Source organism: Rosa rugosa, chromosome 1, assembly GCF_958449725.1.
Source record: "Rosa rugosa chromosome 1, drRosRugo1.1, whole genome shotgun sequence".
Classification (NCBI taxonomy): domain Eukaryota; kingdom Viridiplantae; phylum Streptophyta; class Magnoliopsida; order Rosales; family Rosaceae; genus Rosa; species Rosa rugosa.
The window spans coordinates 51,986,807-52,057,841 of NC_084820.1; the positions used below are offsets into that span (position 1 = coordinate 51,986,807).

At 38.4% G+C, this 71,035-nt stretch overlaps 5 protein-coding genes, 1 long non-coding RNA gene and 1 pseudogene across 17 annotated transcripts in view; 3 read left to right on the forward strand and 4 right to left on the reverse strand.

Annotated features, from left to right (window-relative positions):
* The first annotated feature begins 3,446 nt into the window (after positions 1 to 3,446).
* LOC133740587 (uncharacterized) lies at positions 3,447 to 7,267 on the forward strand. Of its 8 annotated transcripts, none has more exons than XR_009861329.1 (9): positions 3,447 to 3,651; positions 3,782 to 3,866; positions 4,065 to 4,355; positions 4,456 to 4,523; positions 4,651 to 4,729; positions 4,842 to 4,927; positions 5,639 to 5,701; positions 5,829 to 5,876; positions 6,836 to 7,267. It is a non-coding gene; the product is annotated as an uncharacterized LOC133740587 (long non-coding RNA). The 8 variants fall into 8 exon arrangements; XR_009861328.1 differs by lacking the exon at positions 4,456 to 4,523 and adding an exon at positions 5,156 to 5,197; XR_009861325.1 differs by lacking the exon at positions 4,456 to 4,523 and adding an exon at positions 5,167 to 5,197.
* A 2,012-nt stretch (positions 7,268 to 9,279) lies between these two features.
* On the forward strand, positions 9,280 to 16,761 carry LOC133725368 (ubiquitin carboxyl-terminal hydrolase 6-like). Of its 2 annotated transcripts, none has more exons than XM_062152591.1 (18): positions 9,280 to 9,424; positions 10,033 to 10,178; positions 10,323 to 10,358; positions 10,498 to 10,605; positions 10,873 to 10,973; positions 11,053 to 11,179; positions 11,733 to 11,792; positions 11,883 to 11,950; positions 12,084 to 12,134; positions 14,598 to 14,706; positions 14,825 to 14,913; positions 15,138 to 15,207; positions 15,391 to 15,471; positions 15,559 to 15,654; positions 15,752 to 15,800; positions 15,905 to 16,030; positions 16,114 to 16,188; positions 16,442 to 16,761. In XM_062152591.1, the coding sequence occupies exons 1-18, from the start codon at positions 9,415 to 9,417 to the stop codon at positions 16,495 to 16,497; spliced, it is 1,458 nt and encodes a 485-aa protein (XP_062008575.1). In that variant the 5' UTR covers positions 9,280 to 9,414; the 3' UTR covers positions 16,498 to 16,761. The 2 variants fall into 2 exon arrangements, with proteins under 2 accessions (XP_062008575.1, XP_062008576.1); XM_062152592.1 differs by having other exon boundaries at positions 15,911 to 16,030.
* On the forward strand, positions 12,141 to 14,590 carry LOC133725369 (phosphatidylinositol 4-phosphate 5-kinase 6-like; annotated as a pseudogene).
* Positions 16,762 to 26,845: 10,084 nt separating the features above from the next.
* LOC133740617 (uncharacterized) lies at positions 26,846 to 29,256 on the reverse strand. Its single transcript, XM_062168564.1, has 2 exons — positions 28,579 to 29,256; positions 26,846 to 27,954 (listed from the first exon to the last, which is right to left on the reverse strand). Exon 2 carries the CDS (start codon positions 27,952 to 27,954, stop codon positions 26,980 to 26,982), a length of 975 nt encoding a protein of 324 aa, XP_062024548.1. The 5' UTR covers positions 28,579 to 29,256; the 3' UTR covers positions 26,846 to 26,979.
* A 9,463-nt stretch (positions 29,257 to 38,719) lies between these two features.
* LOC133725372 (dof zinc finger protein DOF3.1-like) lies at positions 38,720 to 40,449 on the reverse strand. The gene has a single exon (XM_062152593.1). It carries the CDS (start codon positions 39,707 to 39,709, stop codon positions 39,023 to 39,025), a length of 687 nt encoding a protein of 228 aa, XP_062008577.1. The 5' UTR covers positions 39,710 to 40,449; the 3' UTR covers positions 38,720 to 39,022.
* Positions 40,450 to 50,763: 10,314 nt separating this feature from the next.
* Positions 50,764 to 54,176, reverse strand: LOC133725374 (uncharacterized). The gene is made up of 3 exons (XM_062152599.1): positions 54,037 to 54,176; positions 51,879 to 52,077; positions 50,764 to 51,138 (listed from the first exon to the last, which is right to left on the reverse strand). The coding sequence occupies exons 2-3, from the start codon at positions 52,058 to 52,060 to the stop codon at positions 50,952 to 50,954; spliced, it is 369 nt and encodes a 122-aa protein (XP_062008583.1). The 5' UTR covers positions 52,061 to 52,077; positions 54,037 to 54,176; the 3' UTR covers positions 50,764 to 50,951.
* Positions 54,177 to 66,587: 12,411 nt separating this feature from the next.
* LOC133725373 (serine/threonine protein phosphatase 2A 55 kDa regulatory subunit B beta isoform-like) overlaps positions 66,588 to 71,035 on the reverse strand; it is a 7,119-nt gene continuing 2,671 nt past the window's right edge. The window contains exons 5-14 of one of the 4 annotated variants that reach the window (XM_062152596.1): positions 70,592 to 70,795; positions 70,041 to 70,132; positions 69,522 to 69,640; positions 68,965 to 69,088; positions 68,570 to 68,693; positions 67,845 to 67,913; positions 67,668 to 67,759; positions 67,503 to 67,580; positions 67,346 to 67,416; positions 66,588 to 67,252 (exon numbers count right to left, since the gene is read on the reverse strand). In XM_062152596.1, coding sequence (XP_062008580.1) covers positions 67,116 to 67,252; positions 67,346 to 67,416; positions 67,503 to 67,580; positions 67,668 to 67,759; positions 67,845 to 67,913; positions 68,570 to 68,693; positions 68,965 to 69,088; positions 69,522 to 69,640; positions 70,041 to 70,132; positions 70,592 to 70,795 — 1,110 coding nt within the window. In that variant the 3' untranslated portion in view covers positions 66,588 to 67,115. Of the gene's footprint in view, positions 67,417 to 67,502; positions 67,581 to 67,667; positions 67,760 to 67,844; positions 67,914 to 68,569; positions 68,694 to 68,964; positions 69,089 to 69,521; positions 69,641 to 70,040; positions 70,133 to 70,591; positions 70,796 to 71,035 lie in introns of all 4 variants that reach the window. The other 3 variants (XM_062152598.1, XM_062152594.1, XM_062152595.1) reach the window with 3 other exon arrangements.

Consider the following 71,035-nt stretch of genomic DNA (forward strand, 5'->3'; position numbering starts at 1 on the left):
TAATGCAAGTAAGGGAAAGAGAAGCAAGGGTCTAGGAATAGCAAAGATTCGAGTCTTGTTGCCTATTCTATTGGGGACGTCTTCATTTGTGCAATTAGTTCATTCATCCTAAAGACGGCGATGAAGAAACCTAAAAATGGAAGACCAAAAGAAGCAAGTAGAAAACTTAGTTGGGTTTGGGAACACTTCAATACATATGCTAATCGTGAAAAAGATGTGATTCTGAAACCACTGAGAGCAAAATGCAAATACTATTCTAAAGATCCAGTATGAGACTGCTGTAGATTCTGTTAAGAATGAAACTCAATGGATGCTAAGACACATTAATCATAAACTATAGTTGATAGAAATCAAAAAGTTTTAACTAGTGAAAATTAAAACTCAGGGTAATGTAACGAAAATGAAAGCATATGTACCCGCTAATGTCATGGATGCTTGTATTGAAATGACAGCAGTTGATGAGCTGTATTTCAACTTTGTTGAGAAACAAGGTCGTAGGAAATTATGTAGAAATTCATTTATTCTTTGAGCTGAGTAGAAATTCATTTTCTCTTCCTAAGTCTAAAGAAAAGTAAGTTATAGCTCAAGATGTTCAGGTGATTCAAGATGAATAAGACTCAAACTCGTATAATATATGCTTGAAACATCGAAGTGACTGTAACTGTGATACTTTGATGTGTTTTTAAATGTTGAGTTTTTGTCCATTTACCCTATTTCTAGAGAATTTTTTCCCACTTACCCTATTAAGTTTTTTTAATTTTCATTTACCTAAAACACTCTAAGGATGTCTTCCCTAATACCCCATTAAGATTTTTTTTTTGTTTTTTAATTTTTTTAATACCATTTTACCCTCACCCCTTTATTACTTAGAGAGAGAGAGAGAATGGAAGAGAGAGAAATCATAAGAGACTTCACCGGAACCCGGTCGCCGGAATCTGGTCAACTTTCACCGGATTCCGGTCAACTTTCGCCTGAATCCGGTGGTTACCTCCCACCGGAATTTTCTGAAAATCTCACCGAAAATGTTTATTGCCCCCAATAGACATCTATTGCCCCCCAATAGACGTCTATTGCTCCAATAGTCTATTGCCCCCTAATAGACCTCTATTGCCCCCCAATATAACTTTCGGTCGCGGGGAATGAGAACTAATCTTTTTAAAATTAGACAAATAAAACTTTGATTAAAGAAAAAAAATGAAGAGATTATATCAATTCAAAACGTCTATTGCCCTCCAATAGACATCTATTGCCCCCAATAGACATTAATTTTTTTTTTTCCTTTCCTTCTGCCAAATTACTTTAAAAAAAAAAAAACTGATTTGGGCACCCAGAAAATGATCTGGGCACCCAAGTCCTCTTCTCCCTTCTCCGGTTGCAGACCCGACTACTTCTGGCGAGGCTGGGGTCGTAGATGATGTTTGTGCCTAGTGCTCGGTGAACAACTTGCCGTCGGAAAACCACACTTGAATGCCTTCGACCACGGCGGTGACAGAGAGAGAGGAGAGAGATCGAGGTGTGTTGATACTCCGCCGGATCGGGTCCTCGCCGGATCGGGTTCTGCAAAATGATGGCGACTGGTGGTTCTGCGTCGTCGACGAGGCCGATCGGAGCAACAACGACGACTGGTTGTTCTGCAAAACGATCGGGGCAGCTGGTGGTTCTGCAAAACGATCGGGGCAGGGCCAAGAGCGTAGTTGACGAGGCCGGGAGCAACTCGAGAATTGCCTCCAGGTTATGCAGTAATTTTCCAGCCATTTTGGTACCCTCCGGCATTGGAGACGCCGTCGTGGAGCAACCTGGGCTCGGAGGTATCGGTTTGAGTTGTCGCCGGCGTCTGTGGAGAGAGAGAGAGTGTGTGTGTGGCAGTTGAAGTAATTGTTTAATTGAATTGAGGGCAAAATGGTCATTTGGTGTGAAATTGTGTGTGTGGGAACAAAAATCTGTTGCTGGGGTAAGTGGGAAAAGTTTGGCTCATTTTGGTGCTTTTGGGCAAGGACCTTTAAATGTAACAAACAATGATAGTAACTCAAGCTGCATTTATATTATGCTATGAACTCGTATTTTCATTCTTCAAGATTTTAATTTTATTAGTCTACACTTTTGTAGTTCTATTCATTTGTTGCATGTAATGAGCCATAAGGCTTAATATATCTGACTTCATGTGATATTGTATCAACTATTAAGACTTCTTCAATAGTTCAATTATGCATGGATATTGATAGTTTGATATACGATTTTAAGAAGTTTTTCAAACATAACCTCTTGAACCGAATTGGTCATCCCAAACCGGTTGATATCCGTTTGATTCGGTATAAGAGCTTTAAATAACCGAACCATACCAAACCGATCCCACCCCTGTCGTTATGATACTGGATGAGTCTGAGTATTTCTTGAAAACACTATGACAGCTAATTTTGTTTTCCATTATAATTGTATAGTAAAAGAATTATACACACCAATAATGTCAGTGGATGATTTATAGAATTATGTTTGTAAAATTATTTTGCTTTGTGCTTAATTTTTTTCACTTTTCGATATTTCAGTTATAAACTAATGAAATTTTGTATAGTGTGGTAAATGTATACCAAGTTTTGTATAAATGTATAATACCCAACGAATTTTGGAATCTTTGCAAAACTAAAATCTAATGTTCAAAAGCTATGAAAAACAATGGAACGTAATATAAATGAATTCTATCTTGCAAAGCATTGGGAACGTTGTTTGTTACTGAAACACATTTTAGATGTTGTAAATTAAGGGATGTTAGTGACAAGACTTCTGACGTGAATAAGTATATGTTAGGATTCTTATGTTATAATTACTTATTATCTTGGGCTAATAATTACTTATATGAGCTGCTTATCTATTTTGGGATCTACAATTATATGATAAGTACACTTAGGTCGGGTTATCTTGTAATCGGGTATTTAGGGTTGGTGAGCATATAGAGCTATATAAAGGCAATGTGCCTCCATTGTAAGAAGCTATCAATGAATATGAACCTTGTTTGAATTATTTTATTTAAATGAATTTACTTGCTCTAAACCCAACAGTATATTATCCAGAGATATCTTACCTTATCATTCACAATATGATTGTGATTTTTAAACATTTATGAAGAATATACACACACATACATACATACATACATACATACATACATTAAAGTTGGAGATATCCCAAATAATTTTCAAGTACTGAAAGACAATTACCATCGACATATGGTTTCCCAACCCTAGTATAGCACAAAGAACGCACATAATACCTACTTATTATGTAAATATGAAGAATTAAATGAGAAAGTGAATCAATAACACAAATATAGATCGGGTTATAGTAAGTTATCATTTCTTTTGTTTATTTTAAGGGATCCCTTATAAGACTCACTTTTGATCATGTAGCAGCTCAAACGTCAGTTTTTAAGTCGCCATTGTTTGCAAATTTACTATATACTATTTGCGGGTTCACTGTTCATCGGCTTAGTAACAGTGCCGGCTCGAGCCGAGCTGAAAATGTGAAATGACGGTTCTGCCCTTCGTGGTCTGTTTAATTACGGTATTATGTTTGGCCTAGGTATAAAAGGTCTTGGGGTGATTGACGCGAGCATTTCCCTCTCGAATTCGTTGTAAGCTGTCGTCTGCGCATCTGGAGGTATGTAGTTGTTGGGGTGCTGGGTTCTGCATGTTATTGTTTTATTCATGTCTAGTCGATTTGGTACTTATTTGTTGGGTTTGTGTGAAAGATTGTTGGGTATACGTCTGATTTAGTGTTTTTGTGACAGATTCTTGGGTGTGTGGCTGATTTGGGCGAAGAGAAGGAGGGTGATTTTGGAGGAAACGGGAGAGGAGTTTCTACATGACTGAAGGGTGGGTACCGAAATTTCTGACTGTGAAAGTTCGTGTTTTTATTTGGTTCCTTTTTGCGTTAAGCTATTGATTTTGATTCTGCATGTTGGGTCTCTGCAACCTGCTTATGAACGATTGCATTGATTTTGATCCTGCATGTTGGGTTTTTGCAACCTGCTTTTTGCGAGCTAATCATTTACTATTTGGACCAATGATCAGGAATAAGGCTTGAAGCTTTACAAACATTGCAGCCTGGGGTGAGATTTTTTGATATTTTTTTTCCTATGGTATTGATTAACTTCTGCCTATTAATTTAGTTTGAAAATTGATATGGGTTTTATTCGATTTGTTCATAATCTTCCTGGGTTTTATAGAGTCTGGGTTTGTTTCCATAGAGTTGGGGTTTCTATTTGATTAGATCTGATGAAGTCTTTTTTCTTTTGGGGTTTTGTTGTTTGTGGAGCAAATAGGAGAGGAGCTCTTGCTTGCTTGAAAGAAAAGAAGTGGAAGGTATTCGATCTATTTTGTTGTTTTCCTTTTCTTTTCTTTTTTGTTGCAATCTTAATTTTGTGGTTGAAATTGTTTTTGGGTTCTGTATTTGATGAATCAGGAATTGGAGACATCTTTAGATCATCGCTGGATATAATTGTTTGTAATTAGAAAGGAATCTGTGTGAAGGTATTGGGTTTTTTTTCCATTAAGATGAAATGTTAAGATGCAGAGTTTATTTGCTGTTTGCTTTAATGTGTGAATTTAATTGGAAATGGCTGATACATGCAGACATTCATTTTTGTTTTTTATGCAGAATTGATCAATTGTGTTTGCTTGATGTGTCTGCGGTTCAATCAATTGTGGTTGTGATTCCTGCAGTTAGTGCTTCTAAGGTAGTTTACTATCAAATGTCTTGCTTTTTTATTCTGATTTTTTTGAAAATATCATTTAGTTAGTGATTGTGTTGTGGGACTGTCTTTTTTTGATTGAAATGGTCTTCTGCAGGCTGTGTAATTCTTTGTACTTGACAGCCTATAGGAGACTTGATTGATTTTGTGTGCAGGTTCAGTTGGTGCAACAGTAACATTCAAGTACGTAGCTATCTTGCTCTGAAATTTGAATTTCATGTCAAAGTCATGTTACTTAATTTTCAGATTTGTTTCCTCTGCTTAGGTAAATTCATAGTTTAACATATAGCATTGTTTGGTTTCTTGGTAAATAAGAAAGACTACAGAAAATAGCATGCAATATCTTCTGTCACTGAGTTTCCTACCTTGAATGCTCTATTTTTTTTTATTTATATTACTGATCAACAACAGTCTAATGTCAGTGATGATGGAATAGCTGAACACATTAAACAGGTAAATATTCAAAATAACACAGCTAAGAAGGATATCCTCTGCTTCTATTTCTAATGTTGTATGGATTTTATATTTCAATGTTCTTAAGGCTCCACATCTCCACATCTTATATTAATTGTAATGTTTATCGGCAGTTGCTGAATATAAAGAAACAAAGAAGTAGGAAAAAAAAAAAACACGTAAGAATAGAATAAATAAAAAAACTACATGTATATAGAAGCCATGTTTAACTGACATAAAAGCATAGGACTCCTCATTAGCATGATGTAGCAGCAAAAAGTCATGCTAAATATGCAAGCCGACATAGCATTTCTGTACTATATATCTTGACATTATTAGCCTTTTATTTTTAGCCGTTTATGTATATGGAAGATTAGGTGGCATTGGAGGTGTTGTCAGTTGTGAAGCTGCTGCTACTAACATTCCGATCATCTTTCTCAGGTTGGTTGCCTATAATTGACATTCCAAAAGCAGGTGAAGCTGTGAAAAATAGAAGTGGATAATGTGAGAGCCGATGATCTTCATTTAAAAAAGACTTCAATCATAGTTGGCCGGATTTTACACATAATTAGAATTCTTATACAAAGAAAGTGTTAGTGGTTGTAATAAGTGGTTTTCTTTTGTTTTGCAGATATTGGGAACAGTGAACTATCAATGTTTGCAAGTATTTTGAATTCAGGTACGAATGTTTAAATGATGTTGCTAATAAAATTTAAAGAGCTGTCACAGTCTGCATTTAGTATATTTGATTTCTGTTTTGAAAAGTTATTTGCAGGATATATTACCCTTTTGATTTATGTTTATCCGTTTTCCTAAAGCTTGACGATTATGTTATGTTTAAAAATGTTTCAGTCTTTTGTGTGAGCTGAAGTTGAATGGTGTGTTTGTACTGTTTGAAAACATGAAAATCAGTCTTTTGTATGAACTGAGGTTGGATAATGTGTTTGTATTGTCAAACTTTTCATTTAGTGAGAATGAGAATAGTAATCTAATATGTTTATAACTGCATGCACATAGCCTAAGGTCAGTTAATTAATACAGAAACCAACCAATAATAAGAAACCTTTACTGTGTAAACATTCAGCACATATGTCTTGACCTTTATGTAGCTTTGTTCCATGCTTCAGATATTTCACATTCATAATCAACAAATACCTTAGTATACAATCATCTAATTCTTTTTCAATTTTTTTCTCCATTTACTTTATTTGCTTCTATTTTTAACTTCAATTTCGTTACTGATACCTTCATGCCTAAATCTGTGATGAAATTATTTCTTCCAACCAGTATCGGTAATCACTTTAATGCGTCTTTAATGCATGTTTTGGGCGTTCCAACAATTGAAAGAGAGCTATAAAATGATTTCTTATGACATAATCTTTATGCACTAATAATCTCTTTGTATTTTCATCACTGATTACAAATTTAGGCTCTTTATTTTTGTGTCACTAATATATGATTTAAATGATCGTTACATAAAATTGTTTGTACTTGACCGCCTAAAGTTTATTGGGAGTAGTTGCAGTCAATTTTTTAGTTTCATATTATTGCTAGGGGATGTTCAGAAGAAGGTTTCTGTTATATTTACATGTTGTTGCTGCTGTTTTAATGTTGAACTTTGATTGATTTGGTATGCAGGTTTCAGCTGCTACTGTTACTTTTGCTGCAGCTCCTGCTGTTGGTGCAACTGATTTAGTTGTTGTGAGATTAGTCTGCAGGTTTGTGGTTTTTTCTTTTGGTCCATATTGTTGATCCCTTGCCATTGTTGGTCCATAAACATATGCTGATCCCTTGCCATTGTTGGTTCATAAACATATGCTAATGGACATCAGCATCTCTTTTTGGCAGACAAATAAAACGACAGTTGTAACTAGGTTACCCCGTAAGTAGGACAATGTATTTTTGACAAGCTGTTTCAACAGCCATTGTAATCTATATTTGAATATTACCAGAACATCTATATTAATGTTTATGTTTGTAAACCAAGATCTATGTTAGTTCCAAACTGAATTCTCTATCCTTCAAGACCTGCAGATTCTGTTCCAAAACCCGCAGCAACGCGCGGGCACACATGCTAGTTTTCAATCAAATTGGTAATTGTTATATTACCTACCTAGATCTTATCAATGGACAAAACCAAACACAGTTCATGTTCATGAATCATGATATTAAACCCTAATTATGAATGCATTACTGTTTTTCAGTTCATCTTATAATTTGTAGAAATAATCTACTCATAAAAATCTTAAAATTGAAAGCTCGATTTACCTAAATTTAAACGAAAACGAGTCATACAAGTGTTCCCTTAAAATTACCATTAAAGAAATTTTATAATGAAATAGTCATCCATGGCTCTACGTAGCCAAATCGGAAATCGATGATGCATTCATAATTGTGATATACAATCATAAATATGAACGGTTTAAGTTTAACAAATTTGGTTTATCCATTAATTTGAGGGGAAATGATCATTTACCCAATTTCAGCTTAAAAATTGCTCACTTGCTCCACTAAGAGTTTTTTAACCCCATTTACCCAAAACACTCTAAGAGATTATTTCCCTATTACCCAATTAATTCTTTTTTTATTCTTTTTATTTATTTTTGGGACTTTTTTGCCATTTCCTTCTTTCTCACTTAGAGAGAGAAGTCGTTGGATACCTTGCCGGACTCCGGTGACTAGTGGCCGGCCGCGGAATTCGGCGACCTGTGACCGGAATCCGGCGATCGGTGATGGGAATCCGGCGACCGGCGACCGGAATCCGGCGATCGGTCCCTAATAATACCCAATAACCATATTATTGCCCCCCAGTAATCATATTATTGCCTCCCAAAAGTCATATTATTGCCTCCAATAATCATATTATTGCCGTCCAGTGAATTGTATGAACTCCCAAAACCAAAATGAATACACTACAGGCACAATTGATCAATTTATAATCATATTATTGACTCCCAATAATCATATTATTGCCTCCTAATAATCATATTATTGCCTCCTAATAATCATATTATTGCCCCAATAATTATATTATTACCTTCCAATAATCATATTATTGCCCTCAAGTGAACCAAAATGAATACATTACAGATACCATCTCCACTGACCATCTCCATCGTTCATCATCATCTTCTACTTTGGTCAACTTCAGTTCAATTCCATCCACATCATCTTCTACCCAGTACCCAGTTAGCCTCAAATCCTTTGAATTCGTTGAAAACAATCAAAACCCCTATTTGGTTATTTACCAAACAACGTTTTTCTCAAATGGGTCACTGAAAACTCCTCCTCTGTGGAGCTCAAGTCGGTCATGAACGCAACAAGAACTGCCGCTCACCTAGTTCGATTGGAACGAGGCGGAGCCGAAACGCATCGGAGGTGCAGGATCGAGGGTGGCCGGGCGACGTCGTAGGCCTGGATCGAATCGGATTGGACTGATCCGATCTGGACTGGGTTTCACAAATTCGTTGTACTCATCGGCGGAATGGCTTGAAGGTGCAGGTTCGAGTTTTGTCGGGCGACGTCGAATCTGTGGCGGCCTGGATCGCATCGGATCAGACTGATCCGATCTGGACTGGGTTCACAGATCCAAGCTGGGGATCGATTTGCTTGGAGGAGGCGGCACTTTTATTTGGCGCGACGAGGATGGCGGAATGACGGCGTTGCCGGATTCGGGGGATGGAGGAGAGAAATCGGTGGGGGGAGAGAGAGAGAGTCTGAGAGAGAGAGATAGATAAGTGTAATTCATTAATTAAAATGAGGGCAATACTGTCAATAGATGTTAGATTGGATAAATGGGGTAAAAAAACTCTTAGTGGAGCAAGTGAGCAATTTTTAAATTGAAATTGAGTAAGTGGTCACGGCCCCTTAATTTGATCTAGTTAAGTATCTCAATTATTATCAATTTAGCTGAAAATATAAATAAATAATATACTATCGAAGACTTAAAAAAAAGCGAGTAGTCGAGATGTAATTGAAAAATTAGTCACAAAAATGATCCCTTAAATTGGAAAAAAATAAAAATAAAAACTCCCATTGTGGAAAGTGGCCAAAATATAATTTTTCTACGGGTTCGGGTTCGGGTTCGGGTTCGGACCGGCTCTCTATAAAGCAAGAGCTAGAAATACGAAGAAGCACGTTTGTCTTTCCTGTTCTCCAAGCTATACTCTCTCAAAATCCCAAGCTTCGATCTTTACACCGCCAAACCCTTTTCAACCATGATTAACGGTTCGACCACCTCCTCGAGCTTACTCTCAATAATCTACTACTTGATCGATTTTATTTCCAGTCCAAAATTGGTGCTTTACCCTTTTTCTAATTTGTTCGAGCTTTTATGTTCTTCAATGTTCAATTTTGTGGCGCAATTAGGGCTTATTGTTTAATTAGTTTGATCTTGGTGACTGGAGATTTTTTATGCTTTGTATTGTTTAAGCATTATGTTAAACCGCGTTATTGGTCCATTTTTGTGGATTTTAATTGAATATAGGATCTGGGTCTTTGGAATTTTGGCATTTCTGATGTGGGTTTTGGTTTTTAGGCGAATGGGTTCGGTTTTTGCGTTTTCGGTGTAGAGTAGAGTATGTAGAGTTGTCAGTCAGTTTGGTTTCTTGTGCTGTATTTAGCTTACTTGAGAATGTTGTAGTGCTGAGAATGCTATCTAAAGATGCTGCATATTGTTTACGAAAGGAAAAGTAGGTTTTGTTTGGTGTGGAATATGCTCTGTATGTGGTCAGCTTAAGCTGAGGATAAAAGAAACCCATCTGAAATAGTATCGGATTTGTGTTTGGTGACTTGGGTTTATTGATTGACAACTATTGTCTTATTACTTTTTGTAGTGAGCGTAAAATGGCAGAAGGAGCTTTTCAAAGCTGTGGAAATTGACACTACCCAGCCCCCTTATGTATTCAAGTGCCAATTATACGACTTAACAGGGGTGCCTCCTGAAAGACAGAAGATAATGGTTAAAGGTGGTTTGTTGAAGGTGAGTGGTTGGCAATTTTCCACACCTTCATAAATCCTTGCATATGCTGTAAATAGCAACGAAATTCTTCTGCATATGTCTCATCAAGAGTTGCTTACATGGCATGCGGTTAGTGTGTTCCTGACTTCTCTTGTCTGTGTGCAGGATGATGCAGAGTGGTCGACATTAGGAGTAAAAGAGGTGGGGGTTGTTTTGGAGTGCATTATTTCACTCGCTATTTATTTTTTGTTATTTTATCACAACTGTTGCTTAGTGACATAAATTCTCCATTTCGACTTTAATAAGAATAAGAAATGATTCATAATGTATACTTTTATAGGGTCAAAAATTGATGATGATGGGGACTGCAGATGAGATTGTCAAGGCTCCAGAGAAGGGTACTGTTTTTGTAGAAGATCTACCAGAAGAAGAACAAGCTATCAACTTGGTATGATTATGTGCTCTACGAATTTATCTAGACCTTTATTTATTTATTTTTTTCAGTTGAGTGAACAACTTGTTCTATGTGGCTGTATGAAAAATATGATTTTAAATTGTTATCATTGACCTTCTCTTCTCATTGCTTTGTGCCTGTGATAGTCCCTTGCAAACTTCTCCTATCTCTTTCCTTAGAGTTTACACTTTACACTGCTGTCATCTGTTTTCTTTTGCCTCATCTTTAAAATATTTCAGCCTATGTTACTTTTACTTTCAGGGTCATAGTGCTGGTCTATTTAATTTGGGAAACACCTGTTATATGAACTCCACTGTACAATGTCTGCATTCTGTTCCAGAGTTGAAGTCAGCTTTGATCAAGTAAGTTAGCTTCTTTTAATAATTGTCTTGCAGTTTATTTAACCTCAAACCAGTGATCAAAATGCATTTTTTTCTTTAGCTACTCACATTCAGGAAGAAGCAATGACGTGGATCAGACTTCTCACACATTGACTGTTGCAACTCGTGATTTATTCAATGAACTGGATAAAAGTGTCAAGCCTGTGGCACCCATGCAATTTTGGATGGTTTGTCATCTTATTATACTATGGATCAACTTCTCAAACACTTTCTATCTCTTTATGAAACTTGAGAGACTCCTAGGAGTATAGGCTCTGTGTGGGATTGCTTCTCTAGGAGTTCCCTTATAACTGTTTTGGTAGAAGCACGGAGTTTTTTCATAAAAATTTCAAGTGTTTTTCGTGAAAGCACTGCCAATGGTTTTTAAGGAAGCACAGACCAAGTGCTTCTTCAAATGATACCAAATATTGCTTTTATAACTTAGTGGCACTTTTAACAATTTCTGCCAAATGCATACAAAAGTGCCTTTGATAGTCTAAAAGCGTGTTTGCTAATTTTAGAAGCAATCCCAAATGGAGCCATAATCTTGATTTGCTTGCATTTCAACTATCAGGTTATGTTTTTATTTTTTTTAATGTATTTTTTAATTTCTTTATTGGAGATTGTAGCTGAGCATTCTTCTTAGAAACTATGTCAGTCAAAACAATAATAAACTCCTATACCTATATTTTCTTACTGATAGAAAAAAGTATGAGTGGATTTACTATATTGTATTTGCAGGTGCTGCGTAAAAAGTATCCTCAATTTGGTCAGCTCCATAACAATTCCTTCATGCAACAGGTTTCCATCTGTCGCCTAAAGTAGCGGTACAATATGCTTCACTCTTGTTACTGGTAGTTTGGTAATCTTTTTTATTTAAATGTGTAACAGGATGCTGAAGAATGTTGGACACAACTTCTATACACCCTTTCTCAGTCTTTGAGATCTTCTGGTTCAAGGTAGTTTATTCTTATATACATATATTTTAACCCTACTGGCATTCTTTCTACTCTATTTTATTTGCCAGTTCGTGTTCTGAGTTTATACATATTGAAATTTATAATGATTGTTGGTTTGAACAATGTCTTGCAGTGAGAATCCAGATACAGTGAAGGCCCTTTTCGGTGTCGACCTAGTTAGCAGGTTTGATATCTCCATTACAGTTATTTAATTAGATTGACTCCACTCAATAGTGTGCTGAGATTTACCGTTGACAGTTTTCTTTGTTGATATTCAAACATAACAATGTATTTCACTAGTCGGATGATTTGTTCTGGACAAGAAATGAAGTAAATGTTTGAAATAATTATATGGTTTTTATCTGCATAATGTGTATGGCTTCTACACTGAAGAACTACTACCAATCTTTTATGCCAATGCTGTTTTTATCAATTTGTGTGGTTTCTTTTCTTCCTGCTTGACATATGACTGACTCATTAAGGATCGTTATTAATGACTTCATAGACAGAATACCTACTTAGGAAAAGTGAAATTGCCAATTTACCTCTAGGTTATTTATTTATTTTTTATCTCACCAAGTGATCAAAATAAGCTGGACCTCCAGCTTATTTTCATGATTTTTTATAATGGAATGATGGGTAAAGATGTTGACTGAAGTGGGGCACATAGAGGGTAAGAAAGAAACAGGGGGAGAATGTTTTGATCTGGGTATTTATGGATGAGAGTCAATAGCCAAGAGGAATGTGAGGAAGGTGAAGAGAGATAATGAGCAGAGGGTTCAGATTCATTGTCAAGGCCTGGGAAGTGGGAAGCAACATTGTGTAAAAACATAATGGAGGAAAGAAAAAGGGCCAAAGCTTTATACATAACCATGTCCACAGCCCCTGCAGATGATGGCCCTTTATTCACAACCCTTTATCAAGCTGAGAAGGTCCTCGCCAATGATGGCTTGGACACAAGTAACACGCACATGGCCAAGGTAAGTACTTCTGGACAGATGGGTGTATGTGGGTTGGTGAATGGCAAAAGGGCAAGACAGCAGATAAGGGAAAGTTAGCTGGCCTTCTGGTGCCACAGTGCCACTTATGAAGGAGACTTCAAAACTGTGTTTTATGGATGGTAAAGGGACTTATACAGGTTCTTGTGGAAGGTTCATGGGCTGAATTTGAGATATGGTCAAGGGGACTAAGAGCTTTATCAATGGGGATTATTATGAGGGTGAATGGCCCCAAGGATTGCAGGACGGCTAAGGGCGGTATCAATGGAGGAATATGAATCATTACATTGGTCAGTTAAGGAATCGAAAGATTTTTGGGAGTTGGAGCATATGGGAATAGCCATGATGGGTCTTGGGAAGAAGGATTGCCTGAAAGAAATGGTACATTAAGGTGCGCTGATGGGAGCTTCTATGTGGGTGTTTGGAGTGAGTCAAAAGATCAGAATGGGACTTTTTACTTTCTTCCACAGTGGGTTCTTCTGGTGGTCATGTGGATTGGGATCCTCAGCAGGTGTTTGCAGTGGACTTGGATGATTCTAAGGTATGTCCGGTGGGAGACTATTTCAATTTCTCCTTCACAGAAGATGCTGAATTCGCATGGAATGTAAGCCACCTATTTATAAGCAGAGAAATGAAGGGATTGCGAGGCCGAGGGACCGTCCCATGGGAGGGTGAGTAATTAGTACAGGATCCAATTGTGATAGAACTGGGAGGGACTGTCCAATGGGGTTGTTTTGTTTCAGGAGTCTTGCAGGCAAGTGGACAGAGATTGCGATTTCCTTGAACAGGAAAGAATAACAAAATATTCTTTCGGTTGGTCTTCACTTCCAAGAAGCTTCATGCAGAGATGAGATGGGGTGCACTCTGCATGAAGCTTCTTGGAAGTGAAGACCATACTTCTGGAGTTTGCACTCTTACCGGAAATGGTGACCCTGACAGTGAAGGAGCCCGTCACGTTTCTCAAGGTGAGATGGGTTGGCTTTTTCTTGACCCAAACTGGTGGGCTTCCACTAGATTAGGCATTAATATGCCAGCATGGGCTGAAAGGACACTGAGAAGAACCGATTGTGATGCACACAGTTGGTTAGAGAACCAACAGGGAGCTGTATGATGTCATTCTGTTTTCTTTGGATAATTGGCATGCTACAGGACTACTGATATCAGGAAAAAACTTGAGCATGCATACAAGTCGTTCCAATATGGCCCAAGTCCAATCTCTTCTGTTCATCCAAAGCCATACCCAAGACATTTTTGTGCTTTTGTCTTTGGAGTTTTTGTAGAAGACACGTGACAGCAGTATAGTTGGACCCAAATTTTAACTTTAAATGTGGGCAGGCAGTTATCTGTGTGTAGTCTGGTCTATAGTTGAAATGACAATGCTTACTAGCAGAATCATCAGTGAGGTCATTGATATGGCACATTCGCTTTGAGAGGTTAGGGGGTGGATTGATAAATTGACAGCTAAGGGGGTAAGTTGAAAACTTCACCATTCCTAGGGGGTATTTTGGTCATTGTTCCTTAAAACTTAATATATAGTAATGTTTCAGAAGCAGCATTTCATGATCTAAGATTTTTTGTTTGAACTGTCATGATTTATGAGTAATCTGTATTCATTATGCTGAATCTTTGTACAATTGATGTGTGGCTAGGGTGCACTGTGCAGAAAGTGGGGAAGAAAGCTCAGAAACAGAGTCAGTTCATTCCCTTAAATGCCACATATCACAAGAGGTGAACCATTTGCATGAAGGGTTAAAACATGTAAGTGTAATCACATCTCTGTTGGAGGTCTTACTTTTTGTTCACCATAACATGTAATGATGTTATGCGGACACAGGATAAACCTACATCACTCTGATTGTTGCAATATACAATGTAGGGTTTAAAATCGGAGTTGGAAAAAAATTCTCCTTCTTTGGGGCGTAGTGCAGTCTATGTGAAGGAGTCCCGTATCAATGGCCTGCCAAGGTACAAATCTGTATTATTCTTCATATAGCATTGTATGTCACTTGTCTCTAATCTTGCAGTATCCAACTGTATGGGTCACACTATTATGAATTGAGTGAATGACTTATGCCATTATATATCGTATTCTGTAGATCACTCGATTAAGTTTGTGTATCTGGACCCCTTGCAATTATTTGCTGGGTCGCCCTCCATAATTTTTTAATTTTTAAAATTTTTCTCTCTAGGTATTTGACCATTCAGTTTGTCCGCTTTTTCTGGAAGAGGGAATCAAATCAGAAGGCCAAGATTTTGCGGGTAATTCCTGTTTTCTTTTATCCAGAAATCAGATTTTCCATATATTAAGAGGAAATAAGAAGTATTTTGTATGAGAATAGGGTTTTGTGGAAAGGTCTTGACAGTTTTAGAGTTTGATGCCAGTTTACTTCACTTGAATTTTGTTAGCATCACTGACTTTTAAGCTGTTTTCACTTTTCTCAGAAAGTGGATTATCCTTTGGAATTGGATGTTTATGATCTGTGTTCAGAGGATCTTCGCAAAAAATTGGAAGCTCCTCGCCGGGTATATACTTCGCTTTTGCTCTAATGAGAAGATATTGATTTTTATTTCCTTTTTGTTGTCCTAATTACTTCAACTTCAAACTGTCAGATTTTGAGGGATGAGGAAGGTAAAAAACTTGGTTTGAAACCCAGTGAAAAGAGCTCTGGTTCAAAAGACAATGATATCAAGATGTCTGATGCGGAGGTGATTACTCAACCTTGCTATACATATTCACACAAGAAAAACATGAATGCATATGTGATTATGTTGAACGCATCTCAAATCTGTTATATGTATACAGGGAGCCTCAAATGGAAGTGGAGAACCCTCTAATGCTATGTCTGATGAAGGTAATTGTCAGTGAACCTGTCAAATTATGGGGTCTTTTGCTTGTTTACTCGGGTTCATTACATGTCTGGCTTGCATTATTGCATCATTTGACTGTGTCATATAGCTGCAGGTGTTCAACCTGAGAAGGAAACACAATTGACTGGAGTTTATGATTTGGTTGCTGTGCTGACACACAAGGGTCGCAGTGCTGACTCGGGGCATTATGTTGCCTGGGTCAAGCAAGAAAGTGGTTAGCTTTCTGGAACAACTTGTACTTTGTTAGCATGCTATTATTCAAACTTTTAACTAATTGACTTCTTTTGTTGGTTCAAGGGAAATGGATCGAGTATGATGATGATAGTCCCATCCCACAGCGGGAGGAAGATATCACAAAACTCTCTGGAGGAGGTAAGATTGCTGCTAATTCTTTGCTAATAGCATAATGTTTGCTCAGACTACCACATGCTTCTGTGACCCACACAAGACACTGAGACAGATATATGCCATTCATTGTCATATAATATAAATTCTAACAATTGTGTAACTCAGTAATTCATTTTGTCACTTACCATTGCTGGTGCTTTTGCATGCCTTTACTGTGGCATTTCATGTGCAGTCACTCCAAAATTGTCCATTAACCTTCTGCTGCTGCTTATTTCAGGTGATTGGCATATGGCCTATATCTGCTTGTATAAGGCCCGCGTACTTCCTATGTGATAGTTCCTTTATCTCAATCAAAATTTGAAAACTTGAAATTTCCTGCATGTCTGCATTTCAAGAATTAGATTCTACACAATTGTACTTCTGCCATTAAAGTTTGTCCCGCCTGGGTGCCAGAAAAAAAAAAAAAACTTGGTCATGATTTAGATGTGATAGCTGTGAAAGTGAATCTTTGCTTACATTGAAGTCGTCAAATGTGTGTTAGAAAGAAAATTCGTTGTTATTAGATGCTTTTTATGAAAAGAAAGTGAATTTCAGTTATCCACATTATTTCCATTTTTTTCCCCATTGAGCTAAGTGGTGATGACGAAGGTAGATTACTTAATTGACATGGTGTTATAGTCCATGGCCTTATCATCGCGATTTTGTGGGAAAGAAAGGTCCCATCACCAGCTTTCTATGAAAATGACTGGGATTGTAACAATAATCCCTGGGGTTGTAGATGACCGTGATTAATCTCTACTTGCAGTATTCAATCGGTGGAGAGCATTCCCCTGACTATCCTCTGCTCACATCCACCCTTTCTGTTGTAAAAGAGTAATCAAATTCATCCGGAAGGTCTTGTGTCTATCAGGTTTAGTGCATCCTGTCGTGGATATCTCCGATGATGTTTCAGTTTTCGTTATCAAGTAGAAATTGCAGTCTACTAGACTACCAGAACTAGTAACCAGAGACAATGATTATAATCTTACGAGTCTATGACTTGTATGAAACGTAAGATTATGTTTTGACCGTTGGCCGCAAAATTTGACCTTTTCTAAGCGCGCATCTTTCCAAATTTAGTAATTATCTCAAAACTCAGTTGGTGCTTCTACAGAATTTTCCAGTTTAGTACTCCCAGTTCTCTAGTAGGATCCACAAGTGGAAAATTTGGACTAGTTAAAGTTGGACGCTTGGATGGAGAGAAAAGCCATTACACTTTGCATAATCATGATCAAATTTACAATTTAGGCGGCAGCTAATAATGAATTCCATTAAATGATGTGATTACGTTTTATTTCTTGTAATCATGTGTCACAACATATGTAGTTGGTTATTGTATCTTGATCACTAATCAACATGAAAACAACAAATATGAAGAACCCTAGCGCTCATTCTATCCAACCCAGAATCTTTTTTGCATTTCCTCGACTGTTTGGTTTTGGTGGAGCTGTGGTCTTTGTTGGTTTTTATGGGGGTTTTTGGGTAAATCTTGTGCCGAGGTTGGTTCGGTCTCCCTAAGTGCTGAGTTGTGTCAAAATTGAGATTTGTGCCTTGTATGAGAGGGATAGGGGTTTTCTATGTTTGATTGGTGTTGGTGACGGTGGTTGGGTTTTTAAGTTTGATTCTCCTTTCTGGATTGCGGCTTCATGGTGATGTTGGGAAGATTTTTCTGTGGTGGCGTGGAATGGATTGTTAGTTGATGTGTTAATTTCAGTAGTTGATTATGCTGCTATTGTGCAACGTGATTTTCAGCATTTTTCTGGCGTTACTGGCTTGGGATTATTGTTCGTACTTGGACATGGGGTGTCAGCTCCTATAGGAGTTACAGGCCTCTTTCCTTAAAAGAATATTTCATGGTGCAGTTTTTACTGGTAATGGCGACTTGGCTTGGCTCGACAAGGTTCAGGTCGCGGTAACGGTTCAGCTCGAGAGGATGATAGAGTACTTTTATTGCCTGGTTTTTGGATAGAATTTTATGCATCATATGTGCTATCACTACTTGAGCAATTACAGTTACATAGCTAATGACATTTTAGTTGTGCTATTTTTTTTTTTTTTTTGGTTTTTTGTTGTGCTATTTGGATAAGTTATTGTGTAATCTTTCTGAAAATAAGCAAGTTGTCTTCCGCTGAAAGAAAAAAAAAAAAAAAAAAATTCCTATTACACTTTTCTTACTATAAGTCATTGTGCCATGTACATGAAAAACCTAAAGTGAAAAAGTTGTGTATATTTAAATTTTGAGAAAAATTCAGCTACGGTCCCCAAACTATGCTGCCAAGGCCAATTTGATACCCGAACTCTCAAAAGTATCAATGTGATACCCAAACACATATTTTGACACCAACGTGATACTTCCGTCCAAAATTTCTTGACGGCACCGTTTCTTTGCTTACGTGGCAAGCACGTGAAGACCAAAAACTAAGAAAAAGACCAATTTGCCCTTTTCTTTGTTAATTGTTTTTTTTTTCCTTCTTTTTCTTTTTCCTTGTTCTTTATCTTCTTTATCTTCTTATTCTTCTTCTTCTCAGATGATCTGGGTCTCTGGGACTTAAAAAAACCGAAAGAAGATATCAGGGGGACTCGTGAGGGAGAAAAAGAACGCGCCCCAGGCGCGAGAGGAAAAAAGAAAGGAAATTCGGAGGAGGGCTCTCTCTCCCGGCTGATCGCCGATGGATCCTCCGTCGCTGCGCTCCGGTCCGGGAGGGGAGGCTGTTTGTTAAGCTGTGGAGGGGTGCCAAGGATGCGACGTGGCTCTAGGTAGGTGGCTGGGATGTTGTGCCGGTTTGGGTGACAGTCGCGGGGGTGCTGCGAATCGATCCGCCATCTGGGTTCATGGGTGACGGTCGCGGGGGTGCTGCGAATCGATCCGCCATCTGGGTTCATGGGTGACGGTCGCGGGGGTGCTGCGAATGGATCCGCCATCTGGGTTCATGGGTGACGGTCGCGGGGGTGCTGCAAATCGATCCGCCATCTCGGTTCATGGGTGATGGTCGCGGGGGTGCTGCGACGGATCTCGGGGCTCCGGCGGTGGCTTCTGACGTCATCGCCCTGCGTGTGTTGGCTGTGGCTGTTCGGATCTGGTGTTGGTGGGGCCGATCCCGATGGGATCTAACTCGATCTCTGTCTTGGATCTGCTGGGGGTCTTCAGATTAGTGTAGGGGTGTCTTGCGGCGTGTTAGGGCTGTGCTGCGACGGAGGTTTTCGGGTTGGCGCTGTTTTGACGCGTGGTGATGGCGTGGTGGCGGTTTTCTGGAGCTTGCCGGCTATTCATGTAAATTTATGCTTTTACTGCACCTGCGGAAAATTTTGTTCAGACCGACGAGGATTTCTTTGACAAATTGATTGATGATGATGACAATGATTTTTCTGGGTATTGACATAGTTTTGTAGCAAAATTTGAGCTTGATGTGGTTTAAGATATTTTGAAATTGAGTATATCGGATGTAGGTACCAGTGGCAAGAACAGGGTGGAATCTTTGACTCATGGGGAAGATATTCCTACATGAAACCCAGGAAGCATGAATCTTTGACTCAAATTTCAAGGCTTTATTGAGCAAATAATCAGAAATAAGTCCCAAAAGAGCTGTTTAAAGATTAAACAAAAACCCAGAAAACAGAAATGAATGAAAATAAATAAATAAAAAGTTAAAAACATGACTGGTAATTAAAGCAGAGGAAAGAACAAAAACCCAGAAACTGAAACTTGAATAGGAGCTCAGAAATGGATAGACAACACATATATGGAGGTGATAGATAGGATTATGTCGGAGATAAGATTGAAGAGAGGAGAGAGCTAAAGTAAAGCGAAGAAAGGAAGAGGTGAATCTGAGTTATGATTGGAGGTAGTGTTGGGAAGAAGAAGAAGAAGAATTGGAGTGGGAGGAGGTAGTGTTGGGAAGAAGGAGAAGAATTGGAGAGTTGGGAGAAAGAGCTCGGTTCATGGTTTCGTTCTTTTTTTTTTTTTTTAATTAGCTAGTAGTGAAAGACTAATCTGCCCTTGATAAAAAAAAAAATTTGTCTCCACGTCAGCAAAGAAACGGTGCCGTCAGAAATTTTGGACGGAAGTATCACGTTGGTGTCAAAATATGTGTTTGGGTATCACATTGATACTTTTGAGAGTTCGGGTATCAAATTGGCCTTGGCAGCATAGTTTGGGGACCGTAGCTGAATTTTTCTCTTAAATTTTTACCACGAGTGTCCACTATGACCACAGGTCTCCATAACTACATAAAAAACCTCTGCTATAAAAAGAAAACTGATTATCATTCATTAGATCATTAGGACAAGATAAACAAAAGCTTGTCTTACCCTGTTGCTAATGTGCCTTGGCGGCTTGAAAACAAGAAGTAATCCCTGCAAATAATACCCATTAGGAACGTTGAGGTTTTAATATATAAGTGAAAGCAATAAAAGGAAACTAAAGAAAAAAAGGAACCCTAATTAACCCTTAATTAGGGCACCATTACAACTAACCAAACTACCAAATATAACTTTGGCTAATACATGTACTCAATTGCCTAGTTTGGTTCTGCCGCCTTCACCTTGTTCTTTGCGACCCGTGGACGGCCTCGTCTTCGCTTTAGTGCAACTACAGCTGGCTGCACCGGCACCATTGCCCATGTCGTAGAGTTAAGCCCTAGAGAATCCGATTCTAAGACGACTGGGATGAGGGCCAGGGCAGGCGAACCTACTTGCTCTTCCTCCGCAAAGTTCCTCCTCTTGTTGTTTGACGGTTCCAACTTAGAGTTGCCACGGACGTAGTCATAGTCCCAGCTATGCAGTCTTCCAATTGGTGTAGCATCACAACCAAATGCTTATTCTTCCCAAAAGTCTCTGTGAATATATTGGACATTAAAAAAAAAAAAGGAGAAGGGAGTGACACATGCATGTTGGCTCTGAAGAACATTCCCGATAGACCAATAGTAAGGGAGTCTGAGGGAACCACAGGAAAAGGGAGTGGAGGTGGTGTTACAAGGATGGAGAGAGGACACACAATCTCACATGAAAAAGGGACACACAGTCACCGTAGCTCCCTACTAGGTGTTTATAGAAGAAAGTGAGAAGCACCATCGTGATCAATGTCCAGAGTTTGGCCCAATGGTTCACTGAACAAATGCGTCATGACTAGCACAAAAAAAGCCGGCAAGATCCATGTTGTACGAACCAGCTGTATCAAAATTTTATGAAGGGAACCTTAACTATCGGGGCAATTCCATTGTAATCGTCCACGATCACGAGACGCTTTCTACGATAACAGTCTCAGTATAGAAAATGCAGAGAAACTGGTCTCCCCGTTCTTGGATATGCATGCGTCCCTGAAACTTCCAAGCCCTAGAGAGAATCCCCACGAACCCTTTTCGATTAAAATCTTGTATGATGTTCAGACGTGCATGCAACCATGAAAAAAAAGAAGTACCATGAAGGCCTTACTTTTCTTTTTCAAGCTTCTCAAGTTTACGGTCTCGTTGCTGTCATCGAGTACTAGCTAGCTTAAAGCCATTTATGCAGTCACAACCGTCACTGAAGCCAAAAAAAAAGAAAAAAATGAAAGATGCTAATAAACCCTAACAAACTCTAGCATAGAAAACAAGGAGGAGGATGCTTCATCTGATACTATTTTCCCTAAACACAAAAGACTAACTTGAAATGAATATTGGGATCGAATACATAAATATTTAGACCCTAAATATTGGGTCTAAAGAAATGAAGATATTAGTCATTTTAAGTTGTGAAAATAGTAGTCTTGCCTAGTACATAATTCAAGACTTCCATATAGTGGTGGATTAGTTCTGTTCGGTGGTGCAAGGAGCTAACGTTCGTAGAGTTAGTTTTCCCTATGAATTTTTTAGAGCAATTTGTCCTGTTAACTAGTTGTGGCAAACTCTTTGGAAGTGAATAGATATGGAGATCTTCAATATGAACTGTGATATTTTTTTTGTTTTTTTCTGAGGTGAATATGAAATTTTATTCACATGAGATACAAGTACATAGAATATAAGTATGGGAATGTCAACAATGACATCCAATAAATTAATATGAAAGTCAGGAAACAAAAGCGCATTCATTACTAACTAGCTACGCTCAGTGGCGGAACCAGGATTTGATCTTGGGGGGGGGTCCAGTCCAGACATAAAGTGTCGATCTTATAACCGAATTACTATAACGTAAGTTAGAAGTTAAAAAAAAAAACAATATTATAACAATAATCTAAAAATCTTATTCAATAAAATTCTTAAGCGGTAAGCCTACAATCAAGAAAAAATAAACAATAATTCGTACGAAAATTAAAAAAATTTAACTAAAAGGATGAATAGAATACAATTTCAAATTAACCATATATCCCAAAACATAACTCGACGTTTTTGCATGTCTCGAAAGTAAAAAAAAAAATTTAAAGGTTAACGGAGTAGAAAGAGAGATTGCAAACCCCAACTTATAGAGATAGCAGTGAAAACCCTAATCATATAGAAATACTTATTTATTACTATTTTTGTTAAAGTAAAATGCCAATTGGAATTGGTCTACTCATTTCATTTCATAGTCCCTTTATATAGGGATAGAATTACAACGGAAATATCGATTACATTAATGATACTAAATGCTGATTGATCCGTAATTGTGCTGATTGATGGTAATCACTGATTCCTTGATTCCCTCTTCGTTAGTTGCTTTGATGAAGGCACACAATATGTTTTTCCTTTAACACTCCCCCTTGTGCCAAGTCAAAGCGAAATGGTGCATGAGTTGTTGCCTCACTAAAAACCTTGCCAAGTAACAATAAAAACCCTGTGGGACAAAAAATACGCCTTGGTCGAAGGAAAAGAGCACAACGCACCTTTTACATTTGAGGATGACATATGTGTGTTAGACTCCCCCTGACGTCTACACCTCCCCCTGATACTTACATTAATCAGGGGAGCTTGGAAAGTCTTCGCATTCCTATGCTTTTCACATGTTTCTCAAATATGGCCTTAGGCAATGATTTGGTGAACAAATCTGCCATATTCTCCTCAGACCTTACTTGATTCACTTGAATCTTGAGGAGGGCCTGTTGTTGCTGATTGTAGAAAACTTTAGTGATATGTGTTTTGTATTATCACCCTTAATATGCCCTAGCTTCATCTGTTCGATGCAAGCTGCATTATCTTTATTAATGCAAGTCGGCTCTTCAGTGGTAGAACTCAAACCACTAGTCCCTCGAATATGTGTGATGATAGCTCTTAACCGTACACACTCACGAACCGCCTCATGTAGAGTAATGATCTCTGAGTGGTTCGAGGAGGTAGCCACATGGGTTTGCTTGGTTGATCTCCAAGATATCGTCGTGTTCCCACTGGTAAATACATAACCAGTTTGGGAACGACCTTTATGTGGGTCAGAGAGATACCCAGTATCAGCAAAACCAACCAAAACGTCATTTGGCGTTTCGGTGTAGGGAGTGGCGCTTTCGCCATCAACATTTCCTTTAGGGATTGCAGTTCCATCTGCGGTCCCTCTTGTCTCTCTGTAGGGAAAGAACAGTCCCAAGTCAATGGTTCCTTTTAGGTATCGAAGATGTTCTTGATACCATTCCAGTGACGCTGCGTTGGCGCTGAGCTAAATCTAGCTAACAAGTTCACTGAGAATGCAATCTCTGGTCGAGTACATTGGGCTAAGTACAATAATGCGCCTATTGCACTTAGATAGGGAATTTCAGCTCCCAACACTTCTTCGTCATCTTCCTTTGGACGAAATGGATCTTTCCTTGCATCCAAACTTCGACCGATCATGGGAGTGCTAGCAGGATGCACTTTGTCCATGTTAAATTGCCTGACTTTTGGACATATGCAGACTGGTGGATTAGTATTCCACAAACTCGGTTTTTTAGTTCAAGGCCTAGACAGAATCGAGTTTTCCCAAGATCCTTCATCTCAAATTCGGATTTCAAATAGCTCGCGGTTTCTCTAATTTCATCAAGAGTACCTATTATGTTCATATCATCGACATATACTGCTACAGTTGCAAATCCGGAACTTGTTTTCTTTATGAATACGCAGGGGCATACTTCATCGTTCTTATATCCCTTCCCAATCAAGTAGTCACTTAGACGGGTATACCACATCCGCCCGGATTGTTTCATTCCGTAAAGTGAGCGTTTCAACTTAATTGCAAACGCACTCCGTGGTTTAGAGTCACTTGACTTGGGTAATGTAAGGCCATCAGGCACTTTCATATATATCTCTGAATCTAGATCCCCCTAGAGATATGTTGTAACCACATCCATGAGCTGCATTTCCAGTCCTTCGGAAATTACTATGCTGACTAAGTAGCGGAACGTTATAACGTCCATTACGGGAGAGTATGTCTCCTCGTAGTCAATTCCAGGGCGTTGTGAGAAACCTTGCGCCACAAGGCGAGCCATGTACCTCAGGACTTCATTCTTCTCATTACGCTTTCTGACAAAGACTCATTTATGTCCTACAGGCTTTACACTTGGTGGGGTTAGCACTACCAGACCAAATACCTGTCTCTTTGTCAGAGAATCTAATTCTGCCTGGATTGTTTCTTTCCATTTAGGCCAATCTGCTCTTTGTTGACATTTTGCAACAGAGCGTGGTTCGATATCATCGTGCTCTATGTTTCCTTGAGCGACAGTATATATCATCAATGTGTATGGAAGATCTTTCTATCAACTCATACGCACTCTCATAATCCTTTGAGATTTCTTTGTTCTCTGGAATCATTTTTAACATCGGAGCGTCCTCCAGTATTGATTCATGGACATAACTATAATCAGAGGCAATCTCATGAGAGGGATTCTATACATTGATGATTGGTTTGTGCCTTACTCGCCCTCTTCTTCCTTGGGTGAGTGTCAATCGAACCAAGTGGCCTCCCCCTCTTCCTTGGGGAGCCACGGCCTCAACCACACCTCCACTAAGTGCGGTTGCAGTGCCTCTATCTGCGACACCGTGCCCCTTGTTGGGGACTTCTAACCTTGCAGGCACATTTGCAGCTGGTATATGTGATCTCGTCACTTTTGCGATATCAGTAAACGCATCAGGCATCGAATCTGCTACGTTCTGAAGATCGATTATTCTTTTCACTTCACTTTCACTTTGTGAAGTGCGGGGATCAAAATGAGACAAAGTGGGGACAAACCACGACAATTCCTGTCGTTCCCTTGGAAAATCCTTTTTCCTATCTCCCCCTAACGACGGGAAGACTGTCTCATCAAAGTGACAATCCGCAAATCTAGCGGTAAAGAGATCGCCTGTCAAGGGTTTCCAAATAGCGGATAGTTGTTGGGGATTCGTATCCAACATAAATACTTAATCGTCTCTGAGGACCCATTTTAGTGCGCTGTGGGGGCGCAATAGGCACATAAACTGCTCAACCAAATATGCGTAAGTGTGAAATGTCAGGCTCATATCCAGTTACCAACTGGTACGCAGAAAATGGTTGGCTAGCAGTGGGTCTGAAACGAATAAGTAAAGCTGCGTGCAATATTGCATAACCCCATGCAGATATAGGCAGGTTGGTGCGCATAACCAATGCCCTAGCCACCATCTGTAGCCTTTTGATGGTGGCTTCTGCGAGACCATTTTGTGTATGCACATGGGGTACAGGATGCTCTACATCGATCCAAATGGATATGCAATAATCATCAAATGCTTTTGATGTAAACTCTCCAGCATTATCAAGCCTTATAGACTTGATAGGGTGATCAGGGTGGTGAGCCCTTAAACGTATAATCTATGCTAGGAGTTTTGCAGCATTTCTTGTGGACACTAAAGCGACATGTGACCAGTGTGTCGAAGTATCCACCAGAACCATAAAGTACTTAAAATGGTCCGCATTCTGGATGGATAGGTCCACAGATATCTCCTTGTATCCTTTGTAAGAATGGAATGTTTTGTTTTGTATCTTTAGCATAGGAAGGTCTCGATCCTGTTTTTGCTAAAGAGCAGGCTTTGCAAAACGAGTGATATGCATTTGAAATAGTCAATGAGGCATAATGGGAGGGAGGTAGTGCTTCTGGTACTTCAGAAGGCAATGACTGTATTTGAGCAGTACTAGGACCGACACCTTGCAGTGTGACGGATTTTTGTCCCATTTTATTTTTCACTCGAAAGAAGGGATGTCCATATGAGTTCTTTAAAATACGGATCATCATGTCACGACCGGGGTGCCCTAGGCGGTCATGCCAAAGCCTCTATGAGTCAGAGTCCCATATTTCATTATTGGTGACAACATAGGATTCAATGATCCGAATCGTAGTGAGGTACAGTCCACTAGATTGACTCATAAGTTTCTCTAAGATGCGTTTCCTTCCACATTCATTAGAGGTAATATCAAGGTATTCAGTTCCATTCTCACGGTGTGTTTTTACATGATAATCGTTGGCACAAATTGCTTTGAAACATTAACAAGGTTCGATTAGCTCTTGGTGCATACAGAGCGTATCTCATATTCTTTAGAGTATTTGTATTTATGTAGAATGATAATTTTTTTTCATCCAAATAATTTTTTCTTTATCTAGATGTATTGCTTTACATCTTTATAGTGCAATTTGGAACCATGTAAATATGTGTATAGTAAATAAATTTGAATAAATTCAGTGCTTCAGAATAAAATTCAAAATTTATTAATAAGCCATCGATAATCAAATCAAGGTCTTGTTCTAATTCATCAAACCAGTATTGAAATAAACTTTAAGACCAAGTAGTAGTCTAATTAAAAATGAGGCATTATGCCTTCATAACTGTCTTTGGAAAATAAAATGAATAAAGCAGATCAGTCAAGATTGAGAGCATCCATTGACTTAGCAAGTTCCTCTTTGCCATTGAAGTCTGCAATTGTAAGGTTGACGTCTAGGTCATGACCTCCTTCTTCCATATAGTGAGCCTCTTGTTCTTTAGACTCTCTATACCTCTTGTAATTGGCTGCTACTCTGTTGTTTGCTTGGCAGTTCTTGTACCAATGCCCAATGAATCCACACCTATAGCATGGTTCATTGTCAACTCTTTCCTTTGGCATCTTGTTTCCATGATCCCCATGTCCCTTTCCACGTGGTGCATTGTTGCCACGTGGGTAGGGATCAGCACGTCTAAACCCCCTTGCATTGGAGTTATTTCCACCTTTCATTTTTCCATAATTAGCCTCGGGAATTTTCTTTGTCCTAGTGGGCCTGGCATTGTTATTCAAGAGAATCTTATTTTGTCTCTCAGCCACTTGCAGTAGGCTTATCAACTTATTGAAGGTTGTGATTCTTTTGTTGTCATAATCCAATTGATACTGGTTCGCTAGTATAAAAGCTGAATTAGGAAAGGTGGTAAGAGTCTTTGAGATCATATCATCTTCTGTGATTTCCCTTCCACAGAAATTGAGACGTGCCTTTAAGCGCAACATGTCCTTGTTGAAGTCATTGACCTTTTTATAGTCAAGAAAGCGGATTCCATTCCACTGAACAGCCAGTCCTGGGAGCAAAGTATCGTGAATGTTCCCAAAACGTCCTTTAAGGGCATCCCACAGTGCTTTGGGTGTCTTCAACTGAAGGTACTCCCAGCGTAGGCTAGGATCAATATGTCGCCTCAGAAAAATTAAGGCATCTGCTTTCACCTTATTAGATAGTTCATCATCTTTGGGATCAGTAATGGTGGCAGTGTAGTCTTTTGCCACAAAGGCAGTTTCCATATCGGAAACCCAACGATGGTACTCAAGTCCTTCTGAGTCCAAGATGTCAAACTCAGGTCGAGTTGGATCAGCCATCTACATAAAACAAGAGAGAATATATAAATTACGCAGTCATAAAGACATCCACGTAAATTATTTTCCAAACATATGAATTAGATTTCAAGACCAAGATTCGTAATGGTCACATTTTTTCGATGCTATGTGAAAATACTTTATCACAGTAAGTGTGTATGGATAATGCGCATGAATTTTCATTATCATGGCAAAACGGATTTTATATGTTGCATTCTAAAAATTAATCATAGCATATTTAAACATAGCATATATAAAAATAAACTACATGGCATGCTCAAATTTCACAAATACACAACAAATTATATACTACACATAATAATAGCAATAATATATCATGCATAAAATAAAATGTAAACAATAGCATAATACAAAGCATGCGTAGGCATAATTTATATAAGCGTAAATAAAAAAAAATAAAAACATGCTCAAAATTTCATATTAAAATATAAACAATAAAATATAAAGCATGCTTAAACATAATTATAAATCATGCTTAAATATAATCATATAAACCATAAATAATAAGGCATGCTTAAAATGATCAAAATTATTTAACTAAACATGCTCAACAATCCTAATTATATATACCATAGTATGAGATTAAATAAATAAAAGAAAACATACTTGATTTTGAGTAAATAAAACGATCCTAGCGCACGCGCGTGTTGATGCAGGCGTGCGTAGCGATGTTTTTTTTCGGGTTCTGCTGGGCCTGCTGATTTGTTGGGCTGAGAATTAGCACTTTTTTTCTGGGCCTGATCTTTACTTTGGACCTTCTCCTTTTTTTCTTTTCTTTCTCTGTTTTTTTTTCGTTTCTGGTCCTGCAGGGCCTGCTTTTTTTTTTTTTTTTTTTTTTTTTTTTGATTTGGGCCGGGTGTATACTTAGGCCCTTCTTTTTCTTTTTTTTCTTGGCCGGGTCCCTTTTCTTTGGGCCGGTTTTTTTTCTTTTTCCTTTCTCTTCTTCCTCCTTCAGTCCTTCGAGTCTTCTTCTAGTTTGCAGAGGAGGCGCGCTGGGTGCAGCAGCAGGTGAGCGGTGATCGGTGGGCTGCTGGGATAGGTGATCGGTGGGAGCAGATCGGTGAAGGTGGCTGCTTGTCAAGCTGGGCTGCGACGGATCGCCGGGGCTGGGCAGTCGCTCGGGCTGCTGCAGGCGGGATCGGCGCAGGCTAGAGGCTCGGTGGTGTGCTGCAGGCCGGTGTATTGCAGGCTGGGCTGCGACTGCAAACGCCGGACTTGCAAGGCGGAGGCGCTGCTGTGATGTGCAGGCAGGGGCGGAGGCGCTGCTGTGATGTGCAGGCAGGGGCGGAGGCGCTGCTGCAGTTTTCTGGGTTGGGCTGGAGGCCCGTGTGGGCTGGCGGGGACGAAGGACGAGGCTGGTTTGGATTGGGTCTGGCCGGCTGTGAGCTTCGCGGCGGGGAGGAGAAATGGGGATTTGGAGGATGGGGGCCGATGGTGTTGACGCCGGGGCTGCTGGGTTGTGCAGGTAGTGGCGGTGCAGAGAGCAATTTCTCTTGGTTGGGAGGTCGATCTGCTTCTGCAGAGTTTTGTTTTGTTTTTTTTTTTTTTTTTTTTTTTTTTTTTTTGAAAGCGGCAGAAAAGAAGAAAAAGTTTTTCTTCTTTAGGGTTTTGGGTTTTTTTTTTCGACGGAAATAAACAAGAAAACTAGAGTTTTTTTCTTGGCTATTGGCTCTGAGCGTGCTCATAACGTGTTAAACTAAAATGCCAATTGGAATTGGTCTACTCATTTCATTTCATAGTCCCTTTATATAGGGATAGAATTACAACGGAAATATCGATTACATTAATGATACTAAATGCTGATTGATCCGTAATTGTGCTGATTGATGGTAATCACTGATTCCTTGATTCCCTCTTCGTTAGTTGCTTTGATGAAGGCACACAATATGTTTTTCCTTTAACAATTTTGACTTTTTTCTCTTATTTTATTGATTCTTCATAAACTGAATATTATTATTTTTATTTTTTAAATATAAATCTGACAATTACGTTGGTGGGTTTAGAGAGTGGGAAGGATTAATATTTTATATATTTATGTACAATTGAATTGGGGGGAGGGGGGGTCCACTTGCAGAACACAAACATAAAATCCTTAGTTTAATTAATAATTCCATACAATCATACGTATCTGCCGAAAAGCTAGGGGGGGTCCGGACCCTGTCAGACCGAATGACGGGTCCGCCCCTGGCTACGCTGCCTGTATCTCTCAATAAAATACATTTATATTTAATCATAACCATAAAATGAAAGAAGTGGAAAAATGTCTTCACTTCTCCTCTAAAACCCACTGTCCCACTCTATACGCCACTTGGTTGAAAAAACACAAACACAAACAATAGTGGCCTCGTTAAAACCTTGCTCGGATAAAACTCAATGAAAAAAACTCCAAAAATGAGAAAAGACTACCACCCACAAACAACTAAAACAAAGTACACTGGTGTACTGTCCAGTGTCTATAAGCAGTGAAAACGAAAAAAACAACTGAAAACACCAAAGCACCATGGAAAAAATCAATCACAACTTGAACCTTTGATATACGAACAGGAGGACCAAAACCCAAAGCACCATGTATGTATGTATCTTCAAGATGAACTGCGATAAGTGATGTTTTCCAAACACTTATCACACATTCACCAATGAAATTTGTTTTTGAACAATCTAGACAAATTTTATTTATAGTAATTAATCGATTAGGTACAAAAGATATGAAGTACTACCACTATCCAATTAAATGCTTATAATGGCTAGAAATAAATTCTTCAGTACTAACTAGCACAACCCTAAGGCCTCGTTTGGTTCGCAGAATGAAAAAGTTGAAAAATGAAAGTTGATCATTTCCTGTGTTTGGCACACTCAAGGAAATGAACAACTTTCCTATACGAAGGGAAAATAGAGGGGAAAATGGATCATCCCACACCCCATGGGATTCATTTTCCCTCATACTTTCTCAGCATTAATTGCACATTAATTACCTACTCTAAAGATTATTTTAATGGTTGTTATTACCAAATTATCCTATAAACTTTTGAATCTTTTTTTTTTTGAAAGGAAGACGACAAACTATATTAAGTGAAAATTGAGGATTACATGGAGTGATGCATAAAACATCAAAAGAAAGCAATAAAACATAACGAGATGCACAAACGCATCTGTAATGAAGAAAAAACAATAGAGCATAATTAGATGCACAATCGCATCAAGAATAAAAGGTAACCAGGTAACTATGTGACTTGATGCCGTAAGGCATTGCTGCACTGCATATGTCACTGAAGCAGTGTAAATAGGAGAGTAACCGTAACTGTAACCGATGATATGACCACCTAGGAGAGGCGATTTACTCACCAAGAGATCGAAGGCGACCAAGGGTGTCAAAACCTCGGATTTAGGCAGACAAACTCTTAAGAACCAGAACAAACAGCTATCTCGGATCCAAGATCCGGATTTGAATGCGACCCGAGTCCCAAATACGGATCCAAATCCGGCCCGAATCCAAAATCAGACCTGACGGGTCAAACATGACCAAAGCCCAAGCCCACCTTAAACTGATCTGGGCACCCAAGCACCTGGGCACCCTGGCTTCAACCGGACGTCCACTGCCATCGGAAGCAAGAAGCTGCGCCGCCTTCGCCTGAGGGAGGAGAGCAAACCGGAGGGAGAAACCCAGCAACGATAACCTCCACTGGTGCCAGCCGATCCTTGTTGCAGTGTCATCAGCTTCTTCTCTTTTGCCTCTCTCCGTCACCGTCGCACCGTGATCTTGCCACAAGACCCACATGGACAGCTGAGCATCTAGACGCCGAAGAGCCAGAAGCATTCCATGGCGAGACTGTTGCTGACCCGACCTGAAAATCCGCCAAGTCGCCAACTGAGCCCACCAAGATCCTCCCAGATCTGCCAGCGCCGCCGCTGTCATCATACCATGCCGTTTGAGTCGCGCTCGCCTAGGCCTAGACGAGCCACCGCAACACGGCGCCTCCAATGGGGCTCCAGAGGGCTGCACAACAAGAGACAAAGGATCTGATACAACACAAGCCACCACGCCAGCCAGACATAAAAGGCCCGGAAAACTTCTGCCACCGAGAGACCACAGTGACAGTCGGAACGGAGTTGGGCAACCCCATAGGGGATACCGAAGGTGCACTCCACGCAGGATGGAGAAAGGTACAGAGAGGCCAAGCCCGAAGGCGGCGCTCTCCCAACCCTAGCAGAGCTCTGCTAGGTCGAAACATTTAGGATGTTTCTACTTTTTTGTACAGTAAAAAAAATACTAAACCTTATCATAAACTTTTGAATCTTGAATTGTTTATGTTTTGATAATAATGATATTATTAGAAATTTGACGTTATCTACTTTCTTATTCAAGCACAAACCAAATATTGAAAAAGAAAGTAAAATGCATTTTCCGATTACTTTCACGGTGTTTCCAAACATTGGTAGGGAAATTAGTGGGAAATTTACTTTTCCATACTCATGGGAAAGACTAATAAGGAACCAATTTTCTTTCCGGCAATCAAATGAGGCCTAAATTCAACACTATAATTGGTTAAAGTCATTAAACTAATCAAGTAAGCACCTAGCAACTGGGGCACTGTGAGTGGTAGAAAAGACAAACTAAGGTAAATCTGACAATGACCATAAAAAGAAAGGGACAATGACCCCAATAATTTTACCAACTCCCTAGCAACATTATTGGAAAGCCCTTAGAATAGGAACCTCGATAAGAAAAATTGTGTAGTACAATACAGATCACGAACCTTCTAAAGAAAAAATTGTGTAGTTTAGATTTTAGAAACCTCTGAACCAATAGTGTGACAAGTGGCTAAAATAGAATAGGAACCTTTAGGTGAGGGGTATTAATCCCACCATGAAGATCGTGAGCTACTCAATAATAACGGACGAGGGTTGTCAATATGTCGGGTTTGTGTTGTGTTAAAATATTAAGCACATTTATGTTAGAATACATAGTTTCTGTGGAGAGTCTTGGTATTATTTCAGGATGTTCTTTCTATACTTATTGAAATTTGGGGTTCAGGCTCTACGTCCCCTATTTGTATTCTTCAATTTCATTAATCAAGGCTTAAAGGCAGCAGCACCAGCCCATTTCAAAAAAAAAAAAAATATTAAGCACATTTCTATTCCACCATTTTAGGGCGATTCATCTATACTATTATTAAAAGAAGAGAGCTTGCTCTCCAAAACTGAATTTTTTTACCAATTTAACATTTATATATTAAAAAATAATGAAATACAATTAACAAGGAACATCCACGTCAGGAATTATACCGGCGACAGTTCCGGTTTGAAGAAATGTGGTGTGTTCATGAAGGCTTTTCGGCCAAGGTGGAGGACTCAACTCTTGGACTGGGATCGCACTGTTTTTCGGAGTAGAAGGGAGGAAGTGGAAGCTGTAAGAGCGCAGTTAGATGCTCTTCTCCAGAAACCTTTTGATCAGCATGATCAGGCTTTTAAGCTCCACCTTTCACACCGATTGAGTGAATTAATGTCTATTGATGAGACGTATTGGAGACAGCGATCTAGAGCTATCTGGCTCAAGGATGGAGATCGGAACTAGCGGTTTTTCCATAAGAAAGCATCGAACAGGAGACAGAGGAATAGAATTAAGGGTCTCTTCAATGTTAATGGGGCTTGGCAAGAGTCCAAGGCTGGTATCGAGAATGTTGTTTTGGGGTATTTTCATATTACTTTCAGCTCCCACACCCCTGATGTGGAGGCTCAAAATTTGGTTCTCCAGACCATTGAACCCCGTGTTTCTACCCAGATGAATGAAACGTTACTAGCACCATATAGTTTGGAGGAAGTCCGTATAGCTCTTTTCCAGATGCACCCTTCAAAGGCGGCGGGTCAGGATGGTCTTTCACTTTTCTTCTTCCATAAATATTGGGATCTAGTTGGGCATGAGGTTAGTAATGCAGTAATTTCAATGTTAACTCATTCGGAGTTGCCCCCTGATTTGAATTACACTTATGTTGCTCTTATCCCAAAGGTTAGGGAAGTGGTGAACATGTCGCATCTGCGACCCATTGCTTTATGCAATGTCATTTATAAAATTGCTTCTAAAGTTCTTGCTAATAGACTCAAGAGTTTCCTACCAGTGATTTCTTCTCCTCAACAGAGTGCGTTTGTTCTTGATCGTTTGATTTCTGACAATACTTTGGTAGCTTCAGAGTTAGCTCATTATATGCACAAGTTGAAAGGGGGGGGGGGGGGACAGGAAGGCTTTTTAGCCCTAAAGCTGGACATTAGCAAGGCCTATGATCGGCTTGAGTGGGGCTTCTTACAGCGAATCATGTTGAAGATGGGGTTTGCTGAGCAATGGGTGCAATTGATAATGTCTTGCTTATCTACAGTGCGTTATTCTTTTCTTATTAATGGTACTCCCCGGGGGTTTGTCACTCCACAACGTAGGTTGAGGCAGGGTGATCCATTGTCACCTTATCTTTTCTTGTTATGTGCTGAGGGTTTATCTGCATTGATTTCGCACTCGGTTTCGTCTGGCCATTAGCAGGGGCTGCGCATTTGTGAGGGGGCGCCATCAATTAGTCATCTTCTTTTTGTTGATGACGGCATGCTCTACTCTAGTGCTACCTCTCAGGATTGTACTTTGATTCGGAATTTATTAAATGTCTATGAACGTGCTTCTGGGCAACAGGTGAACCTGCAGAAGAGTAATGTGGTTTTCAGTGGGAGTGTTCTTCCACACATGCGGGTCTCTATGGCACAGATACTGGGCGTGCAAGTAGTGGATAGGCACGAGAAATACTTGGGTATTCCAACTCTTGTTGGGAGATCCAAGACTGATACTTTCGCTTATATTAAAGATAATCTGTCCAAAAAGTTGACTGGTTGGAGGTCTAAATTGCTTAGTGCAGCAGGAAGGGAGATTTTGATTAAGGTGGTGGCGCAGGTTATGCCGTTGTACACAATGAATTGTTACCTGCTCCCCCAAACCCTTATTCAGGAACTTCATCAGTTATGTGCCCAATTCTGGTGGGGGAGTACGGATGTGTAAAAGGGGATGCATTGGCGGGCATGGGATGATTTGTGTAAACCTAAAAGTGTGGGAGGCATGGGATGTCGACATTTATTTGGTTTCAATTTGGCTATGCTCGCCAAGCAGGGCTGGAGATTAATCCAAAGCCCTGACTCTTTGATTGGTCAGTTGTTCAAAGCCCTTTATTTTCCTAATAGTACTTTTTGGGAAGCTACTCTGGGTACACAACCTTCATATGCGTGGAGAAGTATTTTGCATGGGAGAGACATACTTCGAGTTGGTATTCAGCGTCATATTGGGAATGGTCTGTCTACTAACATATGGATAGACCCGTGGTTTTGTAGGGAGGAGTTGGGTGTTCATTTTTCTGACCGTGTTACTTATGTCGCTGACCTTTTCTTGTCCCCAGGAGTGTGGAATTCTACTTTGCTTTCTGAACTGTTTCCTGCTCATATTGTTCAAAAGATCCTTGATATTCCGCTTAGTCCCCGGAATCATGAGGATAGATGGATTTGGGGTGAGGACAAAAAAGGTCGGTTTACAGTCAAATCAGCCTACCATGTGGCTCGATGCAGAGTTCTTGCTGATCATTCTTCTGCACTCAATCTGAGTGCTGTTCTTTAGCACCAATTGTGGAAAGCGTCTGTGCCCAATACTGTGAAAATTTGTGCATGGAAAGCAGCGGCTAATATTCTTCCTACTCGGAGTCGGCTAAGTGAACGTGGTATTGATCTTGATACCCAATGCCCACTCTGTGATGAAGAGGTTGAGACGCCTATCCATGCGGTTCGGGACTGCCCTAACGCTGCTAGTTTGATTGATGGTGCCAATTTACCCTTGGTTTTGGCCCCTACAAACGTTGCTGACTGGTTGGTTGCTGTCCATAATTTGACTCCTCAAAACTTTGCCCCTTCCTTGATGATCTTGTGGGCTACTTGGAGAAATAGGAATGCCAAAGTTTGGGATGATTTCAAGCAAGCCTCTGAGGTTGTACCCATGACTTTGGGGTGGTGGGAGGATTACAAAGCAGCTCACGTTGTTACTCAATCCGTGTCGAGGATCCGGGTGGTGCCAAAGTGGACTAAGCCTCCGGTCGGCTTTATGAAGCTGAATGTTGATGCAGCTTTTGAGCAAACCTCTAGGCGCACAGGGTTGGGAGGAGTTTTTCGGGATCATACTGGGCTGTTTTTGCATGGGTTTAGGCATTCGGTCATGACCGCAAACTCAGCCAAACATGCCGAGCTATTGGCCCTGCTTCTGGGGGTGCAGATAGCCCTTGAGCATCATCTAACACATCTAATTGTGGAAACCGATTGTCTGGAGTTGGTGACGGCTCTGTCGTCTCCTTCTTTAGACCACTCAGATTTGGGCTTTCTGCTGGCAGATCTCCGGGTGTTACTGCATGATGCTTTGGATGCTCGTGTTCTAAAGGTAGGCAGACAAGCCAATGGAGTGGCTCATCTCGTGGCGCAGGATGCTAAGACTTTTTTTTTTAATTGAAATTCTTTTTTTGAAATAAATTGAAATTCTTATAAAGAGATAAATTTAAGTTATTAAAAACAAAATTAAAATTATTAAAAAAAAATGTGTCCATGTAAAATCTCTCAGTCCCCGTAATAAATCCAAATTACTTTTCCTCAATCAAAATGGGCTATTCATCCCCATCGTACATCCAAATTTCTTTTCCTCAATCGAAATGGAGTAATATTTATCAAAGGCCAACACACCTGCCTTGCTCACCATCCACACTTGCTTCCTTGAAGTTGATATTGAAAGACATTAAATGAGGGTATGGCAAGGAAGCGTCGTGTTGGTTTCCTTTCTCTTCCAACTTTGACATAAATGGTAGAAGCCAAACTCAAAGTCAAGGACCCCAAAACAGATTCACATTTATATATTGGAGACTAGCTTGGAGCGCACATCAAATGTCATCTTCATTTAGGAATGTGGACCAACACAAGCTATATCATTTCTCGCCAACAGAGTTATAGAATAGCAGCTAGCTACGGCAGTGATAATAATGGTTAGTAATGACTAATGAGATTAGCATCGATCATTTAATATTGTTTACGTGATAACCAAGTATAAGTAATCACCTTTTATTGGTGTGAACTTTGTAATGAATCTTACATCAATCAACGATTCATAATCCTTCGTCATATATGAAGAAAAGAAAGACGTTACATGTGATTCGATCATTTTACATCAATTAAGTTATTGGACGAACCTATAAGAATGCTCCAAGAGAGTGAAAATGGATACTTGTTACATGTATGTTTCTGCGATGATCAAACAAGCAATGCCGGTAGAAATTTGCTTTCAGTTAGGTACTAGCTAGTTATATAAATCCAATCATAAGAAAAGCAATAAGAAAATAATTGGAATAGAACTACCAAGAAATTAAATAGGTCCAACTCCATGGGACCACAAAATGCAAAATGAAACTTGTACCTTTATTTCGACAAGGTGACCGAATCCATCTCTCTAGTAGTCTAGTGTTCAGTAACATGGAGGACATGGTTATCCATTTAGACTATCACTATATCCAATTAAGCACCAACGTTGTGTAGGGTCATATGTGATGTGAAGGAGAGTGCTAGATGATTCAACTTATTGGATTGGAATTTACTCGTTACATTAATTAACGTGCAAGGATTGCATCCCTCTCAACCTATAAGTTCAATTGCATTTAACTTCACCTTGCCAAATTAAGATTTGAATTCTTCTCTAGGGTCTTTGAATTCTCACTTTGATCCAAAGCATTTATAAGAGGTTGAAAGAGGGGTGCAAATATACCTAACTCAAGCTTAGAACACGTCAGAGTTCAATCTCTTCTGCTGTAAATAAGAAAGCAAGAGGGTATTCGGTGCACTTAAACAAACAATAATAAACGTCCAGATAACATCAAAAACATTTTTTAGTTATTAAAATACAATTGCTTACAAATATCAACGACTAAAATCTACTGAATTTGCTAGTTCACTTACGCTGCCGGTGCATAAAATAGTTCTCCTTAAGAAAGCACTTGATTTTCGCATTATTCACATTGATCTGATTATTAACACATGTATGTTATATTTGATTGTGGAAGATATGGTCCATGAGAATAAGTTTAGAATAATAAAGGTCACCCTTGGCAAGTGGTGAAGAATGACCCCCAAAGCAGAGAATTTAGAATAAGAAATGATATCCCAGTATGAAGGAAGTTGAACTTTGTCTAGCCCTAGAAAGACAAAGTTGAAACATGCAACTTGAACTATGCACTTCTGCTTCCCCCCATTGTATCTCCCACTCCATCCACAATATCCTTTCCTTTTTCTTCTATTATTGTTGCTTCAATAATACATTTGAGAAACAATAGACAGATTCCCAAAAAACGTTTTTCATCTATTTATATATACTAGTGGGTAAATCAAATCATATCATTCTCTTAAGCAACACGATGTCAAATCCCATTTTCAACTCACAATCTGCAAAAAACCAAACATGCATACCAAACACTAAACAGTGCATACTTGTCACGCAGTCACAGGCACATGCATAGACAGATCAAAGAAGGTTAGCAAGATCCTAGCAGAAGATATCATATTTTAGAGAGAAATTGTGGGCTAATTGGCACCCTCTACAATCTAACAAGCACATGATTTAAATTTGTGATATAAATGCATATAATATAATGGAGAAGGATAGATGATGAAGAGTCATATCCCTCAATAAAAGGGGGACCTCAAGAGGTGAAAGAGAACAAGAAAAGGTCATTCATATTTAAGTTATATCAGATACAACCAAAAACCACACAAAAGAGAACAAAACAAACCATTACATATGGAACACTATTGGTATGGCTCTGTGGACTTTGGTGTTTCTCAACCTCTCTATAACCTCAGAAAATGCTAAAATTAAAGCTTAAAGCTGTGCTTAGCATTAAGCCTAAAGAGTCATTCATGCTCCATTTCTCTTCACAATCGATCATAGTTTCCAAGTGTCAAACATAATATATCGTAGACTAATATATATGGAAAGCATTCATCTAATTATCTACTGAAAACTTGAACCTGGTGTGTAAATGGCAAGGTCAGGCCACCCATTGCTCCCATTCCAACAGCTCGAATCCCCACTTTGCAAACCCATATAGCTCTCTGGATTCCCACTGCTCTGGACCTCCAAACCCGGATCCGAATTCAACCCATGTCCTGATGAATCCACCACATTCTCCCCAAACTCACCCATATGCATCAGTTTCAAACCCGACCCATTTGGATTCAGACCCTCCATAAGAGACCCAAACTGATCATTAGATGTTAACAGTGAGCTGAAGCTCCCAGAAATATCCAGCATCGGATTATCTGGATCCATTTTCGGGCCGTAGAGCCGAGTCCGGTCCGGCTGCGGATCCTGGTTCTGAGCTGCTGCTGCTGCTGCTCCTGCAGCTGCTGAGCTCGACAGGGTTGATGATGAGGAATTAGTAGCCGATGAAGAACGTTTCGAACCCGAAGAAGATCTCTTGGTGTTCTTTCTGCTTCCACCGCCTATTGGAATGTTTCTGAGGGAACCACCTTTGGTCCAGTACCTCTTGCAGTTCTTGCAGAAGTGGCGAGGCTGCGACAGATTGTAGTTGTTGTAGTAGCAGAACTTGGTGTTTGAAGAATCACAGCGTGGACATTTCAGCTGCTCTTGCTCTGGGAATTGGGCTTTCATGGGTTGGAACGTCGTTGGGTCTTGCATTTTTGAAGAGGCCGAGATAGAACAGCTTGTGTTTTAATTTGGAGGATTTGGTGAAGTGGGTTTGATTTGCAGAAACCTTATTAAACAGCAAAAGAGACTTGGGTACTTTTGAGAAGCTTGTTTGATCAAGTGTGAATAGTAGCAAGAACCAAAATATGGAAACTTTAGAAGCAAAAGTTGTGGGTTTTGGATTATTTGGGTGGAGAAGTGGAAATTGAATGGTGGGAAACGAAAAACCGAGCAGTTTTATAAGGATCCGATGAGATGGGGTTTTTAAGGGCCTTGACTGACTTTGAACCTTTTGAGACTGTGAAGAGGCACAAAGACAAAGCAGGAGAAGTTGAAAGATCGAGGACCAAAAACGTGAGATATTTTTCAGACCCAGATATGAACTCTCATCGAAACCAGTCACAAACACAACGCAGAACTGTAGAGTTTCAATCTCCAAGCAGTGAAGAGGCACAGAACCAAAAAAAACAGAGCAAAAAGGTTGGATTTTTTAGGAAACTCTTGTTCTAAACTCTGAAGCAAAAACCCAACTGGGAGTTGTTCACATGGGTCTGTGGTGAGTGGAATCGAAGAGTGAAAGGTGTAGAAGAAGAAGAAACAAAGAAAGAATATTTGGTTCTGATTTTGTTTGATTTTATGGAGATGAATAATATCTATTTGTGTGTCCGCGTGAGAGTGACGACTTGAGCTCAAATAAGAGAGACAAGAGACACTGCTCTAGCAGACTAGCACACAGTGGCCATTCCCTTGCTATATTTTCTTCTGGAGAAGTACCCCAGCCACAACTTCCACTAATCACAAATTTAATTAATTAATTAATCACAAAAGTAATTCTTTTCTCAAAATAAAATAATACTAACTCTCCCAAAGATTATTATTCTTGTTCGATCTACATGTCCTCTAGCTCGTCTAGAAGGATTAACCAGAGCTTTTTGTAATGGTCAATAACTTGAATTTGTTTATTGCCGAGCAAAAGTTGACACAAGTCAACCTTCATGATTAAGTGTGTTCATTAAACCTTAAACATATGAATAAAATAAAAAGTTGGTACGATTAGGCTTAAAAAATAATGTGTAACTTTAGATAAAATTGTGTTGTATGTATAAACTATAAAGTATTCTTGTTAATGGAGCTAGTACAAGAACAATTGCCTAAAGAACAAAATTATGTACGGATGATCTTAGTAGGGAGGGAATAGACTTAGGGTCTGTTTTTCATGTAGATCATACCATTAAGTATATACGGGAGCTGAGGTAAAACCCATGAAAATATAAAGAAAATACCAGTATGTAGTATCCAATACTAGCTCAAAACCCATAAAAGGAAAATGAAAAGAAAAAAAAGAAGAAAAAATCTAGGATGCAGTGCAGTAAGATGAGAAGCATCTAGTAAAGCTTGCGTGCTAACAAAGCAAAGAAAGAATGAGTGAGGGGCATAATTGTTATTTTATCATCAAATCGTTGCCCCGTTTTCTTCCGGTGGCAGAATCTGGACCGTCCAAGTCAATACACATCCAGTTAATATTAGGCCATGTTTGTTTCCCGGAAAGTGGGTGTTGGGAAAGGAAATACTTTCCTTTCCTGCGTTTGGGGACAGCTAAGGAATGGAAACACTTTCCCAAAGCAAAGGAAAAAGTGGAGGAATTTGGCTCCCTCCCTCCCCCCCCCTCCGGAAACACTTTCCCAAAGGAAAGGAAAGAGATTCCTTTCCTTTCCAGTCAACCAAACATGGCCTTAGTTCTTCAAGAGTTATGTTAGTGTATACCATAATGGTATAGAATAATATAGATTCTTGTCCATAAATGATATCGATGGAAAAAAAAAAGTGAAATAGAATGATAAATTAATTGTTTACTCATAACATGTGAGATTCTAATTCATTTAGGGAGAAATATCACTTTGGTCATCGAACTATGGGTCGCTCGAGACTTTGGTCATTTAACTTTTAAAAACTTCATTTTGGTCATCGAACTATATCACTGTATATCACTTTGGTCATTCCGTCAGTTTTCTCTGTTAACTCCAAGGGTATTTTGGAGATGAAATGTTTTACCTGCCATTTTTATAACTTAATCCAATTTTCCCCGCCTAAACATAAAACTTCATCCAATTTTGCCAACTTTTCCCTCCTTTTATTCATGCATTCATCATCAGTAATCAAAGCATACAACAGAGAAAAATAATCGAGTCAGAGAATGATTCAAAGTGAGGATATTGATTTAATAAATCGAGGAATTATAAAAGGAGGGAAAAGTTGGCAAAATTGGATGAAGTTTTATGTTTAGGCGGGAAAAGTTGGATTAAGTTATAAAAATGGCGAGTAAACCTTTAAATCTCAAAAATACCCTTGGAGTTAACAGAGAAAATAGACGGAATGACCAAAGTGAAATGCGATGATATAGTTCGATGACCAAAATGAAGTTTTTAAAAGTTGAATGACCAAAATGTCGAGCGAGCCATAATTCGATGACCAAAATAATATTATAATGAAATGAGCTAGTAATTGTGAGCACCAACAAATTCAAGTTTTGAATTTAATGAATCATGCACGAAACAACTACAAAAACGTATGGTAATTTCTTTACCTCCCCGAGTAATGATGGGATGCAATAGTGCCAATAACAGAAAAGAAGACGAGATTATTATATAAAATTCATCTTATATGATCTCACTCCTCTCAATTCCTCTCAGTAGGAAGTTTCTCATATATAACCACGAAAATATACTAGTCCAATAACACATGAAGAAATCAGCTAAATTTTTGCCCAAAAAATATCAGCTGAATGGTCAGACTGTCAGAGTACGCCCTCGATCTTGACATCTTTCTTCTGCTCCTCAATAGTTGATTCAATTCATATCTTGTATATCTCACTTTTTGTTTAATTTTTTTTTTGTTAAGTGAGAATGAATTCAGTGTTTCAGGTGCATTCATACATCTAGTTTTAGTGTGTCTTGTACATTACATCTAATTCAAATTTAAATAAGATATTAATGAGTTAATGATCAAACAGGTACCGGTAAACCAAACACATATCTAGATTATAAAATTTAACTAATCTAAAATAGAAGAGTAATTATTAGTTATAACATATGTTGCATAACTATCGAATTTTTACTTAGCAAACTATATCTTGGCTCCAGGGGCGGAGCCACATATAGGCCAGCTTGGGCACTTGCCTAGATCGAGTTTTTCTTGTCTACCTTGATTTATATATGTTGGCTGAAGGAAGCTACCTAAAACATAGCAGAAAAGGGCAAAACCAGATGAATCTTGCCTTACCTAGGCTGAGTTTTTCTTGTTTGCCTTGAATCTTGCCTTACCTAAGAAACTTTTCTGGATCCGCCACTGCTTGGCTCTTTAACTATTTTGAAGAGCATGTTTAGTTTTTTTTATCAATTTTAGCAGCTGCACCATACTCCTAAATGACTCTCCCTTATAACTTTTAGATATATCGTTTCTAAATATAGAGAGCGAAATGAGACTGTCTATTTTTTTTCTAAATTTTTGAGCTGCTTCAGTTTGAGAAGTGCTTAAAAATCTTTATTTGCGGGTGAAAAGAAAAATGAAGAACATAGAATTTTGGCCAAAAACCATGTGCTATATAGTCATAGTTTTGGGTGAAAAATCAGGGTTTGGAGAGGGAATTTTTTTTATCTCAAAATGAATTAAAAAGAAAAATGATGAACATAGAATTTTGGCTAAAAACCATGTGCTATATATATTTTTTTTGAACCAAAATCATTCATTCATCTCAAGCCAGAATGACACAGATACATACATTCCCTTGCCAATCCTAGGGCAAGTTTAGGACGTGGTATGCTAGCACCACTCATTAGACAACCAGTGCGCACTTATTCAGCGAGCCTATGAAATATGAACATACATAGTAAATAGGCACAAACAACAAAAGGTGCATAGGTCCCTAAAAAATTAGGGGATAACTTAGAAAGAAAAATCTAACTAATTTGGAGCCCAACAGACCCAAAGGAATATCAAAACCCTAGGCCCAAAACAGTCGGCCCAACCCAGTTTCCATCCCCTCCTTGTGCACGACCGTCACCCACCCTCCATCGGAACCGCCACCGCAAGCGCACTCCTCCCTTGCCACAAGTGCACCCCGCGGCCTCGACTCGAGGAAACCATTGTCCCCACCACGATGCCATCACCGAGAAGCTGCTTGACCAGAGCATGGCAGCCAGACCCGATTCCAGCCAGATCTGATTTCAAATAGATCCGGAGCCTCTGCATCCCAGCCACCAATGAACTCGACGGTGCCATCGTCGCCGCCTGGAGAAAGACGTTCCAGTACCGCCGCAGAACTTTGGAGAACTAACGCCAACCAACCTGTTAAACACCTCAGGCCAACAATCCTAAAAGATCGAAGGGCTATAACACATCACCCATCAGGCAGCGGCTCCGCATCGACGAGCCAAGGCTGGGGCCGACCCCGAGTGCCACCGGACGAGAGAAGAATTTTCCAACCCTAGACCAAAGGAAGCAGTCCGAGTTTTTTTTTTGTTTTTTGTTTCTTTATCATTCATAAATTGGGTAATTAGTAAAACCATGTGCTATTAGGGGTGGGCATTTTCAACCGAGAGTCCGAGAAACCGGCTCGATCAGGACCGAAACCGACCATTCGGGTCGGTTTTCAAAGCTGACTTCCTCGGGTCGGGCTAAACCGAACCGATTAAAGTGTCATTCGGTTCGGTCTCGGTTTAAGTGTTTGCAGAACCGATCCGGACCGATATTTGGTACATGTTTGCATTTCTACTTGTTTAGTTTCGACAGGTTTATGCTTAGTTTCTGCATTTCTACATTTTTAGTTTGCAGTTTTGCTTAGCTTCTGCATTTCTGCATTTATACTTTACAGTTTTGCTTTCAATTATGCATTTCTGCATTTTTATGTTTACAATTTTGTTTAGTTTCTGCATTTCTGCATTTGTACTTTACTGCTTTAGTTTTCAGTTTGCAGTCTTTGAATATGCAATTCTGCAGTTTGCAGCTCCAATGAATCTTCAATTCTGCAGTTTGCAGCTCCAGTGAATCTGCAATTCTGCAGTTTGCATAGTTATGGAAAAACAGTTTTCTTGGCCTGAAAAACCGAAACACCGGACAGATTGTGTTCGGGTCGGTTTCTCATTGGTTTCAACCTGCTCAACACACCGATCCGAACCGATCCGCCAGTGTCGGTTTCGGACTCGATTTTCAGCTTTTTCGGACCGAACCGATCCGAACCCAGCCCTATGTGCTAAATAGTCATAGTTTTGGGTGAAAAATCAGGGTTTGGAGAGGGATTTTTTTATTATCTCAAAATGAATTATAGCTGGTTTATAGTTATTGACATTTTCTTTTTTGGTTTGACAATAAATTATTAATTAGAGTCTAAAAGTAACAAGTTAAAATAAGGAAAATTTTCATTTTACCTCTCTGACCTTTATACCCTAAATCCTTGTATCCCTGCACTTACAATTTCATTGCGGTTGTATGGGGGTTTACTAGTTCAATCAGCCGATCTTGTCCGATCCTTTTTTTTTTGCCTACTATCATGTAATATATTTTGAAATTCGCGTCACTTACGATATAATTTTACATTCCACATTAGTGAATCATTATCTTACAAGGAAGCCCAATAGAGCCATATTTTCAATTTATAAAATAATTGACGGAGAAACTAATAATTGAACAAAATTGATTAAATTGGAAAGCACATAAGTACACGTGATGAAACTAGAAGTGCATGGGGCATAACTGATTTAAGGTGTAAAGGTCAAGAAGGTAAAATGAAATTAGTCCTTAAAATAATTAAAGCCTAGAGATGACACAAATATGTAAAATAATGCCATGTAACAAGGAGTATCGATACATTAATTAGATGTACTATATGCAAAGCTAGCTTAGATGTTGTGTAATTAGGCGATGGAATATATATACTTCTCAGTGCAATTATTATATATGAAGCACAACATGAATGTTTTATAGTTCAGTTGGCACTAAACTTCTCTTTCCAATTTAGTGGTACATTTTTGATTTTCATTGCATGCCATTCGCTTTTATTTGACCCTTTTTTCTTCCTCAATTTTTTTTTTTGTTTTTTTGGTAGATACTACATTTATTCCTGATCCTTCTTTCATTTATTTCTGTTTTGTTTTTTTTTTTTTGGGTAGTATTGTATTTATCTTCCTTTTCCTTCCTCCAATTTTCTTGTTTTGGTTGGCAGATACTACATTTATCCTTGATCATTCTTTCATGAGAAATTTTATACACACACCCTATTTACTTAATACACATCTCTTAAATTTTTTTGTCCAAAATTTTCCCCAAACTTCCTCTTATGCCCTCTTTATTTTACTTAATACACACTCCTCCATCCATCATCTTCTTCCTTCTGCCAAATCGAACCCAAGCATGCTGCTCCTCAATCTTGTACCCTATTTCTCACAGTCTCACCTCTATGACCCATACCACCATCCTTCATGTGAAACCAAATCGAAGGAAATTGGCAAGCAAATGAAACTCAACAAACAAACAATGGAGACAAAGTGAGAGAAGATTTTTTTTTATTTTTTATAGTAATTTCCCATTCAATTAACCTCCAAGATTTTCAATTAATCAATATACCATGAGAAAGATGAATCACTAGGATGCTTGCAGACCGTAGACCACTTGGAGTCCTAAATATGTAGAGAAACTCAAAAACTTAATATTCAAATTTGAATTTGTTACTTCCACCTATCAAATTCATGAAAAAAACTTGAATAGAGTATGAGAAGTTTTTTGACTGCATGGATAAATTAGTTGTGTTGTTATTGAATGTAGGATCTTGGTCGTCCTGGTCATCTCCAGTTCTAGGTCAAAGTCTTTATTTTCTTTATTTTGTTTTCGGTTTTTTGTAGTTTTCTTTTTGTTCATCTTTATCAAAAAGGGTAAAAACGTATTAAAAAAAGTTTCAAAAATGGGAGTGTGCATTAAGTAATTTGGTATGTGTGAATAAAATTTCTTTTCTTTCATTTATTTATGTTTTTTGAGTAAGTATTGTATTTATCTTTGTTAATAACTATAGACTACACCTAGCTGCTCTGCTAGGGTTTACTCGTTGGCCTCCCGTTTTCGACAAATTTTTCAAAACTATGACTCTTGCCACAATCGATCCTTCCACTGGCGTGTTCTATGTTGTCCTGGGGCGCGCTGCTGAATCACCTGAATGCTTTTCTTTGCTTTTCCTCTTCCTTATGCTCGATGTTTACGGCTTTGGTGGAGGACTATTAGATCCGGGTTTGGATCTAATTCTAGTTCCTTATGTGTTGGGTGAAGGTGGTACTGCGAATAGCAGAATCAATCCTTGGAGGTGGAGAGGGTTTCTGCCCTCTAATGGTAGCGTTAGCGGTGGCGCACAAACCTAGTCGTCGAGCCCAAAATCCTGTAGTCGGCGAGGACTGGTCGTGGTGAATCTGATGCTTCTCGACGGATCTTGTTTGGGGCGTTTTGGTCTGGTTGATTTTGGAGATGAGGGTAGCGATCGACGGATGGGGATCTGGCTCGATCTGCTCTCTTAGGCGACACCGATTGCTGGGGTAGGAATCGGCCTAATCATGATGGTTTCGCAGTGACTCTATGCCGGAGCTTTGCAACGGTGAGACAAGTCAGAGGTGGTGGTGGGGTGCCCTTAGCAGTTCTTAGGGTGTCCTTTGTAAGTGCCTTGTGGGCTGGGCCTTTGTGGGCTAACTGGTGGGCCTACTGGGCTTGTTTTATTTTGGAGGGGATGGTCATCTTCCATTCCTAGCATTTAGTTTTTTTATCAGGTCACAAAGAACAAATTCTCTGAGGATCATTTTACTTATTTAACTTCGGAGGATTTTGATCTTTGTTTGGAATAATGGTACCTGAATTTCCTAAAAGGTGGGTGTACTGGGCGTTTCTTAGGTCTTATTCTTGCTTTAGAATAGGTTTTAGGGTTCCCTAAGGAACGATTCTTTCTGTCGACCCTATATGGGTGTTTCGTTTTTGTACTGTTTGCTGAATATATATAATGGGCTGACCTTTTCTCGTAAAAAAAATCTTTGTTAATAACTCAGTTGTAATTTTGTTTGTTTTAATTGAATTTTTGTTAACAAGTATTAGTCCTCTTTCTGTCTTATTTGTTTTTTTTTTTTGCATTTTAAAGAAGTGAAAAAATAATATAATATAAGATAAGAGACCCAAAATAAACAAAAACTGAAAAAATATGAATAATTTTGTATTCATATTTGTTTTTATATAACAAAAATTTCAATGATATATTCATTTAGACGGCGTAAAGAAGGCATATCTTCAATCTCGCATATGGCCTCCAACAATTGTGAGACGGCTTTAACTGTACGTAGAATTTTTGCTATGGAAAACTCTCATTTCGCTATTCAGTTAATGAATTATTGAATTATCTTAAGGGCTAGTTTGGGATTGCTGTGACTTTTAAAAAAAAATTAATGCTGCTGTGTTGTGAGAATAATCAGTTGTAAATTAAAATAGTTTCGTGTTTGATAAATAATATTTTTAAAAGTGCTGTCAGTACATAAAACAACTGCAGAGCATGTTTTGATCCACATCAGCTTCTAAAAGCAACCTTTGAGCTGCTTCTAAAATCTGCTGCCAGTGACCTATAACTTTCAATTAAAGTTGCTTTTTATTTATTTACCAAATACAATAAAACCTAAAATTTTGAACAAAAGCTGCGAGGCAATCCCAAACGGAGCCTTAGTATTTGAGATCTTGAGTGTAATTGGGATTTATCTTCAAAAAAAATTCTCTCATATCAGTCGAAATAAAAATTATTCAAAATAAATAAAAATTACTTTGAGATTTAGCCTGGTTTAAATTTCGATACTAGTTCCGCCATCGCCGGTTACAACTAGTAAATCATGATATTGGACGCTTCTTTGGAATGAAACCCTCCCAAAAAAATAGGATAGTAATGATGCAAGTAACGTAACCGAGGTTTTATAGTGATATATATGAATCGAGTAGGCAAGCATTAGCACTTGGGGGCATGATGTGTTATTCCATAGCGGGGGTCAAGTGGACAACAAAAGAGTCGGGTGTGTAGGGTCACCCTCCCTCCACAAGCAAGAATGAAGAATGCCATGCATGAGTACCTACTGTGGTCGGTGATGAGGATAGGTCGACTAGTTCCAACCCAAACTGTTCATCATTTTCAACTTAACACACCCACAAACAAAGAAAGTGATCGTGATGTCCTTTCAGAGCCAGACACGGCGAAGATGGCGTGCCCGAATGGCTTATGGCCCCTCCTTCCAACCCTAGAAACCCTAAAATCCATGAACACCTGCAAATCGCACCAACTCTGTTGCTCTCTCTCTCTACTCATTCCACCCAGTCACGCGCTTAATCTTCACTGTTTTTGTGACTCGACCGGTTTTTATTTTCTGTTGAGATTTGACAACTCAGGGTGGGAAGGGGAGCAGTTGACCAGGTCCTCAGCCATTTGTTTTTATTCTGTAGTTCTGTACCATCATTTGTGGATGTCGACGGAGTTATTTAACTCGATCCAAGAAATCCAAGTGGGACTTTTACTTGTGGTTAAAAATCGTGCCGGCTAGTCATCTTCTTTTACACTCTCCTGTTTCAATTTCTGTTCTTATTATCAATGTGGAGAGAGACTTCCGTACGTCACCCGCACCACGTGGCAGTGCGGCGGCTCAATCAGTGCCCAAGCAGGGGGGGTATTTTGAGTATTTCACATTAAAAATCAGGGGCAGTTTTGAAAAAGAGGGAAAAAAATTCTTTATTCTGATTGGAGAGACGCACCGCCACGTGGTGCGGGTGCCCCTACACAAGAATTTCTCATCAATGTGTTCAGATCTCAGAAAGCTTTATTTACTAATCTTTTTTTTTTTTAATCATTTAAAGAAAAATGCATCCGCTCTTTGTTTACTTTCTAGTTATTAGTAAGACCGTTAATGGATTTCCGGTTTAGTTGATTTTATACAAAGATAATTTTGAAAAGAGATTGAAAAATAAGATTGTATTCGTGAAACTAAAATCGTGAGATGAGAAAAATAATGATGAATGATGAATGATGAAAGGAAATGTGAGTAGCATTCCTTGGTGGGACAAAATGGAGTAGTAACAAGCTCTTTTTGATGACTTTCTTTCCTTGATTCATGCCTCTTTTGGTGTCTTGGTGTTTAGTTATGAGTACATTAGTCAATCCATTATAGGTAACACAGTCTAGCATGACATGTTATGTTATAGTAATGTGAATCTTACATTCTTACGCCACGTATCAAAACAACAATTAAGCCTTTTAGTGATGAAAGGAAATGTGAGTAGCATTCCTTGGTGGGACAAAATGGACTAGCAACAATTTCCTTTTGATGCACTTTCTTTCCTTGAATCATGCTTCCTTTGGTTTCTTGGTGTTTAGTTATGAGTACATTAGTTAATGCATAAATAGGTTTACACCATCTAGCATAATATACTATGTTATTAAACTATACTTGCACCACATATCAAAACAATAATCGAGCCTTTTAGTGGTTAACTCATACTGTCGATCATATTTTGTAGTTCAATTAATTGAACTAATATTTGCTACACAGGCATCTATACTCATATTTAATTTTTTCGTTCACCAAATTGGTGTCCTCCTCCTACCAGTATAGTAGTTCAGTTCCTTAAATTTGCATAGAGTTACCATTGTATTCATTGTCCAAACTAACCACGTTTGTTTGTTTTCATTCTCTAAAACTGCTACCCAAGTTGCATTTAGAGATTGTTATTGAGGATTTGAGGGGGAATCCAGAAAAAGTGAAGTTGACATTCTTCAATCTTCACTATCATTTGATTATGATCTATATCATACATATGCTCGCATAATATGGATTCGATTCCTCAAGTTCATCCTCATAAACAATAAGTCAATAACAGATTATAATCCATAGGAAAATAAAAATATATGTCAACGATTGGATTCCAGACCGAATGAATCAACGAATATGCTACAGCCAAATACCAGAACACACAAGACATGATGACCCAGAGTCAATAAATCCAGAAGCAAACAGAAACCTTACCAATTATTTTGTAAGCGATGTTTATGCTGACTTGCCAGCTTCAACTAAAATGTCCAGAAAAAAAAACAAAATTTCTATTGTAAAAGAAAATTGTGACTCAGGTCACATGCATATAGTAATCTCCAACAACTAAACTATTAGATTTAGTCCTAATGCAGCGCCACTCAAACATAGTAGCCTGTGATTGTACCACCCCTTCCTACAACCTCACCAGTCCAGAACCAAGCAAAGCACTCGACCCCAAACAGAGCAATAATGCCAGCTTTCTCCACATTCAGTTCCCCTGTGGTTTTTAAAACGTCCTTGAGACCTTCAAGTTCCTTCCAGAATGCTTCGTAGCGACTAGGAATGCTGTAGATAAAATACGAGAAGCAAAGTTAACCAACTGGTGAAAACAAAGCAGGCATTGCTTATGCAGCGTATAAGAGTCCAACCTGTATTTTTTTTTTTTTTTGAGAAAAGAGTCCAACCTGTATTTTAGATGTTCATATACCTATAACAAAGTAGATATTTCCATATCATAAGTTTAACCTTGACAAAGTACTTGGAAGATAACGCCTATTTATAGATCCAAGAAGCATACCGGTTATCTCTAGAAATCCCATGTTAACTAAACTGTATCATCATCTTATCAAGACTATTACCACCCTATACTGCAGACGTACTGTTACAAGTAAATAGATAAAGCTAGTGTGCAGATAAAAGGGATCGAAAGGTTGCTGCTAAATGTAAAAATTTGATGCTGCAGCAACTCGAGAAGTTAAAGTGCACAATGCAACTCATTTAGGTGAGAATCTTAATGTTATTGATCTACAAATTATTACTACACCCTCTGTGAATATAGAAAGACTGTATGATGTGACCCAACAGCAAAACAAAAATCTTAATAAGGGAAAGCACATAGAACAGCTATAGGAAATTAGCACAGGAAATAAATTAAGCATTCATAAGTCCTACACAAGATCTTAAAGAGGTATTATCAACAACTGGCTTGTTGGAACAAGAATTCTACACTCATATGCATTGTTTTCGAGATGACTGTGGTGCCTTGAGTCATAAAATGTTCAATAGAAAAGAAGCAAATGAAAAACCTGGCAAGACGAGTATAGAACAGTTGCTTTGCTAATGTTTGACAGTTCTCGATGGTGGGTGGCTCCTGGATATAGCCCTTGTTCTTCTCCATCATCTGCTTGTAATAGGTATTTCCATTCTTGGCTAATAAGTTTGACACCTGGACCAGCTTTGTCTGCAACTGAGGTAACTTTGATGCCATGGACTCACTAAATCAACCTGATAATATAAAGCGTATTTAAGCAATAGAAAATACATTGAACAACATCCTAATCATCTTAGATGCACGACAATGTAGGGACAATAATATCTTACAGGCTAAATTATCCAACTTGCATACGACTGAAAAAGACACATTATTCCAAGTTACATAAACTCTTCTGTTCAATCTACTATGCCAAACACATCCTTCAGCTCAAGATGGTTACTCATGAAAACACACTGAGTCACTAGGATATTCAAATACACACACTTTCAAGCTAATGCAACAAAGCCTCACAATAAAATCTTAATGGTTCCTGAAATTCACTCAGAAAGCCTTCTCATAGTAAAATTTAGAGATTCTCTACAAATCAAAATAAACCATATGTTAAAAAAAAAAAAAAATCATTTCAATCTACCTTGAGAACCAAGCTTCATTCATATATATAGATATCAAGTGCCCTTATTAGATAAATCAAACTCACACACTTGGGCTTGGAAGATTGAAAACAAAGAGTAGCATCATAGTGAATGGTGGTTGAGATTTGACAAAAACAACATCACATGAATAACATGATCATCAACTTAAGTGGTTTTAAGACTAACCTATATGATCCATAATATGATCCTATTATCAATGAGTAAGAACCCAATTCAGTAGTTAGAGCTCAGATACAAAACCTCTCACAATAGCACAAGAATTTAACCCGGATTTTAATCAAGCCAACCCATCAACCAAAGAACAAATCCAACATTCGTCAAAAAGTTGCTTCAACTTAGTCAATGCTAGCAGAGGAACTCTCTACATAATAAAAACTAAAAAAGCATGATTTTTTTTTTAAAATAAAGAGCCAAATGGGCTTGTTTGATTGGCTGCCAAGAGCAGGAAAATCAGATAATCATAAATTTACACTGTAATTTTCACACATTCCACCAGTTCAGAGAATAGGCTAGCGGAACTGAACAAAGATTAATAGCATCCTTTGGCTCATTAAATTTTCTGTGTTCTCTTTCTATTAATTTTCTGTTTCTTCTGTCACTTAAGTTTCTTGGGAAGCTTTGCTTTTCCAAAATGTTCGTCTATACAATCAAAACTATGGTAAGAGGAAAAAAACTATATATATTGTTATAGATGCAAGAAAAAGAAAGGCATACTACTCAAAAAAAAGACACATCACTCCAAACTACACAATACGTTCTTTCTGTCTACTATCCCAAATACATACTTCAACTCAGAACCATTTACTCATGGAAACACATTGAGACACTTATAGTACAACGATATTGAATACACACAGCTTTCAAGCCTGCACAGATCAAATAAATGATGACAATAAAACAACATTGCAACAACTCGTCACAGTAAAATCTGAGTGGTTCCTGAAATTTAGCCACACAAGATTTTCCAACTAAAACTTCAAAATTCTCTAGAACTCAAAATCATTCCGATGGTACAAAGGATTCATTTCATGAGAACCATGCTTCATTCATAAAGTTATGTAGCGCCCTTCTAGTATACAAATGAAACTCAATTGGAAGATTGAAAACAAAACGTAGCATCATTATAAATGCTTGTTAAGATTTGGCGAAAACAGCATCACATGAATTACCCGATCATTAGCTATATGGTTTCAAGACAAATCTATGAAATCAACAACACCATCCTATCATCAATGGTTAAGAATCCATTTCAGCAGCCACAGCCCAGTTATAAAAAAGAAAAAGCCTACTCCAAATTGAACCCAGATTCTGATCAGGTTCACACACCAACCAAACCACACTAACCAAACCAAACCACACTAACCACATACCTCCAAAGCACACACTTTAATTCAGTCAATGCAAGCAAAGGAACATTCACCACATAAGATTAACAAAGCATGAATTCAACCCTAAAACAAAAATAGCCAAACAAAGCAATAGGATTCCCAAAATTAAAATGATTATTAAGATACAAAATGGGATACAAAAAGGCACCTTGATATGTCCTAGGGATTTGGAACCAGAAGGAAGGACACATAGAAGAAGCCTTGGATAGAGGGAGAGAGTACAAGTACGCTGATTCACTTGGCTTGAATTTATATTGTATACAAATTCGATACTTTTTCTCTGCAGTGACCACGTGGTAGAAAGAATTAAGCTTTTCAATGGTTTTACATTTTACCAAGTCAAGATGGTTCGACTTGATAGGGTCTCTGCACCAACCCGACCCGACCCTCCTATTTACAAGAATTTGAATTTTGTTTTGCTGAGAAAAGGGGTTCGTTATATAAGGACTCGGATTGAGGCAATTTCAGTTCCAGTTTCAGATACTTGGTTCTCTTCTCTGATATGATCCTGGGTTGGTTTCTTTAAGATTTCAAATCCTAAAGTTCCAATCCGTCTGCAGGGAACTATAAGTCAATTCCCAATGTCCTCCACTTTATGCTTTTGAACGGCGGCGCATCTAGTTCTAATTTCTCTTTGGTCTTAGTGTTTATGTTTTACCAATTCAAGTGTTTGGCTGGTGTTCACATTCGGCTTGACTGAAAATATTCATTGGAAAAGAAACCTAAGGCTGAAGACTTGATCCACTTTGATATAGAATCCTAATCAAACTAGGAAACATACTTAACTTTGTTCTTATGTTCATTGGAGTTGGATATAAAATCTTCATCAAATTAATAACAGTTTCCAAGACTTGGTTTGCTTATGTTTATTGGAACTCGGGGGTGTGCAGGAGAAGTTCACTCCTATTATAAATTGTAGAGACGACCTGAGAGTGTAAACAATAGAAAGAGATTGATTGGTGCAATGGCAGATATATTTATGGATTAGGGATGAAGAGTTTGTCAAAGAAATTGAGGCCAAGTCTCAAAACTTGTGGGAAGAGAATGGTGTTTTTTAGGCTGATCCTGAGCCAAGGGAACTCTTTTGTCTCTCACGATACACACCTGTATATATTCATAATTCATTGCATTTAAGTCCTGTAAAACACATGGCCAATTGTATCTTTAAATTATCACAGCAGATTGCTCAACATACTCAAAATGGGGGAAAAAATTAAAACCAAAAACACACAAACAAACAAACAAACAACTATGTGCATCCAGCATCCTAGATATTGATTGTATGCAATTGCTTATAGTAGTACTCGTGGACAAATATAACTTGAATCAGAAACACAACTCGAAAATGCAGTCACCAATTTAAGCTAATGGCGCTGCATTCAGTACAGAAGGAGGCTTATATAACTTTGGTGGACTAGGTTAACAGTGCTCAAAGCCCAAATTTACTCCAAACCAACAAGAAATGGAAAGGTCTACATACAAGCATATAACATATTGATATTTAGCTGCAACAAGCCCAAAATATATGTGCCTGTTCTTGATTGTAGTGTTGGCCACCACCTTTCCCTCGAGTATAGTAATGATATGATACCGAAGCAGACATGAGAATTCACCCACCAGACATAAAGTCAGCCTATTATGCATTGGTGGAATTGACTATCAGTGAAATTGCATCTCTGTTGTCCCAGAGAACCCCTTCAAGCAACGCAAACCCAAGGTCGGTTTTACCACAAGTGGGTGTTACCTAGGATTAGAGTTGGCTTAAAAGACATAAGTTTCATGAAATAATTTTTTTTTGAGAAAATAGATAACTTCATTCATTTATCCATTGCCAGAAGGTACGTACATCAAATGCTGTCTTACACCAAAATCATAAATGGTATAAGCTACCAGACAAAGGACAGGTGACCCTCACTGTTAACACATTCGCTCACTTATTGAGCCTAACCACAAGAAAGAAAATCCTCCCTACCAACTTCCCATGAAGTAGTAACCTAGCCGTCTAGAGACCTCAATTGGTGTACAACTAGAGAAACTAAGATGAAAGTAGTAGAAGACTCAACTTCTAGTATTAGGCAAGGAAACCTGGAAAAGCCTAAAACTTTCCCTTGCCCTTGTCGCTAGGGGGCTAGGATCAATACCAGTAACTGCAGGGTAAGAGAGTCGTAAAGCAGCAACATTCGGCTTCTTGCTAGGGCGATGATTCTTGTTCCTACTCCCAAGTAGCTTGCCCGACTTCTTCTTCAACATCACCAGAGTGACATCCATCCAGGTACAAAGGAGGTGAGCCTTGAAGGCCGTAGGGTTAACCGGTCGGCAGGTCAGAGGCTTCCCAATCAGAAAAGATTTGGAAGACCGACGAACAGGGCCGCCACCAATTCTCCCCAGATCAGGAGCACTACCTCCCTCTGCAAGCGCAAGGGAGGCAGCACAGCTAGCGGTGATAGCATCAATGGAGGCCATGTGGCTGAGTGAGGGTTGAGGGTGAGAGACGTAGAGAAGAAAGCTAGGAGAAGAGGAGGCGAGGACGCCGTAGAGAGCTAGGGTGAGAGAGAAAATCTCTCCTAGGGTTTTTTTCTTTCTTTCTTTTGCCATAAGTTTCATGAAATAATAATTTCTTTTAAGACAGAGAAATAACTGATGCAGTTTCACAACTGAAGGAATTAGATATTTTCACTCATTCTAATCTAATTTGACTTGCAAGAGATAACCTTATATAGACTTCAAATAACTAAACATGAACTTTTAGAATGACTCTTGATTTGTTTACTTTAGAGGCCGTAGTTTCTGGTTTGGGGAACAAGACTTGGCTTCTAAATAAGGTATTCCTTTTCAAGCCAATCTGTAGCTATAGTAAAACAGAAATGACAGGCAGGAACTGCAAAACCCCTTATTCCTGAGAAAATCTTTTAGAGACATTTTCTACATCTCATAAAGAAGAAAAGTTTCCCCAGATTAGTCGTGAGAAGGCGGTCTTTACCAAATAAAAATTTCCCAATTCCCATTTCACTATACATAAAATTTCCAATTGATCTTTCTGGTGAATTGAGAGATTCTCCTTTCTAAGATCAGACCTTCTCTCAATCTGGTTTAGAAGGCTCAGTAAATCCTCTTTCTTCTAAGGCATGGGGAACTAGGTTCTTTAGCATATAAGAGTGTTTCATCGGGAAGCTCTTACTGTACAGGATATCGATTCTAGGAAAAATGAATGGTTACCGGAGCTAGATGTCGTAGAAAGAGTATTGCATGAATCCTTATCATTACTCTGCATCAATGAGCAAAATCCATCACCCTAATTGACACTCCTCTCCATTAACCTTAGACTGGCCTTGTAACTCCAAATCAAATTTCCCCATGCAAGTAACTAGGATTGTTGTAAAAGGGGTGAATAAGTGGTTTATGAATTTGTAATGGTGCCAAAGTTTGTATACTCCTTCTAGGATTATGAAAATACAATACGTGTTTTCTGGAAATCGGGGATTGATAGACACATTGCAATCCTTAATGGGCAGAAATTAAAAATTCACACAGAAAACACAATTTTGGTTACGTAGTGAAAACCTCAACTTTGAGATTAAAAACACTGCGGGACTCTTACTCTTGAGAACCCAAATAAAATCAATCCAATAATAGTGAAGAATATGCTTCTTTACAAACACATATAGCTCTCTGCTACAAACTCTAGACTCACTAAAGAGGTGCTTGTCTTGAATCTTGACCTTCTTCGTCACTTCAACGATCTGCAAATATCGCTCCTCTTGCAACACCAATCTTCTCTACTGATCTCGAGAGAATCAATGCATGTATATGAATGATGAATGACACTTTTACATGGAACAAGTGTTTCAAAGTAACTATACGACTTTTTCTAAGCAAACAAGAAGAACATGAATTCTTACGTCTAAGTCCCCAAACATGAACGCTATTTTCTTCTGAATATATTGAGGAGAAAACAAATCCTCAATTATCAAGATTTACCCTAATTGGACTCCTAATAGGAAAGGTATTTCAATAAAAAGATATCCAATTAAAATACTTAAATCCTAAAGGACTTCAATAGTATGATTTTTACAGTTAGAAAATATCTTTATAATATAACATCTAAAAACCAAAAGATACTTTCCAAAATCGGACTCCCAAAAACGTAGGGTTGACTAGGACTGACTCGATATGTTGCAATCTCGTGCTTATGCATGAGATGCAAATACCTGAAATTCTCCGAGACCAGTTTTGATGAACTTTGTAGGCTTCTTTTTCCAGCTTCTAATGATGAAACGGGATAAGATGTTTCACTTGCTTTTGTATGGGAATGCCAACACATAAAACTTAAAAACTTCTGTACTTACAGATTAGCATACCTGCACGGTCACCATTGCGCAAGTAGTGGGAGAGTAGAAGTCACGCAACACTAGAGAGAGATTATAAATCTTAAGATTTGGCTTCTTGTCCCTACTTTATCTCTCCAGTTGTTTGTGATCTTGGTTGAATGTTAAAACTTCCAGGAACAAAAACCTTTAAAACTCACTTTATCTAAGGAAGTCGGCAACTTTTAGAACAAATCTTTCTCAAGAACCCCGTTTGGAATTAGCACAAAGGTAGTTGAGAATCAATTCCTGAGAACCTAAACGACTAAAAGAAAATCTAAAGGTCTTTTCAATGAACACCTGATATTGGTGCCATCTTCATGAAGTAGATATCCATTAACAAATACTGGATGATTCAATATAATCTAAAGTTTACATTGTATATGTATGTATGTAGCAATGTATGCACACAGGTATCTCTATATGTATTGTGCATCTTTATCCGCATACATATCAATACAGCTAGCTCCTATGATTTCCTGCATCTAATCAAAGCATTATGTGAAACAACATGTATGTGAATGGCATTTAGGTCTAAAAGTTAGATTAGAAGGCAACTTTAGTCCATGGTAGTTTACGGTGTGGTCTGTATGAATCTTATCCTGCTGGACTGCTGGTGTTGATTTGTTATCAGCTCAAATCAATACAAGTTGTTTCTTTCAAAAAGAAGAAGAAATAATCTAATAATAAAGAGGGTCTAAATGACACCATCCCTCTTAACAAAGTATTGGCAACATACAACAGATAGAAAATCTATGCGCACTGAAGTTGTGCATGGTGCCTGATGCTGATTTGCAATGCCCCAAAATAATGAAGCATTCTCATTTCTTCTTCTTAATGTTAAGGATGAAGGACATGAAACTTAATTTAGATCTCTTAGAACATCACGAGCTAATTTTCATTGGATACTGAACATCAGGCACCATATTATGAGCATAGGTACAATTAATTCCACAAAGCAGAACCATATTACACAATCACGCATTAGTAGATAATGAATCCTCATAGCACCATGATATTGCTTAGAATGTTTCAATTTTAGAATAAAAACCTTTGAGCCACTTGACACTTTTTCTTATGGTTTTGAAACTAATTATCTATATAATCAATAACGTACACCATCCTATGTCATCCCATATTCCTCTCAAAGCCACTTTAATTCAGTCAATGTAAGGAAGGTAGCATTCTCACAACATAAAAATAATAGAGCATGAATTCAACCTGGAAATTCAAGGGAGCCAAATAAGTGCTCTTATTATGAGAAAATACAGGAAAATAGAAGAGAAATAAATACATTGCTGAAAAATTAAAGGAAAATACCCCAAAAGTATCAATTTCCCCTCAACTTTTCACCACAAGATGACTCACATTTAAAATTTCTCCCAAAGCGCTTATAAAGCCCATATTCCTCCCCACAAGGATAAAAATATTATAGAGCCCAAGCTTTTTTGTTATTTTTTTTTCTGACCTTTGATGTGAAGAAAATGTACAAGTGAACCTTAGCTACTATTTTGATGTGACGAAAATGTACCTGTATATGGTAATGTTGTATGGTTTTTGTATATTACTTCAATAAATGGAGCTTTAGTTGCATCAATTTGGGAATCATATATATTGAGCTGTTTCTTGATATTGTTAATGACTTTTAACAATTTGTTATGGTGAAGTAGTGCGAGTGCGCCTATAAATTAGTGCTATAGTGAAACTTTATTCGTTTCATAGTTTAGACCGTTCGTTTCCCACAACTTTTGAGACTTGGCCTCGACTTCCTTGAAAAACTTGTCCATATATATCCATATATGTATTTGTCATTGTACCAATCAATCTCTTTCTATGGTATACACATCTGAGGTCGTATATGCAATTAATAATAACATCAACTTCTCCTACACACACGAGAGTTCCAATTGTTATTGGACGATGATTTGAATTTTATATCAAATTCCAATAATCATAAGAACAAAGTCTTATTATCGAAGTGTGTTTCCTTGCTTGATCCTAGTCTTGAGTCTAGATTTCTCTTTCAATGAACATAAGCAAAACCAAGTTTGTAAATTTATGTTGGTTTAACTCAGCCAAACAATATGTAACAAATTGATTGTGAGTGAGGACCAAACAGAAATTAGAACTGACCGGAGAGATGCGCCGCCGTTCTAAGTTGAAGCCAAAACGGTGGACTTTTGCGTTCTAACGCAAAAGTCCACCGTTTTGGCTTCAACTTAGAACGGCGGCGCATCTCTCTGGTCAGTTCTAATTTTACAAATGTCCTCATCTCATTATGCCACAAAGGTTGCAAATCTCTTCATTATCTACCATTATGCATTAGTAACCCTATGCAGGATGTCTTGATATAGCATATATAGACTCATACTGATGATCTTTCTCACTGTCTAGAAGGCCAAGTGGTAAAGCCACCTTCATCCATTTCCTCCACCTGTGTTGACAGCCAATCTTCATGATGCACCAATGGCCATCATATATACCATCCAGTATGAACTGGGAAGGGATGAAAATGTGCTTGCTTTTTGTGCTTAATTTGGGTTCTGGTCGATATGCAGCAAGAGACCATCTTAATTCTAAAGCCATATTTCTCCAACTGCCCCTTCCATTCTCATCCAAACTGAAAGTCTACAACAAACTTCCTTCCCCAGACATCAGCCCCAACTTTCCCTCAAAATCAAAAAGGCTCGAGCCTAACACCTCAAAACAAGAGGTTGGAAGAGAAACTAAACCAAATGACTGAGATGATAGATTGAAATAAGTAATGAAAGACTTCTCTGTTTCTTCTTGTTCTATCAACCAATAGAGATAACCATTGATTGAGATATTTGGCTCTATTCTGAACTTGTCCCTCAAGCTCAAAATGTCAAATGGAATATCCCCAATATCTAAATCAATATTCTCCTATCCTTGACTCACTTCTTCACCCTGTAATCCCATCCTATACAACTTGAACTCACAATGTAAGAAGAGCTTCTTGGTTGGGGAGTTATAAACATGATGTACGTCATCAAGCATAAGTGACGTTCAGGCAACGCTCTGCCCCTACAAGTCCTCGAATTCCGTAAGCAAGAAGATACTCTTCAACCTTGCAAGGTCATACCACGGGGGGAGGATGTCCTCAAATCACATATAGTACCTGCACAATAAAGCTAGAAGCATGTGCATGTAGAATGCTTGTTGTACAAATGTATGTGAGTTGCGCCGATATGTATTAATATGTATGAATGTACGAAGTGCATGATACATGATGATGCATATATGTGAATGGTGCTGAGTATGATCAATTATGAAATATGAGCTCCATAATACACATGGTTGTGTGAGCATACCAAAAATGAGCATATGATGCATAAATGCGTGATGTGCGCAAGAAAATGAACGATGTCAAGTCGATGAACGTGGGAGTAAGTGTGGGCTTGAGTTAACGCAGATTCCTATTTGCATGGAAGCAAAAAAGGGTTACGTTAATGAAGACTCGAGTTAACAGAGACTCTCGTTTGCGTGGAACCAAAGGGGGTTGCGTTAATGAGGCTCGAGCTAACGAGGTCTATTTAAGTAAAGAAGAGTGATCGGAGTTTTTAAGCTAAACACGATTTTTTAACTTAATGGAACGTTAAAATAATTCAATTGTTAGAACAACAAATGGTAGAAGAATTTAATGTTCCATTAATGTGAATTATGCCAAAAAGACATGAGTATAAAGCTCAGGAATGCTGGGGAAGGAGTGAGCATAACACTTGGTGTGCTTGTGAGGCGCGAACGTCAGGCTTGGCAATGCCGGGAATGCAAGAGCATTAAGCTCGGAGGTGTTGGGAAGGCAATAGCGGGTAGCTCCGGGATGCCAGGAAGGTGAGAGCGTGAAGCTCGTGGTTGCCTGGAATGCGAGAGTGTGAAGCTTTAGGGATGCCGCGAAGGCATGAGCGTGAAGGTCAGAGATGCTAGGAAGACAAGAGAGTAAGGCTCTAGGGATGCCGTGAGGCATGAGCATGAGCTCGAGCATGCCATGAGACATAAACGGGTAGCTCGAGAACAATGTCATGAGGCATGAGTGTAACCATTTATGATTATGTTGGGCTGTATGTATAAGTCCTCGAAGTTCCCAATCAATGAGGGTTTTCTTGCAGAGTTGATATCAAAGTGTGGCTTTGTGCCGTATAGTGAGCATAATTCGTGCAAGTGCGTCGTCTACCTAAGATTTTGTTGGAGCGAACGCTTATTTCATATATGCCCTTACTAGGCCTTCCAGGAAGTCCTCCACTCCCTAGCTATAGACCTCCGTATGGTCGGAAAATTGTTTGATGAGGGGAATTTACGCATGGGCAGTGAGTGTTAGGTGGAGAAGCTTAATTTTTAGGAGTTAACTGCCGGATCAATGGCTGTCGTGGGCTGTGTTAACCGATCCCTTACTCTTTCCCAGAGGAATAACTTGACTGTAGAGTCTCGTGGAGACTATTATCGTTAAGGCGTGCCGTAGGCAGGTGGTCGTGGACCACAAACTCGTGGCGTCTAGACCCGTTAGGTCTCTTTCCCGTAGGGAGAGTTTAATTATTGTCTGTGAGTTTGACAAAATATGGTGCCTGAAGGCTAGATATTAGCCTAGATAGGACATATGCATATGCTTTAGACAAAGTACTTGTATACATAGAATACATGTATCTTTTTGCTACTTGTATGAACAATAGGCAATAGCAAGTAATATCATGCAGATCTTATGGTCATGTAACATGCATAGTAGATAGTGGCAAGTGTAATGGGTGTCCAAATGAAATCTGTGAGTGGTGCTTAGTGAATAGTATGAAGCATGGTGAACTAGTGATGCTTAACTAAAGCATTTTGGATATGTTCGACCGAGTTGGGTTGTGTTCGAGCAAGTTAGGAGTAATTGAGTGGATAGGTGTTGTGCGAGCATGCGGGGCTTGGCTCAAGCAAGCTGTGGCCATGCTCGATACCCAACCGAGTCGTAACCCATACAAGTCGTAATCCAAGCATGTTTGATTAAGTCATAAGTTTTCACAAGCTTTTTAAGCACGGCATAGTTTGTTTAAGCGAGCATCGCATGTATATTTAGTTGGATTGTAATCAAATGGAAACATGGTACATAAGTATCACATGTATTTGTAGCGGAGATGCTAATAACATTTTGTATTTTGTAAACATACGTAGAAATACCCAACTACCATACTACTGAAAATGGCATATTATTCCAAATACACAAATACTTTCATTTTGTCTACAACTGTGACCATTTACTCACGACCAAATAAATAGCAATATGATACTCAAATACAGAAGGCTTTCAAGCTTGTGCGCATCAGTTATATGAAACAATGCAATACCATTGCAGGAAAGCATAACAATAAAGTCTATTTGACTGTTCCACGTACAAAAAATTGAGACTTGGCTCAAATGTCCTGTTTTCTTACTTGCAGAACCTATGAGAAAGCACTTTCTCTCTCTTCTGTCTTAATTCTCTAATATTATCTTCTTTTGTTTCTTCTTCTCTCTGTTCTCCGTTTTCTTTCCTCCCATTGCTAAAATTTTTACTTCTTTTTTGATATAAAAAAAAAAAAAAAAAAATTTACTTCTTTTATTCTTCTTTCTTCTTATTTTTATTTCTATACAGGCATTGATACAATCCTTATCTATTGATTTGCCATCTAGCCTCCTTTAACTTCTTAACCAAACAGCTGGCCCCTTGAAAATTATATAACTTTTCATTCTTTTTTTTTTTGTATCAATATCAATATCAGTCCTATTAGAACTCAAGCAATATGTGTGTATAATGTATTAAATTTCTCAGAATTAGTATTGGCACTTGTTTGATTCATGAATTTCACTGCCACTAACTAGATTGCTAGAAACCATCTGATTAAAAGCCAATTTGAGTTCAAGGATGGTGCACAAAGCAAACATTCGCATCATTATCAATAAAACCATCCCATCACAAATGGCTAAGAACCTACCTATCATCAATTGCTAGAAGATCTGTCTTTTTTTTTTTTTTTTTGAAAGAAAGGGGAAAAACCCCTAAAAACTAACATTCAAATTAGAGAAACAACAGACCTCGGAGGGGACATTAGGCCTACACTCCGGTTTACAATTAAAGCTTTAGTAATATCTTCCACAAGAACATCCTGAATAATAGCAGGACTCTCGTCAACCCAATACTCATCAACACATGAATAACTAGAAGATCTGTCTAAGATGTCAATAATGATCATCAGCTCTAGTTGCGTTCAAACTGATCTACATAATCACTAAACCATCCTATCATTAATGGCTAAGAATCCAGTTCAGCAGCCAGAACTCAGTTGAAAAATAATAATAATAAAATAAAATAAGTTATAACAGATTCCCTACTCATAGGCACAAGAAATGAACCCAGATTGGAAGGGTGGCATAATGAAGCATTCTGAGGCGGTTCTTCTATGATGTTAATAGTAGAGAACATTACGAAAATTCGATTTTGACTCTTAGAAGATCACAAGTTAATGACATTCATTGGATAGTGCACATCATTCTTTTGAGTGGCTGCATCAGAAAAAGATAAGTTACAGTTTACATCTACAGAACAGAACCATACCACGCACACATAGACATCACCACAAATAACAGAATAAGCATGTTAATTCCAAATCCTTCTAAGAAAGAGCACATATATATCAGCATACAAAAACTACATAAACATATTTGGACTGAGAAAACAATCCAGCACTACTGCGCGCACTAGTATTATGAGGAGATAACTGGCTAACAAGTAACAAGACAGCTAGAATAAAAGCATAGCAACAAAATATTTGTATTCGCTGCTGAAAATGAAAGGCAGATCTATTAATTTTCATCTATGGGCACTTGAGTTATATGGCACCTCCGATGCTGATTTGCGATTCCCCAAAATAGTTAAGCATTCTCAGAGACATAGTGAAAAATTTAGTTTGATAAGAAACTGATGCATTTCATGGAATAGTGAACTTCATTATATGAGCATAGCTGCATAGGTGGAAAAAAAAAAGGTTGCAATTACATCTACAAAGCAGAATAACATTGTACACACACATCAGCATACAGGTCTCGAAATCCTCCTAGCAACATGATATTGCCTAGTTGACACAAACATTAGCATACTACAATTTAGGAATATATCGCACCTGTGATTCTTAAATCACAGCGTATATACTAGCACCATCACGGGATCATCATACTCTTTGGTAATCGTGGGAGGAAACAAAAAGTACCTGCCACCATATAAGTCCATGAGAAATACTGAAAAAGACAAAAAGTGATAATAAATCATGTAAGAAGGCTAAGCTTCAGAAGCAAAGGATATGCACTATATATCCACGTATTCCTTTCTCCCATATAATGAAATTACACACCACCACAGAGTTCTAACTAATCCATCTTCACACCTCATTGCAAACAACCACCGCCGCATTGGTGGTGCTTCCATATTTACACAGACATGCGGTTAGTGGCTAAATATTTATCTTTTAGAAAACTTAGTTTTAATCTTGTTGGTTTTTAGAACTAGTAATTTTCTTATCCAATTTTAATTCAACATGAAGAACAACCTAACACCATGTAAACCCAATTTTCTCCTCAATCCTCTCAGGAAAACACCAAAGTAAAATCCAAGCAAAACAATAAGAGCCAACCCAGATAGAACCAAACACGCTACAAGGATTTATCAATCGAATAACCTTAAATTGGGTCAGAAGTACATAATCGTGGTCGGCCGTACAGTTAGTTGAGGCCGTTATAGTGACCGTTGGAAGGGTGCCAGGGCTGCGTACAGCTACAACATTTCGTTGAGGGTTTAGTGTTTTTTGGTCACGAGCTCAGGGTTTAAACAGCTCCGGAGGTACATGTCTTTTCCTCATAGGTGGCACAATCCCACAAATTCTCCGGATTCACTTCCAACAATGTGAATCCAAAGACTCCGAAGTCACCATTTCTGAACTCTTTTAACTCTCTCTGGGAGAAAAACTTGAAGACCGGTGAGTTTCACTCTTACAGATACAGAGGTACCGTTTAGGTTTTTTTATTCTGGCCTTTCAGCCATTATGTAACCAAATAATCGAGATTCAGAGGCATTAAGCAGTTCATTCTCCTCAACTAAAAATTACTTTGAACTTCTGTGACAGCAACCTGTCATAAGGAAACCACCGGAAAGTTTGCTGGCATTGTAATGGGGGCTATAAGGCCTGACGCTAAAGCTTCAAGACGCATGGTACGAAGTGGAGATAACCTTATTATGGAGAAACCTACATCGATTATTGCTTGGCTTTTTACAAAAGTTGAAAAGCTACATCAAATAATATAACATCCTTAATGAAATTTCAACCACGACAAAGAATCAATAAAAAAATGATGAACTGCAAGATTCAACAGCTCTATCCCACCAAGATCTTTTAGTGTGAAGCAACTACATTATATCTTAAACCTAGTGGCAAATATTGAACATCCTTTAGTATTTGTTGTAGGAGAGCTACAATCACATTCTCTTTTCTATTTCAACCCAACACAATTGTAAGACTGCATCTTCTCTTTTAAAGGAAAACGCAGGTAAAAAAGAAAAGGATGAAAAAAGAAAGGAAAGAGAATTTTGGGGGTTGGGAGGATGAAGAAAAAGAGATGCCGCCCACCGGGGAACAAAATCAGGTTGCTTCCTTGTAGATTCTATGACAGCCACTTCCGGACCTTGAGACGTCTAAGACCATGTGCAACAGGTTCAAAGGGCACCGTGAAATGTGAAAATTAGTGTGGCCTCCAATAAACTGGTTGGTGGGAAAGGATGGAAGCCTTCTCCAGCAGCAACCCAAAAAAGCTAACCAAGAATACATTTCTTCTTGGACCATCTTTACGCATAGTACATGTACAAGCTGTTAGCAGCAGCACAGGCTATTGAGTTTTCAGTTGGATGCCATGCTAAGTGCAGCAACTTTGTTGTGAAATCAAAACAGTTTCCATTGGCATCGACCCCGGGGCTTTCAGCTCCTGTGATCAGTCGTCGAAAAAGTAATGTCAAACATAACAAAAAGGACGGCGTAGAATTGATTTGATGGTAAATGCCAATGAGAAAGCACTTACCTCGTCTGACAACTCGTGTTATACTACTGCTGAGCGACCTGGAAGGTCTAGAAGGAGTCTGAACTTGTCGCCTGAAACAGAACATAAAATATTGTTATCCTCAAGTTGTCCATAAAATTAATGCTATGTCAAGCTTCCTGAGGTCTGCTAAAATTACCTCATTGGATTTTTACTTGCTTCCAAAGTTATAGCCTCAGTACTACCAGAGCCACAACCAAATACACGGAATAGATTGCTGGGATAACACTATAACACATTAGCTTAAATGCCAAAACTTTCATTACAATAATACAGCAATCAATTGCAAGGAATGAAAACAAACCTGTAAGAACCTGTTGCTACTCGCAATCCATCACCACCAAGACAACACTCAAATTTATCGAAGATAGAATCGTTCTCATATAAATCACACAGCTGAACACATTTAAAGGAATATAGTGAGGCTCAGGTCCAAAAAAGTTACATGTTTCACCCTTTGGTTAGAATTCAGGAACCTCACCCTAGGTCTTAAATATTCATGAACCTGGAAGGTTGTGACTGGACCTGAATCCATATTGATGTCCCATAACTGAGAACCAAGTAGCACAAGGTCAGATGAGAATGAAGGGACATAAATCAGCCTCATATCACTTTGGCAGAGTAAACTATTAAGCTTCAACAGTAGCATTTGACAATATAATATAATAATTTGTAATCAGAAACCATGTGGTGTGATGATTGAAAATATTTATGGCAACACTAAAGACAAGATTTTCCCCACCAAAGAGAGAAAAAACATCATTTCTGTTTTAAACAAATGGGAACTAGATAAGAGCTGTGGCGAGCATCTTCAATGAGATTTTAGTCAATGTTGTTGCATTGACAACCTTCCACAGGCATAACGAGTACACCCAGAAAGTATATACACCAATTTACTTCTGTTTTTATATATATTGAAGTTTCGACTAAAATTTAAGTTGAACTCAGGAAACCCCGGCTAGCATAGGCATGTGTGTGTTTGTGTGTTTGGGCATCTTAGATCTCTGCCTCTCAATATTCTCACGGTATGTAGAAATTTATTCATTCATAGACCACAAGGAGTTGCACATACTTATCAAGTCAATGCTTAAAAATACTTCGTTAGTAAGGTTGTATGTAGCATTCCAGACGTCAAGTTCTAGATATAATAACATTACAAACATTTTATGCCAACATGAAGTAAAAATGCAAACAAAAGATACAAACCTTAAGAGTCATGTAATCGCGGCTAAGTATATATCTACCATCCTTTGCAAACTTAATATCTGAGATTGAAGCAATAATCTCTGTGAAGAATGATCTAGCACCAGGTGCCTCCTGTTCTTCAAACCTGCATACCAGATATTTGAACCAACAAATTTGACATCACTAATGGTCCTATTTTCACCAATATTTTGAGACCTAATAAAGGAGAGAAAAAAATGAAAGGAATACTTTTCTATCTCTTTTGGCCCATGTATCTACAAGATAAAGCTAGTCAAACATAGTACTGTTCTATCCAGTTTGCAATAAACTTCCTTATTCTTTCTCCCCATTTTTTATTTTTTTCATGATAGGTGGACTATAAGGTGATTACAGTCAAATGACAAGCCAAAGCTTACAATTTAGCATGAGAATCACACAAAGCAGACTGCCGCAAATCAATTAGTCGAATTGAGCCTTTGGAACTGCTATAGGCTAATGTATTGCAATGGGTGGGGTGGAACTCTGCTGATGTTATCACCTCTGCAATTAAAATGTATATTAAAGGAGTCAGGCGAGATTCTATGAACAGTATCTTGACATTCGTCAGGGGGAAACAAGCAATCAATGCAGCTATTACAAGTTTGTCCCTTAGATTTTCATAGATGGGAGTGACCAGCTTAATTGTTCAAATATGAGGTAGCTGCAGAAACCTATACCTCAAGATTAAGAACAATGTGATGTGCTATGTATAAGACATTTATTTACATTTTGAACTCTCCTATACGGTCCAAACTTCAACCATTAGTAGGCTACTGAAAACCAACTGACAATTTGAGTTTCTCACGACTCCCTCAGCCAACCACCAGAAAAGTACTTTTTAAAATTATCCACCAAAATTTTTCAAGTTTGGAGTGTAAAAAGGCCAAAAGATTAAACAGTACAACCCTCCATCTTATTACATGAAGAAGCTTACCAGTTAAATCTTCCATGTTTGTAGGCTTCACATCAACAATATTGAAACTTTGACTGCTAATTTCCAAGTTCCAAAGATTTATTCGCAGATCATCAGCTGATATAAAAGTTTCACCATCACTAGGAAAAGCCCAAAAGAGAGTCAGTAAGTACTTGATTATCATTTCACTCAGATTGTCAAGAGCATAGATAACTTTTTTGATTGGTACGATAAGCTGTTCAATGTCTCAATGACCAATAATCATCAATATTGAAATCCCGCAGTAGGGATGGATGATGTGTGCAAGGTCAATAAGAAAATACGAATTAGCTATATTTAATTTGTTAGCAATTTTAAAACTAGTCCAATAAACCCCAAAGTTCAATAGTATGTACTAATGACGGTGTTGCAAATGACATATGCAAATACATGCTCAACAAAAGCCTAGCATAAACCCCAAAGTCCATAGTATGTACTAATGACGGTGTTGCAAATTACAAATGCAAAAACAAGTTCAAGAAAGAAAAGAAAATGAGCCACCTGTTGTTTGAAATTGAATTGATATGATAATCATGAGCATGAGCATATACTCTTCGACATCTAGCGACCAGGCTAGTCTCATGGCTAGTTACCTACATAATGAAGTTTTACAAGTCAGTTCCAGAATTAGTTCAGAAACGTACCAATAGTAAAGAACTAATCAAAGAGGAAGCAAGGGAAAAAGCAAACAACATGACTAATAAGGGCTCCCAGGAAAAAGGGATAGAGATCCTAATTACCAAGGACAAATACAAGCATAATATGAACAATTTGAGGGTCTTCTGAAATACTTAAATGAATCAAGACTCACTCAAACAACATACACAAACGAACACGTATATGCAGATTACATATCTTTATGTATAAAAATCTATAAACATTGAAAGAAATAACTGTCAGCTGATAATTAGAAGAACAGGAGGGGCCCCAGTTTTGACCTCATGTCCATGAAGCGGATTTCTGGGTAACCAAAAAAGTAAAAAAAAAAAACACACAGATGTAATGTATAATACAAGACACAACAAGAAAGTTTAAACTGGGCCAAGTACTACTACCTGTGGCAGTCGCAGCGAAGGAATCCCCCCTGGTGGAAATGAAATGTCATTGCTAAGAGAACTGAAAGACTGGCATCCCCCATTTGCAAGATGCATTTTAGGATTACTCAAACTGCTTGAACTACCAACACTGCCATTTGCTACAGTTTTTGAAGGATCCACATTCATCTCAGAAACTTTCTTGACCTTCTTTTCTTGGACCTGTTTAACAAACCGGATACAGCAAAAGAAATGAGAGCTTGTAGGATGCGCTTGCAAACAAGATATAACAATCATTATATTTTCTTTCACGCTTTGGAAGAAATTAAATATATACACATATATAAGGACCAAAGTAAAAAGCATCATGCCACTACATATTTATATATAATCATTTTGTAGCATTAAATCAAATAGTGACTAGTTATATGCCTCTCACAGTACAGGCAGTACAAATTCCAA

Excerpts from the sequence above, each read along its gene's own strand:
- LOC133740617 (XM_062168564.1), bottom strand. The coding sequence starts at position 27,954 with ATGGCTGATCCAACTCGACCTGAGTTTGACATCTTGGACTCAGAAGGA.
- LOC133725372 (XM_062152593.1), bottom strand. The coding sequence starts at position 39,709 with ATGCAAGACCCAACGACGTTCCAACCCATGAAAGCCCAATTCCCAGAG.
- LOC133725374 (XM_062152599.1), bottom strand. The coding sequence starts at position 52,060 with ATGGCATCAAAGTTACCTCAGTTGCAGACAAAGCTGGTCCAGGTGTCA. Across the intron at positions 51,139-51,878 it reads TTCTATACTCGTCTTGCCAG|CATTCCTAGTCGCTACGAAG; the intron begins GTTTTTCATTTG and ends TTTTATCTACAG.
- LOC133725368 (XM_062152591.1), top strand. Across the intron at positions 10,359-10,497 it reads CGACATTAGGAGTAAAAGAG|GGTCAAAAATTGATGATGAT; the intron begins GTGGGGGTTGTT and ends ATACTTTTATAG. Across the intron at positions 15,655-15,751 it reads TCAAGATGTCTGATGCGGAG|GGAGCCTCAAATGGAAGTGG; the intron begins GTGATTACTCAA and ends ATATGTATACAG.